The 72,089-nt window shown below is 33.5% G+C and overlaps 3 protein-coding genes and 1 pseudogene across 6 annotated transcripts; 1 reads left to right on the top strand and 3 right to left on the bottom strand.

The window, feature by feature from the left end:
- Nucleotides 1-3,127: 3,127 nt before the first annotated feature.
- LOC120168114 (transcription factor bHLH122-like) lies at nt 3,128-4,842 on the top strand. The gene is made up of 6 exons (XM_039176942.1): nt 3,128-3,691; nt 3,806-4,062; nt 4,135-4,311; nt 4,416-4,481; nt 4,554-4,622; nt 4,723-4,842. Exons 1-6 carry the CDS (start codon nt 3,163-3,165, stop codon nt 4,780-4,782), a joined length of 1,158 nt encoding a protein of 385 aa, XP_039032873.1. The 5' UTR covers nt 3,128-3,162; the 3' UTR covers nt 4,783-4,842.
- A 4,727-nt stretch (nt 4,843-9,569) lies between these two features.
- Nucleotides 9,570-23,545, bottom strand: LOC120168113 (beta-glucosidase 12-like). Of its 2 annotated transcripts, none has more exons than XM_039176940.1 (13): nt 23,400-23,545; nt 14,284-14,353; nt 14,131-14,189; nt 12,807-12,882; nt 11,655-11,732; nt 11,459-11,546; nt 11,064-11,319; nt 10,784-10,899; nt 10,489-10,706; nt 10,358-10,389; nt 10,089-10,191; nt 9,874-9,985; nt 9,570-9,781 (listed from the first exon to the last, which is right to left on the bottom strand). In XM_039176940.1, the coding sequence occupies exons 1-13, from the start codon at nt 23,508-23,510 to the stop codon at nt 9,607-9,609; spliced, it is 1,494 nt and encodes a 497-aa protein (XP_039032871.1). In that variant the 5' UTR covers nt 23,511-23,545; the 3' UTR covers nt 9,570-9,606. The 2 variants fall into 2 exon arrangements, with proteins under 2 accessions (XP_039032871.1, XP_039032872.1); XM_039176941.1 differs by lacking the exon at nt 23,400-23,545 and adding an exon at nt 14,432-14,584.
- A 10,298-nt stretch (nt 23,546-33,843) lies between these two features.
- On the bottom strand, nt 33,844-35,458 carry LOC120168095. 3 transcript variants are annotated; one of them, XM_039176923.1, is made up of 2 exons: nt 35,291-35,458; nt 33,844-34,637 (listed from the first exon to the last, which is right to left on the bottom strand). In XM_039176923.1, exon 2 carries the CDS (start codon nt 34,556-34,558, stop codon nt 34,094-34,096), a length of 465 nt encoding a protein of 154 aa, XP_039032854.1. In that variant the 5' UTR covers nt 34,559-34,637; nt 35,291-35,458; the 3' UTR covers nt 33,844-34,093. The 3 variants fall into 3 exon arrangements, 2 of the variants coding, with proteins under 2 accessions (XP_039032854.1, XP_039032853.1); XM_039176922.1 differs by having other exon boundaries at nt 33,845-34,606; XR_005520096.1 differs by having other exon boundaries at nt 34,627-34,651.
- Nucleotides 35,459-51,151: 15,693 nt separating this feature from the next.
- LOC120168079 lies at nt 51,152-54,339 on the bottom strand (annotated as a pseudogene).
- Nucleotides 54,340-72,089: the final 17,750 nt, after the last annotated feature.

A 72,089-nucleotide genomic window follows, 5' to 3' on the forward strand; every position in this document is an offset into this window, starting at 1 on the left:
TGGAGGGCCACATTAATTTTTTTGAAAAATACGAGGACCTCAAGTACCATTTTGCCTTAAATAAATTAATCCCTAGTCCTCCATATATAAATGGCCGCGTGGCTCCTGTGGTCCCCGTGGAAGATCAAAGTCAAATATTTTGATTTTATTTAATTTTAAAAAAGTTTAAAGATTGTGCAAAATATTATTTTTATTTCCTATTTTATAAATACTGCTTTTTTAAAAAAATGGTATTAAGGGGACAGCTCACCGTGAGGTTCGCTTTGAATTCCGTGTTATTTTAATTTCATTTAGTTCTTCAATATATCTCAATATCTTCCTGACATACTCAGGTATTTCGTATCTTGTCTGGATCTAATCGTTTAATTGTCTCCCAAGTAATCATCTACTGCTGAGGAATTTATTTTAATGGACAATTCTACAAATCGGTATCCGAAGTTCAAAACATTTTTCAAATAAGTATCTCCATTTCATATTTGACGTAACAACTTAGCTTAGAGAAAAACGTTAGTTCATATTCTGCATCAATTCATGAAATACTTTACAAAAATTATCAGAACTTAATTTAGAGAAAGTACTATGTTTGTAACTTATTAATTTTTTGTTTAAAGTATTATAATTAACATAATATTTTATAAATTAATAATTTGTTTCATATAAACCGTCTCACATTCCTAATTCTTCCTGATAATAAGAATTGTGGTTTTTGTTCAAATTGAATGAAATTCCAATTCCAACATATGTTATGCTCTAGTCATTATCCAAATAAATTTTATTAACCAAATTTTAATTCAATTGATATCATTATAATAATTTTTTTGAATACAAGGCTAGTTCATCAGCAGATTTTAAAAAAAAGTGAATCTATTTAAGTGTTAAATTATTTTTATTAAAAATTTGAGGGTTAAACCTAATTTAAATTTGATATAAAAATAATAATTAATAATTTTGATGCTTATGAATTGAATAAACAGGGTTAGAAGGATTGTCTCGTGTTTGGTCTCTGCAGTACACGATCTGAATTAAACGGTTAATATATTAGATATATGTGATTATACAAAATAAAATAAAAATTGAAAATGTGGTCCAACGATGACAAAAAGCCATTTTATTGGTGGGGGCATCTCATTCTAGTCACAAAATTCATGACTTCCTTCTAAAATAGTACACATATATGTTCCTCTGGACTGGGTTTATCCCCATTAAATGAGCTCGAAATAGTGAAAAAAATGGCAACCCAGCAATTCCACCGTCTTCGAATTTTGTAAATCATTTACAATAACAAAAGCTATAATGGTCAACAACACTATATTAATCAATCATACAAAATCCGAGTAAATAAAGAGAAAGTGGAGAGACATAGAGGCAGGGAGGAGATTAGTGCTAAAATTACACATTATTTTGTGATTAATTACTCTTGATTAACTATTTTAAGTTGTTAATTTAGATCTTTTCATTCATTTTTAATGCAAAGTAGTAGATTTCAGAAACGATGCTAAAACTAATAAAATTATGCAATTTTTTATTTTCTGGAATTATGATTGGATTAGTGGGCATGATTTCGTTGTTGTGGCATCCAGTCAACAGCTTCTAGAAGGTTCAACCAGTAGTTGTATGAAGACCAAAGACTCGACTGAATTTTTAAATTCAAATTAGGATTTATTTTATTTTTATTTTAGGAATTATCTTTTTAATTTTAAATGTATCTTTTAGGATTTTGGAGGATTAAAAATACCCATTGGTATTAACATTGAGATCATTTACTCTTGAATTCTCTCTTTAATTTTATAAAGTTTTACTTTTTCTTTTATTCTTCTTTAAAAGTTTTCTTTTTAAAAAATGTTAAATACGATTTCTATTATACTTAGCTAAGTTTTTCATAATCAAAGGCTAAAACGATAACTCGATTCTGAATCGTGAGAATCGAAAAACACCTCATATCCTATCGAGTTAAGTTCTCAATTTTCTAGAAACTAAATTGACAGATAGTCTTTCTTAAAATCAAAACGCTTTCACTTCAAATATAGATTTTGGCTTGGATGACGTTATGTTTTAGCGTTGAGATTATAGAATCAATTTATTCGAATTCTCTTGAACACACTTAGCGAATGGTATGCTAAGGAAAATTGGGATCGAGTTCGACTTTCATAGAGAAAGCATAATTCGAGTCGAGTTTTTCCAAACGCTTTTAAATTGTTTTGAATTTACAACGATATTCGAAGTTAATCCGAACAAGAATTGCGAAAGAGGGAAATGAGCTACAAAGATTTAGGGGATCCTAAAATAGATTTAGGAAAGTCAATTACTAAAGAGGAAAATGAGATACAAATATTGAACATTGTATCAAATCGGTATTTAATTGGAGGAAAAATCTTATTCAATGATTAATTAAAATTTGAGGCACGCGAAAGTGTGAAGCTAATTTCATCATATTGGTTTTTAATTTTATTTTCTTTAATTCTTTATCTTCCTTTGAATCATTATTTGCTTATTCAATTTCTGAACAAATTCTCTTTTTATTTGTATTTTTTTTTGCCTAAATCATAGATAAGAACAATCGTTTCATCTTCTTATTTAGTTTATGTGGATTGATCTTTACTCTTTCTATATTATTATATTTATTTTTAATAAGATTGAGGATAAATTTATTTAACGGTGGAAACACGTGGTGTTTGAAGGATTTTTTTTCCTTGTTCTCTTGAAATTTGTGTTCTTTTCATTGTGTGGCTCACTTTTATTATTATTTTTCTCTAATTAGTGTTATCTTCTTCAGCTTAGTGCTTCAGTTTTCCAGAATACAAAATTGGGTTTCTTTCTGATTTGATTGTAAGTGCTGTTTTGTGGCGAAGAACTCTGGGGAGCTCCTTTTCCAGGTTCCTCTGTTTTTGGAGATGTTTGGTTGCAGGCAGTGATTGAACTTGAGTTTCAGGCCACCTAATTATTGGGATTCTCACTTTGAAGCTCTTGAGATAGATCCACGTGAAAGCGGCTCGTGTTTTCTGGGTCATCGCTTTGTTAAATTTGATGAAGCTTTCCGAGAAAATATTGTTTTACTGAAGCTGCTTTCTTGGGAAACAAACGGAGAGTTTGGTTTCATAGTGGGTCCTCCTAGGCACTTCGATTATTCGATACTGATCTGATTTTTAGTGTTGGAGAAGGGGAATGGAGTCAGAACTTCAACCTCAACAGCATCAAAAACAGATGAACACTGGCTTGACAAGGTATCAATCTGCACCCAGTTCGTATTTTTCCAACATCTTGGACAGAGATTTCTGTCAAGAGATTCTAAACCGGCCGTCGAGTCCCGAAACAGAACGAATTATCGCCCGGTTACTATCGAACAGCGACGATGCCGGTGGCGGTGGCGGGGATAATTCGGAGAACATTTCTGACCAGAATCTGGGCTCGATAACGCCAAACTCACCCCTTAGAGGAACGACAGTAAAAATAGAGCCGCAAACGCAGATAATGACACAAATGAACTACTTTGTTCCACAGAATTTTTCTCAAAGCCAACCTCAACAGCATTTGTCAAATCAGCAACCAAATTCAACCATGGATTACCGGGTTCAGAGCTCGACGGAGATGGCGTGGCCAAAAGAGATGAAGATGGGAAATGGCAATAATTCGATTCTTATTCGACATAGCAGCTCCCCTGCAGGGTTATTATCAAATATAAACATTGAAAATAGTAAGTTTTTTTTTTCATGGCAGTTCATACGGATCTTCATTTTAGAATATAAATGATTATGATTATTAGCTTTCAGTGGTAATTTTTGGCGCTCAAAATCTTTTAAAATTGTAGTCTATGGTGTGATGAGAGGAATGGGAGATTATGGAAGTATCAATAGCGGTAACAAAGCAGCTGCATTTCACTCGGCAAGCAGGCAGCCTCCATCTAGGCTAACGAGTCCGAAACCTAGCTCCGATAACATTTATTCGTCGGGGTTTCCGGGTTCTTCTTGGGACGACTCGATGATGATTTCCGATAACATTTCCGGTGTAAAAAGACTCAACGAAGGCGATAGTTCCGGCTTAGACTTCGACGGAGCAGAAACTCAGGTAGCAAACACATTTAATACACAATGCAGCATTCATTAGTTATATGTGAGCTAACAACGTATACTCTAACAGAACACGATGGTGGCCGAAAACCATCCACCCCAACTTTTGGCTCATCATTTGAGTTTACCGAAGAGTTCGCCGGACATGTCTGCCATCGAGAAGCTATTGCAGTATCAGGATTCGGTTCCGTGCAAGATCCGGGCCAAGAGAGGGTGTGCCACTCACCCTAGAAGCATCGCTGAGAGGGTAACTTTTTCATCTTCTGTTCTCGTTATCAATGAATCGAATACCGATTATTAAAATCGAAAATAGACAATCTTTGATCAATATTTAAGCTTGTTTTCATTCAGGTAAGAAGGACCAAAATAAGCGAACGCATGAGGAAGCTTCAAGACCTTGTTCCAAACATGGATAAGGTAAAAAATCTCGATTTGGATATGAAATTATTTAGGGGGAAAAAAACTGACGTTTTCTTTCCATGCTTGAAGCAAACAAACACATCCGACATGTTAGATTTGGCTGTTGATTATATCAAAGACCTCCGAAAACAGGTGGAGGTATGCTTATAGTGGCATCTACCCAGAAATTGTACTTGTTTTATTGTTGAAAATCCTTTTTATTTTTGCCATTTCGATTCATTCATCTTGTTTTTTTCAGACACTCTCGGAGAATCGTGCAAGGTGTTCGTGTGGTTCCAGGCACCAGCAGCAACAATAGTAGGTGATGATAGGTAAAAAAAACAAGGTAAAATTATTGTAGAAACCGATTCAGCAGCGTAGTAACAAGTGATATTTATGTTGTAATGATGATCTTTTAGGTATAATTACCATTTGCTTTTTGAGCCTATTTTATTGCATGGTTTTCATTTTTCATCGGAAATAAATGAGGAACAAGTCCAATCTGTGTCATAAATGAAATTGGGTTTTTGCGTGGAAGGAATCATCAATGATGTATTGAATTTTGTACAAAGCGGGAAGCAATAATACGTGGCATTTGCTCAACCTTATTTATATTGACGTGAAAACTAATTAGAGGGTTTGCATGGCCTTGTTGTTGCATTGAATCGTTTGACCAAAAAGTTAGATATATAGTTCGAATAAAGTTTTGAGTTATTATTTAATACGATGACGTTAATTAAATTTGTTTATGAAAAAGCATAATATATTTTAAGAGTAATTAATTTTTAAAAAATAGATTATTGAATCATTCAATCAAATGATGAATTGACACGTTACGAAAAATAGAAGTGACCAAAAGGACATTTGTGCCGTTATCTTGTGATAAAAACTACCTTGTATCCCTCTTGCCCCTCTTTTCCATTTATTTTTCTATTTTTTTAATTAAATAATATTGTTATTTGATTGAATAATTTATTTATTGAATTAAATTGATATTAAGATTAAGTTAATAAAATGTAAATAATAATGATTAAATATATAATTATATAAACTTACTTAATTATAACGTTAAAGTTTTACTATTTAAATAGTTAAATGATTTGATCCATAAAACTTTTAGTTCAATGATCAAAATATAATTATCCTTATAATTTAGTGACTATACATATAATTTATCCTAATTGTTACCATTTTGCATTCACATAAAGAGTGGTGATGAAATTAGGGATTGTAATTTAATCCGATTTCGACGGGTTTTGATCTGGTTTGATTTGATGGGTTGGATTTTTTAAAAAATTTTGAGGTTCGAGTCTAATCGGGTTAGATTTTTTAAGAGGCGAGGTTAAGTCGGGCTGAGTGCGGGTGGAGGATGAAAAAAATTTGACCCAACTCGACATGGCCTGAGGATAATAATATAATTTCCTTAAAAATATTATTTTTAATTAAATATTTATTTTATATCGGGTCAAGTCGGATTTATACTTCAAAAAATCAAGTCGAATCGAAATCGAGTGAAGGATATATAATTTTTGGTCAGGTCAAGTGAAAGATATAAAATTTTCGGATCGAATCAAATTCGGGTAGAAGATATATATTTTCGAGTATAGTATGATTGACCAAAAATTCAATCTTAATCCAACCCATTGCAATCCCTATATGGAATCGAAAAAATAGTGGCTAAGATTGGCTGATATCGTAACCCTTATTTATTCCCGTTAGTTTGGTACCAACAGCATATTGTCGTCCAACCCTTTTTACCCTTTTTACATTAATGTCACAAAATGCCTTTTCTTACCCTTTAAACTTTCCTTTCACGTACTCTTTCGGCCTTTTCAGTTTCTTTTACAAGCAGTGAAGAACGGATGCTGGAAAACTAATTTTGGGTTAAATTACAATTTATAAAAACTTTGAAGATTTAATTGATTTTTTAAAACAAAAATTAAAGCATTTAATTATTTTTAAAAAAAAAATTGATGGTCAATCTTAAAAATATTATAAGGATTAATGAAAATTTTCAAAACTTTTGATATTTAATAAAAAAAAGACTTAATAAAAATTTTAAAATTTTAAAAGATTAATTAAGATCTTTTTACATTTCGAGGGATGAAAACAAATTTGCTAAAATATTGGGGCAAATGCTCGAGAAATGACTAGTACACCCAAAACAAAGCATGATAGGACAATATAAGATTTGCCTTTGTATGATGCTCGAGAAACGACTAGTACACCCGAGTCACTCTAGCATTACGACGATCGTTATTTGTTTGTGAATATTTGGATATTGTTCGTTTGGTACATATTCGATGCACATAAATTCTAGGTCATAATGGTACGAATTTTGATACACGTAAATTCTAGATTCGTACACTATGCTCGACTAGGAACGAGATGTGAGCTTTCGATGTATGTAAATTCTAGACCTCACCCTGACCTCTCGAGGATCCTAGGTAGACTAAGGGCCATAAGTTCTTATGCACGTAAATTTTGATTCTTACCTTGAAGGTATCACGTTTTAGATAGGTTAGTATGTTGTCTGAGATGCATATAAATTCCTCCAACCAAGCTACTTGGCCTATCTCATGTTTGTTATGTACTTTTGCATTTATATGACTTAGCATTTCAGCATGTTCATGTAATGAATGCATAGTATTGCATAGTTATTTTCGTGACACTGAGCTTGTGAGCTCAACGTATGGAATGCGTTTTCGTACATAGGTTAGTAGAGGATCGTTGAGGGAACCTATCGCATCTGTCCATTCTAAAATGGCCGATTATCAGAGTATGTCTCGAGTATATGTAGAGGGCATGTATTCTATATGGACCTTGTGTATTCTAGTCATAATTCTATTTTGATTTTCAAACTCGTGGATTGTATTTGTACGTATTTGTATACATTTTGTAAACTTTATTTATATTCTGCATATGGTATGATGGATGTTTTCAATGGTTATAAACTATTTTGAAAATAAATTTTCGGTTGACCAATTTGGTGGTTTTGTGTGGCATCGTAATACATGTTGAGTATGAGTCTCATTTTATTGAATATTTTGAGATTCAATTATTCTTTCATCAGGGGGAGAGAAGAATCATCTGAATGAAAATATAAATGAATTATCATTTTATTTAGATCCTCATACATAGTGATCTGAACTAGAAGTTCATAAGATAATTCATTACAAGTTAACTACAAAAAATATTTACTGACCTAATGAGAGTAATCAAGTCTCATATACAAGCTGAAAATATTTTAAATTTGAATTGAAATCCTAAAAGGATAACATGTTAGAGCAAAAGAATATAAACTATGCCCGAATCATGATAGTTGAATTAGTTCCGAAAGTTAAAAAATTCTCGTAAATAAAAAGTATCACAAGATGGCCATATAGGAGAGGAGATACTCTTAAAGAGACCCAAGACATAACTAATAATACAACTTAGAAGAGTTTCAGCTACCTGAAAAATGAAATAATAATGAGATCTCGATAAGTTATGTCATTACGAGAAATGAATAGAAGAAAAAAAAAAGTTGTCGACAATAATTTTACAAACAATATTTATATAGAAGTAAATAAATAATAGGATCTTGAATTGAAATCTATCCTGGAGTATAGATGTGGAAAATAATTGGCCAAAATGGGAATTATTCAAAGTGAAGTTAAATCAACTTCTAAAACAGGGACAAGTAGTCCAAACATCTAAAGGTGTAATACAAGTAAAGTATAAATGAATAGTTGTAACATATACAATACAACTTTAATCATGAAGATTTTTACTTCGTGGTGGATATAATTACTTTATTACTCTGACAGTTATGGTAAAACTCTATGACGCGTTTAATGATTTGTGGATACATATATAATGATATTTACCTTGAAGGATTGAAATGCCTGAAGCATTTGATTTTTATTTTTTGGAAATTTGTACAAATACATTTCCTTAAATATTTAGATAGAATGGATCATTATTAGTGTATATAATACATCTAAATCGATAAGAGCCTACTTACTCATATGTTTTATAAAGACATATCAAATTATGAAATTGTATACTTTGAATTGAAACTCCTCAAGGAATTTAAAATATAATTCCTAAAGAGTTTCAAAGTATCTTGATTGTTTAAAGAATATTTGAAATAAAAAATTCTTGAAATCAAGTTTTTCTCGACCTGTAGATCGTGTTCTTAAATTAGATCAGTTGAAAAGATGACACATCAAAGTAAACATTTTTTTTTGTTTCCTCACTCATGGTCTTCGAAAGAAGAAAAATCATGTAAATATTTGACGAATCAACATTTTAATATTGTATTCAAGATTGAGTTGTAATACTCAAAGATCTTATGTGATATTATTATGAGGGGGAGTAAATATGTGTTGTGTTCTTTTTTCCTTAACCAAGTTTTGTCCCATTGATTTTCCTGGTAAGTTTTTTAACGAGGTAACATATTATACGTATTAAAGATATGTGTACACTTTTTTCTTTCATTAAGATTTTTTTCCCATAGGGTTTTTATCTTAGTAAGGTTTTAACGAGACACATTATCTTCATAGACATCCAAGGGGGAGTGTTATGAATATTTATTTATATGGAGGGTTATCTCTATCTTTTATCTCTATCTATAGGATAAGAGTTTTATATACTTTACTATTAGGACTTTATTATCAATTAGAGTTAGAGTTATATATGATATCTACTCTTTATGCTTATAAATATGGAGTACAGAGAAAACATTGTACATAACTCGATTTTAGGAAATAATACAATTCTCCCATTTTACTCTTATATCTCTTGTTCTTCTTGTTCCTATTATTGCTTCGTTTTATTTATTTTATAACAAAAACTGATATATATCATATATATTTTTCAATATTCAAAAACAAAATTTTATTATATTTGAATTCAAATTGATTAATTAAAAGATTATATATAAGATAAAAAATTTAATCCAAATTTAAACATTACTAGTGATGGATTTATAAACACATAACACTTTATACATAACAACAACTCAGAAAATAAAGTACACCACCACTAATCAGGAAATACACAAAAAAAATAACACACAATTTATAGCAACTGTTACAGAACAATTGGCAAAGAAAAACACACCTAGTAACAAATCTAAGAACCGCAAGGGAAAACATCATCATGTTTGTTTCTTGAGAAAATTTTTGAACCAATTGGCCGAGAGTTTTGGGTATCTTTTCAACCCATCTTTGTAGTCTACAAAGTTCAAGCCGAATCTTACGGTATAACCATCTCCCCATTCAAAGTTATCCAATAGCGACCATGCAAAATACCCTTTCACATTCGCACCATCCCTAAGCATCAAGACAAAAAAAAATCATAAGAATTGATTACATTATATTTTGTACCAAAGAAACAAATTAGTAAAAAAAAAAAAAAACCTTACTTAATTGCACTTTGAAGTGACAAAAGATGTCGACGAAGGTATTCGATCCTCCCTTTATCAACAAGAGCTTCTTTTAACGGCAATGAGGTATTCTTATAGGTATCACCAACCCCTACATGTTTATTTTCATAATCAAATTAAAATTTGTAACAAAAATGTATATTTTAGCACATTTAAGAACATATATATATATATATATATGAGTATGCACATACCATTTTCAGTGATATAAATCAAGGGATTGTTGTACTTTTTCTTAGTGTAAAGTAAAATGTTTCGAATTCCTCTTGGGTACATACGGATCCAACTTGTACCTGTCTACACCATTTCAATTCAAGAAAATCGAAAAAGGTTTAGAAACATGGTATTCCTCTTTTAAGTCATTTAGCTACTATGAGGTAATACTCGATAAGTTTACGATCGAATCCCATTATGAACGTTCTAGATAAGAGATTATAAACATTCTAGATAATTGGTTGCTCACCTTAGGACCAATAGGAATGCCATTATGCTCAGCTGCAATAGTGACAAATTATGCTTTCATTAGTAAATGAGCTAATCATAGATTTGGAAGTCAATCTTAAGTTTGGTTGGCATTTTGAACCGATGACTCACATGAAATAGTAGTACGAGCATCTGTCAAGAAGCTTGGCTTCCCAACATTAAGCTTAGGAGTATCAGCTGCATAATTTGTAGTGTAGTAGTTCAATCCAAGAAAATCAAATGACCCTCTAAGGATCTCAGCTTGTGTTTTGTTGAATTTAGGCAAACGGTTTCCGACTAGAGATTGCATGGTGTGTGGATAGTTTCCGATGGTCATTGGGTCCATAAACCTGCAAAAATAGAACACCATAAAATATTGAAATGAAGATGAACTGGAATTACTATAATTAATAAGTACAAAACTAACCATCCGAATATGAAGTCCATGGCTCTTGAAGCAGCATTTTGCTGGTGTGTTGCATTTGAAACTGGAACATACCAGGCTGCATTTAATGAGACCCCAATCTTACCCTTTTGAGTTGCCTGTTAAGATTCACATTCACTTTTTTAGAAGGTTTTGAAGAATATCAAAATTCACCCTTAATGTTTTAACGTTTCATTTTTTATAAGAATGATGATTTTTATGCCTCGACTAAACTAAGGATGGAGAAACTAGCTTAGGTAATGAGGCATTTATGTTTCATCACCTGATATTTTTGGCGATAGAGTTTTACAGAAACCGCATGAGCAAGAAGTAGATGGTGAGCCACCAAGTATGGCTCGATCCCAGAATCGCCACCGGTGCAGTTTCGGTTTTGCCAATCGGAACAACGACCTGGTGGTGCGACCCCAGATGCATATCCACTAGTAGTATAGCTCCATGGCTCATTCAATGTGATCCAATACTTTACTCTGTTGCCAAATTCCTTGAAGCAAACAGCAGCATAATCTCGAAAGTCATCCCTGACATTACATAAACAGAAATTGAAATGAAAGTTTCGTTTGATAAAGTTCTTCAAATTTCACGATAAAAGTTGCTGTGTAATGTGCTACAAATATATTACAACTTATGGTTCACAAGAGTGAAGTTCTAATTACTTACACAATACGGGGACTTAAGAAACCGCCATATTCATCCTCTAAGGCTTGAGGAAGATCCCAATGGAAGAGAGTCACAAAAGGCTGTATACCTAAGTATTTTTCACAATAATTCCAATTAGCAAGAACCCTAAAAGTATTTTCAACAATAAGTTTAAAATCATGTTAATTCAAACTACAAAGTTAAGATGAATTCAAACCATTAGCTAAGAGCTCATTGATGAGATTGTTATAAAAGGCAACTCCTTCCTTGTTCACACCCCCACTTACCTTTCCATCTGCAACCACAAATACACAACAATACAACATCATATAACACTTCGAAGATTTATCAATGAGACCTTTGTCTTGGTTTAATGAAAAAGTGGAAGTTAGGTAATCTTTTTGAGATGTCGGATTTGAGTCTTATATTACATAAATCATAGACGATCTCTTTAAATTTAATTTGATTTATGTCTCAAAATGTGTAAGTCTTGTCTAAATTTATTCTAATTTTGATATAAATATATTAGAGTATAGAAAGATTAAGATTTGTTCAGAATTTATATTTAAGATTATATGTCAATTAAAGACTTGAGAATAAAACATATATTTTAGAAAGACCCAAACTTGACAATTTATCTTAAAATACTGAAGTTTAGGACGTTTTAACATCTATACTTGACAATTATTCTCATAGTGATACTTATGACTATCGTTGTTTAATTTATACTTTGGATTAAGTTGAAATTCTTTTATTTTCTCTCAATATTTTCAAATGGGATGAGTTTTACTCGGCCCTACGTGAACGCACAAACGTTGAATGTTCATAGTAATTTAAGGGGGATGAATATCCCCGCCGAAAGTAGAGTGATGGTGCAAAGGCAAACATCAAATTTATCATGATAATTGAACGTACAACTTATTTAATTTACACACTTTTCTTTTATTTTTATATAATCTATTATTAAACTAAGTTGTGAAATTATTAAAATGATATTTTTATTTAGTTATTAAATAAAGTAATTAAAAATCACTTATTTAAGGATGAATCTCACATCTAATATCATTTATATAAATATATTTTACCTCTGAACCTATTTTAAAATATTTCATTTCATCCATAATATAAATGTGATAAAATTTAATATTTATAGTTTATTCAGTTAATTTATATATATGTAAAAAATTTGAGAAAATAAAAATATTTAATAATTATCCAATTGAGTTAGAAATTTCAGCTATTAAGTATATCTAAAATTAAATATATAAAATACGATGTTTTTAAAATTCAAGGTATATAACGATTAAATTATTAAATTTGACATAAGTATTAAAGTAATTCGTTAAATAAATTAATATATATAACTTACCTGGCAAAATTCTTGACCATGAGATCGAGAATCTATATGCATCTAATCCCATTTCTCTCATAATCCCAACATCTTCCTGTAAAGCAAGTGCCATGTGAAACACGTGTGTATTATTCTTCCTAGGTTAATAAATGACAAATAGGTTAATAAAAACCCACATGTGTTAAAATAGTACTTATCTATTAATGGGTCAATAATATTCCTGTTATCTCATCTTATGTGAATTAAAATTATGATATTTGTCATAATGTAATATCTTTACTTAAGAAAAAATATTCATATTGATAATCTAATATTAGGTATTTATTAAAAATAATTTAAGAAAATTGTAAAGTAATATTTAGTTAAAATACTTTTAGTGATTGACGATACATAAACATTCAGTAGGCACAGCTATTCAACTATGAGTTTTTTTTAGGAAGAATAACATCTTTTACGAGAGACTTTACTCAAAAAATTCTTATACTAACTATGTTATTAAAGTACATAAAATATTACATTAGATATTTTAGAAGTACAAGTATCACTTAATCATTTTTAAAGTACAAGTAATATGTTAGACATTTTTAAAATATAGGTACTACGTTAATAAATTATATCAAATTACATTATCTAAATATGGTATTATCTGATAATAATAATAATATGACCGGTGATAGTTAGGGGTGAATAAAAATTACTTTTTTTGGATTAATATGGGGTAAACAAGGTAATATGTGTTTAAAGAACACTCTAAACCTTTTTAGCATTGAACGTTTATACCTTTGATATTCATGGTGTTCGAACCTGGATTCTCAAGAAATAAAAACAATTCTTTTACTGCGAAAATCTATTGGTGCGGGTGAATAAAATTAGATTTAATTAAGAAAAGATAATTTTTTTTATATTTTGAGTTGTTTAAGTCATTAGAATTATTTTAAATTTTAAATTATTTTTTAAATTTGAGACGAATTTAAATTTATAAAGTTGAATAACTAAAAAATTAAAATCTAAACTATATTGTTTAATCATTAACTAAGTAATTTGATTATTTTATATTTTGGTCTTAGTTTTCTTGCTTTTTTTAGTTTCACCTTTATTTTAAGTTTTTTTTATCAAATTAAAATTGCACACTCTTGTATTTTATATTTGAATTCTTATTTCTAAAAACAATTTTTTTTATAATTTAGTCTCCATTTTATATGATTTTCTCATTTCTTCCATTTCTCTTATATTTTAAACGTATTTTTTGATTAGGTTCCATCAAATATTCACCTCTAAGCTCTAACAGTAATGACGGCCACAGTGACAGAGTAAAGAAAGTAAAAATGAAAATAGAGAATACCTTATAGCGATGATAGGAATCAATTGCCACGTCTCCATTGCTTCCATCTGCTACCTTTTCTGCAAAATCTCCATCGTCACACAAAAATTAGTGCTTCTCTCAAATCGTTTAATCATATTTCAAAAACAAAAAAAAAGTTAAAAGACGATGGACCTGGATGCTTGTGAGTGAAAGTATCCCATACACTTGGACCTCTGCCTCCTTCTTTAGCTGCACCTTCGTACTGATTTGTTCACCATAACAGATCCCCAAAATCAAATTTAAATTCATTCAAAGATCAAATCGATCTAACTTGCCTTACCTGGTAAGCTGATGATGCTGTTCCAAAGACGAACACAGCGGGAAAGCTTTTACGATGGAGCGAAGGTGAGGAACCACTGACTCTGCTATCGACTGATAATAACCCAACCAATATCCAAACAAGAAGAAGACACCGGGTTTGAATCGCCATTTCCCTTTTTTCTTTCTCTGCTTTGGTTTTAGGGGCCTAATTAGCGGGCCTTTTTAAACAGAAAGGGACAGAAAATAATCAAGTGGGTAAACTATATTTCAGCTAACTCAATTATAAGATAGCTTATAAATAGGTTATGATTTTTATAAAACATTTAATTTAATCACTCAATTAAAATATTATTACAAATAGATCACTCCGTCCTTAAAATTGAAATGGAATAGTTAAGTGGCATGCTATAATAACAATTTCAATCCTAAAAACTTATACATTATATCATTTTGGTCCTAATTTAATAAATATAACATTTCATGTCTAAAAATTCTATAAATTTAATGTGTCCTTCTCACAAATTGTTTATTCTTAACCGTTCATCATCATCTCTACTTGGGTATCCTTGTTAACTCTAGAGTACTCCATTTGAAATCATCGATTAATAAAATACATAAATCTATAAATGTAAAGGTATTATCGTTGATTGTTTTAATATTTGATTTTGATTAGTGTCTACACTAAGATTAAATACTTATTGAAATCTATTTAAAATCTTTTATGAGAAACATCCAGGTTTTAGTTGTTACTGCCACATGATTTTCTATTAGAAAAATCAACGTTTCATATTATTACGCATTTTTTAGTAAGTTCATATTTTTTAAAGGTTTCACTTTTCCTTTTTATTTTAAAATAAACTAATAATTGAGCGACTAAAACTGTTATCATACTGACAACTTAAATATTTTGACTCAATTTTAACAATATAGTGACTTGTAACACTATTTTAATTGACTGATTAAATTATAAATTTTAAAAAAGTTATGAACTATATATAACCAAACTAATAATTGAGAGACCTGAAATGTAATTTACCTTAAATATATGACCGTTATATCTTGGACAAGTGAGTATTTATTTGTTTATTTGATGTTCAACAAGTCCAAGCTAACTAGCTAAGTGTATAGAAGAATACCTAAAGCTAACAGCCAAAAGTCATTAAAATATGTTTGAAATAAGAAAAAAGTGGGTGGTGATAGTCTGATAGAACATGTGAGCTCAATTATACGTTACATTTAATTGGGATTATCATTTAAATAAGGTAAACTATGCCAATGGTCACTAATGTTAGGGTAAATGTTTGTTTTTCCTACTGATGTTTAAAAAGTTATAAATCGGCCACTAACATTATCGTTTGTTACAAAATGGTTAATCAATTTTAACAACCGTTAATAGGCGTGAAAGAAAACATAGTTAGACAGTTATCTGCTGAGTTGGATCCTTGACAACCATTAATAAGCATTTGATTTGTTCCGATTTGTTTTATTGCCTAAAGTTTTTATTTTTTTCAGGACTCAACGTTAAATTTTGAACATGATACTAAAATGAAACAAAAAACTAAACTTTAGGTATGATTTTAAAAAAATTAAAAGTTTAAGTACTAAAATAAATAAAAATGATAGTTAGGTACTAAACACTTAATTTACCTATTTAAAACCACTTCTTATATACATGTATAATCATATGTTCCTTGACCAAGTCTAAGATAGGATAAAATATAGACATGCAATAATAAGGCCAAAAAGAAAAGAAAAAAATATATTTATATACGATAGAAGATAGTGGGCCAATTATCATTGCACTAAACAATTTTTTTTTTTTATGGGAGTTCACCTTGTGTGCTAGGATGTGCTCTATAATTCTATCAAAGGAGGGAGACAAGGCATAAAACACTTAAGGGACAAGGCTTAAAACACTTAAGGTTCCAAAATGAGGCTTTCCTCTTTAAACTAGCCTACAAACTTACTAATAGAACCGATTTCTGTGGGTGCAGGTGATGCGAAGCAAATACAAAATGAAAGAGATACTACCTGAAGAGTTGGAAAAAAGGGGAGGATCTCAATTATGGAACCACATTTGCTCTTTATGGCCCAAGTTTAAGAAGAATATATGCTGGAATATTGTCAATGGGAACCATGTGGAATTCTGGCACGACATATAGTTAGACAATACGGGAGCTCTATCCAGGCTTTGTAATCAGCCAATGGAAGTGGAAAATGACAAGTCTAAAGTCAAGGATATGGTTAATCAGAGTGTAACTTGGTATTGGAATAAGTTAACAACGTTACTCTCGGCACAGGTTATTAGCATGCTGAAGCCACACCACCTCCAGTGGAGGAGAACCTTTCGGACTCCCCGGGCTGGATCCCCTCGGAGAAAAGGGTATTCTCAGTCAAATCTGCATACAATTTGATTGTAAATAATAACAGTACAGTGGAAGAGAAGTTATGGTGCACCATTGCCAAGCACAAAAACCTTCCCAAGGTTAAATCATTTTTATGGCTTATTGGAAGAAAAATATTGACCAATTCAGAAAAAGCAAGCAGACACATGACGGTTGACGAAAGCTGTCATATGTGCGGATACGAGACTGAAGACATAAACCATGCGTTGAGATTTTGCCCTACAACCTTATTGATTTGGGCGGATCTGCTAGAATCGGGAAAAATGGAGCAATTCCTAAGCAACAATATCGATAATTGGATCCTCGAGAACCTTGAACTAACCTAGTCCCCATCTTCAAGAGTTGAAAACTGGCTTACCTTCTTCAGCCCAACAATCTGGTATATTTGGAAGAGAAGAAACCAGACTATCTTTGACCCAGAAATGGTTGAAAGAGAATCAATTATCCAACAAGCTCTTCGTATAACTCAGAAGATTCTGGACTCTGAAACAACACTCTCTGGTATCTCTCACACTAGGAATAATATCCGGACCAAATGGAAGAAACCTGGAATCAATTGTTATAAGATTAACACCGATGGAACCAAACAACATAACACAGGAAAAGCAACGTGTGGAGTGGTTGCAAGGGACCACAATGGAGTCAGGCGTTGGGGATTTGGCAAAAAAATAGGAATTTGCACTGTTCTGGAAGCAGAATTGTGGGGGTATTCATGAGGGTTTAAAAGTAGCTTGGATGATTAGGGAAAGAAATGTGACGCTGGAATCAGACAATAAGGAGGTTGTTAACCTTATCAAGAATAGATCGGTTGAACAAATAAAGTTAACGATTCTACAGCACATTGAGAAGCTATTAAGGATGAATTGGGTGGTTGATCTGAAATATATATCAAGAGATGCCAATGGCGTTGTTGATCTCGTTGCTAAATAGATGTGGAATCGACATGAGGATTTTGTATTTCTACAAAATCCCCCAAAGGAAGCAGAGGGTTATTATTAGCTAATATAACGGGCAGCTGGGCTGACCTCATTTACCTGTACTCAACGAAAAAAAACAAATTTCTTTTATGTAACTGTTAATAGATCTATTGTCTCGATTATTTATTTATTTATTATCTAAAGAGTTTAATTCAACACTGCGATATAATTGAACAAAAAAATTGATTAATTAAAAACTGAATTAAATTGTATTTTTCGAACGTTTTATTTTATTAAAATAAAATATAAAAGCTAATAAAAAAACTGACAATGACAATCAAAATTAACTAAATTAAAAATTAATAAACTATTAAAAAGCACTCAAACCGAACAAAATCATATACGCACTTGATAGCGGTCAAACCAGGAGGCCATTAATAAACAAAAGACTCGTAGTCTCGTAGACAAGTTTAAACTTTTGAAGTTGGAAGGTAGAAAAAACAATCCATCGAATTAAACAACTTCAATAATTAAAGAGATAAATATTATTCTTTAAAATTTTAGATTTGAACATATCATCAGAGATATTTGAATGTTAATTGTTTCAGACTTGAATTTTTTTAAAATAACAATTATCTCTTTAATTATTGAGATTATTTAATTTTTATACGAGTTCAGATTTTTTTAATTAAAAATATTAAGAAATAGAGTTTAGATATTCAAAATCATAAGATAGGACTTTTTAATCAACCGTGTCAAAGCCTTTTGTTGGTAGAGAAATTTAAATCTTTGCTCGTTAATTTTCACTTATATTTTTACGAGTCACTCTTAAACTGTAAACATAAAAAAAGAGTTTGGTTTCCGAGTTTTTGTGAATGAACGGAAATAAGTGTTACGAAATGTTTCTCTGGTTTGAATGCCGAGTACTTTGGGATAATTTTTTGTTGAATATAATCGGGTAAAGAAAATAGAAAGAACACTAGAATTTTAACTAGGTTTAGCAATGTGATCGGTGCCTTAAGCGGCGCTAGTTTTTCATTCAATATCTCATAGGTTTAGGTTACATCTCCTTTTATAATAAATAAACCCTGATACATGTTTACAAAAATAACCTTGTACCATATCGCGGGACCGCAACCCCCGCACCCCTAACCCACATAATCGTAACCCCCACTACGAGATTTTCTCGGTATATTTATGAGTCATACCTAACAAATCTCCACATTGGAGAATATCATGCCCCTTAGGAAATATTCAGTGTGGGTTGGATTACCTTACTTCTTTAACAACTCGAAACACTCAACAAGTCCAAACAATGCATGAACTTGTCTGTCGTAACTGGCTTGGTGAACATATCAGCGACATTCTCATCAGTATGTACCTTATGTAACAAAATCTCTCCTGATACAACCAACTCTCTGATCTTGTGAAACCTTACATCAATATGCTTAGTTCTATCACGATATACCTGATTCTTAGCCAAGTGAATAGTACTTTGATTGTCACAAAGTAACTGAACTCCACCTTGTTGAACACCCAACTCCTTCACTAAATCAGTAAGCCATAAAGCTTTTTTTGCAGCTTCAGTCGCTGCCATGTATTTAGCTTCAGTTGTAGATAATGCCACAACAGATTGAACAGTAGACTTCCAAAAAATAGGCCCTCCATCAAGAGTAAAGACATACACTGTCGTAGATCTTCTATTATCCAAGTCACTCGCATAGTCTGAATCCACATATCCTACAACCAAGGGATTATCCCGCTGACTACCAAAAACAATTCCATGTCCTACCATACCCTTTAAGTACCGAAAGATCCACTTAACTGCTTTCCAATGTTGCTTACCAGGTTTAGACATGTACTTACAAACTTGACTAACAACATGAGCTAAATCAGGACGAGTACATACCATTGCAAGAAACCAACAGTATTACAATACGGAACCTTTGACATATATTCAGCTTCCTTATCTGTCTTAGGGCACTGTTCTGATGAGAGCTTAAAGTGATTCACTAATGGAGTGTTCACTGGTTTTGCGCTGCTCATCGCAAATCTTTCTAGCATTTTCTCAACATAACCCCGTTGAGATAGCCACAGTTTCCTTGAGTCTTTGTCCCTGTAAATTTCCATTCCAAGAATTTTCTTTGCAGCACCTAAATCTTTCATATCAAATTCCTGACTCAATAAAATTTTCAAACCGATAACATCATCCATGTTCTTTGCAGCAATTAACATATCATTACCATACAGTAACAGAAAAATAAAAGAACCATCATCAAGGCTCTTAACATTGACACAACAATCATACTCACATCGCTTGTAGTCAATCTTGATCATATATGAGTCAAACCGCTTGTACCATTGTCTTGGAGATTGTTTTAACCCGTACAAAGATTTTTTCAATCTGCAAACTAAATGCTCGTTTCCAGGTTGAGTGAAACCTTCAGGTTATTGCATGTAGATATGCTCCTCTAAATCACCATGCAAAAAAGCAGTTTTAACATCCATCTGCTCTAAACGCAAATCCCAACTAGCCACCAATGCAAGTATTGCTCGGATTGAAGTGTGTCTGATCACAGGAGAAAAAATTTCATCATAATCAACTCCTTTCTGCTGTGAAAAACCCTTTGCTACCAAACGAGCCTTGAACTTTTCCCCCTCTTTTTCTGTTACTGCTGGTTTCTTCTTATACACCCATTTGCAACCAATAGTCTTCTTACCCTCGGGAAGGCGAACTAACTCTCATATATGATTGTGATTCAAAGACTCCATCTCATTAACCATGGTAGCCATCCACTTGTCGTTTTCCTGACTAGTAACAGCATCATGAAAAGTAATTGGATCATCACTGCTAACAGTAAGTGCAAAAGAGACCAAGTCTTCAAAACCTAATCTGTTTAGAGGCTTTATATTCATCCGTCTCACCCTGTCTCTGGCGATTCTATAATCATGCAAATCATCCGTAGCGGAACCACCAGAAGTCGGTTAAGAAGTTTCTATTTTCTCAACTAGAAAATGCTCGAAATCTACCACTGTCGTGTATTTCTTCTACTACAACATGGGTTATTCATAAAAAGTAACATCTCTACTGATCATAATTTTCTTCGCAACTGGATCCCAGAACTTGAATCCTTTGACACCTTTCTTGTAACCCAGAAAAATGCACTTATTTGATTTTGCATCAAGTTTGGATCTCTCATCAGCAGGTACATGCACATAAAACAGGACAACCAAAAATTCGTAAGTGATCAATAGTAACACCATGACCAGTCCATACCTCTTCTGCAACTTTCCCAGCCAATGATGCCCTTGGCGATCTATTGATAAGATAACACGCCATGTTAACAGCCTCAGCCCAGAAGTTTTTGGGAAGCCCCGCATTCAACCGCAAATATCTGGCTCTTTCATTCAATGACCTGTTCATCCGTTCCGCAACACCATTCTGTTGTGGTGTCTTGCGCACTGTAAAATGCCTCTTAATCCCATGCTCCTTACAGAAGTTTAGAAACTGTGTACTCCATACCATTGTCAGACCGCAAACACTTGATTTTTCGTCATGTTTGGTTTTCTACCTCAACTTTTCACAGCTTGAACTTCTCAAAAACGTCAGACGTCTGTTTCAAAAAATACACCCAAACTTTCCGTGAAAAATCGTCAATAAAAGTAACATAATACATTGATCCACCCAAAGACGATGTGAAAGGCCCCCATACATCAGAATGCACATAATCAAGAATCACTTCAGTTTTGTGCTTCCCAGTCTTGAAACGAACTTTAGTCTGTTTACCAAGAACACAATACTTGCAAAAATCGAGCTTACAACTTTTAACACCATGCAACATATTTTTTTATATAATTCATCCATATCACGTTCACTAAGATGAGCAAGACGCATATGCCACAGTTTGGTAGTATCATCATAGGACTCAACAGAATGAACTCCACCTACAGTGGTACTCCCTAACAATATGTAAATATTTCCTGCAGTCATTTTTCCTTTCATCACAGTCAAAGCTCCTTTAACAATCCAAATAGTTTCCCTATCCTCATCAGCCTTAGGGATAAAATCATTCTTGTGCAAAGTGCTCAAAGAAATCAAATTCTTCTTTAAATCTGGGATATACCGAACACCACACAACGTCCGAACAAAACCATCATACATCTTAATTCTGACATCACCAATACCAACAATATTGCAACATCAATCATCATCCAAATAAACAGAACCAGAATTAACCGACCTGTATGTCGAAAACTATTCCTTATTTGGCGTGATGTGATAAGAACATTCAGAATCAAGAATCCAGACATCTGTTAGTTGAGTCGTTGAAATAGAGAGCATATCACCCTCACTGCAATCAGAATTGTCATCCTCGACCACATTCACAGACTTGGATGAGTCATCATGCTTCTCATCAGTCTGCTTTTTCAACTTCGGACAGTCTCGCTTCATATGTCCCACCTCTTTGCACTTGTAACAGTGAATTGTCTTCTTATCCCTAGATTTGGATCTGAAATTTTGCTTCCCAACCTTGCCTTCTCTGGCTTCCGTCCACGGTCTCGATTACCCTTGACATATAAGCTATCAGCTTGAGAGTTGTCACATGCATTCTGCTTTCGCTGGTTGTGAGCCAACAAGGCTGCAGTGATCCCCTCAACTTTAATAGTCTCTTTCCCATATGTAAGAGTAGTTACCATGTGTTCGTAAGAGGGAGGCAACGAACACAACAGAATAATCACTTTGTCTTTATCCTAAATTTTCACATCAAGTCGAGCCAAATCAGAAACGATTTGATTGTAGACATTCACGTGTTGCGCCAAATCATGATCGTTATGCATCTTCAGCCCATACAGGCACTGCTTTAGATACAGTTTAGTCGTTAACGATTTGGACATAAACTGACTTTCCAACTTCTTCAAATTTCATCTAGAGACGATAGATGCATGACGTGATACATGACCTCGTCCGTCAAACATAATCATATGGTTTCTGTCGCTTGCTGTTGTAATTCTCCTAATCTTCCTCCTCATCGACGCCGACTTTGTAGGTCGTAAAGCCTTCAGGATCCCTTGCTGCGCTAACAGATCCTTCAACCTTGTTTGCCATAATCCGAAGTTACCCTGACCATAGAATTTCGCAACTTCGAATTTGGATCCTGATATCTGATACCAATTGTTGAATAATCGGGTAAAGAAAACAGAAATAACACAAGAATTTTAACGAGGTTCAGTAATGTGCTTACGTCATCGGTGCCTTAAGCGGCGCTAGTTTTTCATTCAATATCTCATAGGTTTAGGTTACATATCCTTTTATAATAAATAAACCCTTGAACATATTTACAAAAATAACCATATACCATACCGCAGGACCGCAGCCCCCGCACCCCCAACTCACATAATCGTAACCCCTATTACGAGACTTTCTCGGTATATTTATGAGTCATACCTAACATTTCCAAAGCAAAATTTAATGGAGAACATGAGAAATTAAAAGAGAAGTTAAAGGCGATGGACCTGAATGCTTGTGAATGAAAGTATCGCATATACTTGGACGTCTACCTCATTATTTAGCTGCACCTTCATACTGAACAAAATTTCCCAGAAAATTTTCATTAGACCTCCCAACTTAAACTTATTCGGTAGGAATCAAATCGATTTGATTTACCTGGTAAGATGACGACGCTGTTCCGAAGACGAATCCAACAGGAAAACTTCTACGACTGAGCGAAGGCGAATCATTGAATTTTCCATCAACTGATAATACGCCAACAAACATCCAAACAAAGACTAGACGTCAGCTTCGAATCGCCATTTTCTTTTCTGTGTTTTGGATTTTTTATTCAATGGGTATAATTCGCCCCCTTTTTAAGGAGAAAATGGATGGTAACCAAAATCAATGACGGTTACATTTCTTGGACAAGTGAAAGTAGTTATTTCTTTTTCTTTTTCCGGACAAAATAAAGCCTAAAGTTTTCGAGAACATTTATTTTAAAAAAAATTAATTAAATCCTTATTTTTTTTATACCCGTTTTGAATTGTAAAATTTTAAAAAGTTAAATTATTTAAGTTTTTTAATTATTTTTTTAACAATGGCAACGAAATCCTATTAATAATGGAATGAATCAAAATTACAATTCAACAGAATAAATAGATAAATTTGGAGGCAATAGTCACTAAAATAATCAAACAAAAGTAAATAATAAACCTAAGAATATCGGGGGGGAATTTAAACATTCCATTGAAAATGACGACTAATATTAAAATTCAATAATCATCGTACAAACTCCTTGTCTCTATCAAATGAGACGCTTGATGAAGTGATAAAGGAGTGGAGAGAGAACCAAATAATCTAGCAGGCTACTTTGCTACACAATTCTGATTACATCGGCAAACAACCTTTACCAAAAAGATGGGATATGACTATACGTGACCACCGACTAATCAATCAGAAAACAAATGTTTTGATGATTTTTGTGCTAGAACCAAAACGAACGCAAAGGTATGCGAAAAAACGTACAGAAAAATATGAGAATCATGCCACAAGAGTAGAGAGAAATCATGTCACAAGGTCAGAGATGCTTATTCAAAATTAAAAAGACTCAAGAAAAAATAAATATATAATATAAAAAATAAGAGAGATGATATTCTCCGACGGTCAACAACCAACATTAAGATTGATTCCCCTGCCGACTAAACAAAGACCAAAAAGAAAGAAGATTGCGACACAAAAATATTGAAAGAAAACTAGGATGAGAGAAAAGGAAGGGGGTTAAGGTTTAGAAATAGATCAATTGAATTAGTTCGTTTTAGATAAAGTTAAATAATTGAATCACACTACATAACAAAAAAATTACTTCGCTTTCTGATAACTAAAATTATTGGATCTCAAAATTTTAAATTTTAAATTTTACAAATTTAATTAGAGTTAAATAAAAATATTATTTATATAATAATTTTATGAAATAACAAATTAATAAAGTTATATTTTTTAAAAAATATTTTATAATTTTAAAAATAAATTGAGAATTTCAATATGTTTTTTAGAAATTTAGAACTATTACTTAAAATATTGAAAGTAATATCTAAAATAATTATTTTCACACCGTTGTTGACCCTATAAAAAGTCTTAATATAAAAATAAGTGCATAAACTATATTTAAGATTGACTTTTGGTGCCTAAAGAATTTTTCGTTAAAAATATGTGCTTAAAGTTTTTTCGTTACACTTTTAGATGTCTACCGTTAAAAAACATGTTAAGTGACACGTGACACGTCTAAATTTTTTAAAACAATTAAATAATATTTTTAAAAAAAATCTTAACGTGACACTTATCAACATTTTTTTAATGGAAGACACCTAAAAATATAACGGAGAAAACTTTAGGATTCTATTTTTAACAAAAAAATTATTTAGGCACTAAAACATTTTTCGCGGCATTCTTTAGGCAATTATTTTTTTATTAAGCCATTTAAAACTATATCCTATAAAATTAGTAGATTAATCATGAAGTGTTTCTTGAATTTTTTTATATTGACTTAAATAAAGACAATTTATTTAATGACATGTTTTAGTATATCATATTAGTAGTGTGTTTCAATATACGAAGATTATTGTAGACTCAACTTTATTGTAGCGAAATATAATATAATCTTTTCATATAATATTTATAAATTTAACTAAATTTATTAAATTTATACAAGACTTCACGTAAATGATGTGTCGTATGATGTTAATTGATTTAATAAAATTTCTGAATTTAACAATGAATATGAAATAGAGAAAATAGCATGATAAATTCACGTAAATGATGTCACGTATGAAGTAATATAATAATTGGTATAATCACATATTTGATCTATGTTATTTGTATATTGTCCCAATTTAGTCATATTTTAAATAAATTTTAGCATAAAATATATATTTTTAAATGAAAATAAAAATAATTTTTTTAAAATAAGTTAATAATAAAATATATTTTATAATAATATATTTAATAAGTTATTATAAAATATATTTTTAAGTTAATATATATATAATATTATGAATTTAAGTATTTATACACTAATGTATAAAATATATACATCATGTTGTCTACTTTAGACCACGTAATGGTCTTGGCCTGACACGTGGCATGCATGTGACATCATTCGATTAGAAGATTAAATCTATTTTAATTTATTAAAAGTATGACTAATTTGAGATAATATATAAATAACAAGGACCAAATGTAAGATTATATTAAAATATTTAATTGCCGTTAACGACAGTTAACTCAGGATGACCACACCTTAATTAAATAAAAATGAAAGTGATCATATCTTAATTAAATAAAATAAAAAATGACCATATCTTATGTTTTCTGAAATCATTGATAAAAAATAGATAAAACACAAACATAAATGATTATCCGTGTAATTAATTCCTTTTTTAAAAAAGCTAGAACGCTATTAGCACCCTTAAAAAAAGATATTCAACAACTTAAAAAGCTAACTGCCAAAAGTGAGGGAAAAATAAAAATATTGGGGGTTAAATTCGAAAAACTAAAAATTGTATTGCAATAAGAAAACGACAATTGATTTAATTACCAAGTCATCCTCGAAAACAAAAGTTTGAAATTTTCGTATTGCACTTGGATTTATCGAAATTCAGATATTTTGTTCACAATGAAGTTATTAAGATTCTATACTTAATTAGCATAATTTTAATTAGGGTAAACTACAACCAATGGTCACTAATGTTTGGTAAATATTTGTTTTCATCAGTGATGTTTAAAAAGTCACAAATCAGTCACTAGCATTATAGTTTGTTACAAAATGATCACTAATGTTATCATTTGTTACAAAATGGTCACTGGACATTAACAACCGCTAACAAATCATTACTACAGTAATGAAATACTGATGTGGCACTTTAAATCAGCTGACACGGTATGTTTGACCGACCGTTTGACTCCTCTTTCTTCTCCTTCTTCGGTGAAAACTATGACGGACAAAGTTGGAATGGTACTGAAATTTCAGCAAACAAATCAATATACAATTTAGTTGAATCAAGGTCCAAGGAAAGTGAAGTAGAGTTACTGCTCCCATCAAATGCGATATCCGGGGTTGAATTGGAAGGAAATGAAGTAGAAGTTTCCCCATACTCGAGCATGTCACCTGCTGAAACTAGTAACGTTGCCCAAAAAAAACTCTGGATGCTGAGCCACATGATGATTCTAAAACGCAGGTATATCAGTATCAGGATATAACGGATTGCGGTTGTGATCACGTTTTCAGTCGCATTGCATTTATTGCAGTTGCAGATATAACGGATGTTATTACGGTCATTACGGATATCGAGGTCGTGAATCTTTTCTAAATGAGTTGATTTTTTAAAAGAAAACTGATTTCCCAAAAAAATGAAATAGTGGAAAAATAACAGAATAGCGGTCCGCTATCTGCTAAATTACAGCCGCAATCTACCGTTATTGGTGTGATTCTGATTCCACACCGCTATTTTTCGCGATAGCGGTATCCAACGCCGCCACGATCTCGATATAGTGGTCGTGACACCGCTATCCAACCACTATTTGAATCTCTGATCAGTATATAAATCCCTTTTTCTTTTGAGAATTGTGGATTTGAATACTCTCTTATTTGAGTGCAAAGTGATTGCTTGCTTATTTGCTGAATTGGTTCATAGTACCTTGTTGCCTCGAATCCACCGGCGGTGCAAAGAACGTCGCTGTTTAGTTGATGTGGATTTTTTGATGTCCTTACTGGTTCAAACAGTTAATCACAGGTTCATGTTTTCCTTTGAATTAAAAGAGAAGGCTAGATTATGCTTCCTTTATAGTTTTTAGTACTGCGTATCGATATATACTCGGCAACTCATACCCTTGTGCTTGCTAAGACGAGAAACTTAGACTTGAAACCTGGAACTTATTTCTTGTCATTCGATCTGTGTTTGTCAGCTATCTGGTAGTATTATTTAACGATCTGCAATTGCCTTGATTTTAATCTCATCGTCTTTCAGTACTCTTTCTTTCCTTATGGATCCATTGCTTGAACTAATCCCGAATAGTTCTAGGTTCAATTCGATACACTTTCTTCGCAGTCGTAGGCAATCGTATAACAAGCAGCCCCCTCTGAAAAAATGTCCGGAATAGTCTTATGTGATGGTTCCATTTTATACTAACATCAATTTGTTCTTTATATACATATACACACACATGCCTCACATGTTATGTGGATTCTTCTCTTAGTGCAGAACCACCTGTTCATGGGGATCTGTTAGACAAGGCAGTTAATGTCTATTTTATTTAAAGCCTCAATGCTTTCCCCCACCCCCACCCCCCAAATAACAATGGGTAGAGGAATAAAAAAAAATACGTTTGATGGTATTAATGTTTACGGATATTATTCACAGCCATGAAGAAGCGCAGTCACGAATTTTTGCACCATTCCTCACTGTCTTATTTCACAAAGAAGAAGAAGAAGAAGAAGAGTCAAACGATTGGTCAAACATGCTAAGTCAGCTAGTTTAACGAACCACGTCAGCATCCCGTTATTGTAGCAACGATTTATTAACGGTTGTAAACGTCGAGTGACCATTTTGTAACAATCAATAACATTAGTGACCATTTTGTAATAAACGATAATATTAGTGACCATTTTGTAACAAACAATAACGTTAGTAACCATTTTGTAACAAATGATAACATTATTGATCATTGGCGTAATTTACCCTTTTAGTTAATCATGGAAGATAAGCTACATCAAACTAACTGTGTAAGATATGATAAAAATACAAGATAAAATGCACACATACATTAGAATTTAGATTTTATAATTTTGATTTAAAATAATGTAAATTAACTAATAAAATACTTAAAATTTAATATTCGTGATTAGCTTTAAAATTTATGAGGAGCTATTTGGTATTTATTTAGTAGTGAAATTTCTAATATAATTTGATATTAGGTATTTTAAACTCTTGATCAACTAATATAGTCATATATATACAATCAAAATTTTAAAAAATTGAATTAAAAGTTGACCAGTTGAATTTTGGGTTAATTACATGATTGATAATTTTTGTTTGTGTTTTGTCTACTTTTCTTCTCTGATTTTAAAAAATATAATATATTGTCACTTTTATTTTTATTTAATTAAGATGTGATCACTTATGATTAACTGTCGTTAGATCTTTAATGGATTGCTAACGTGATATAATGGATTTATAAAATTAAAAAGGTAAACTACACAAATGTTCACTAATGTTTAAATAACTTTTTAGTTTTCTTACTAAAATTTCAAAAGTAACAAATTGACCACTAAAACATCAAATAAATCCTTAAATTATAATTTTATATCTAATTTAACTAAAAAATTATATTTTTATTTATCATTTGAAATATTCAACTGCTACATGTCAGAAAATGTTATTTACATAAATTGATGAGTAAAGCCCTCGCCCGCTCTTAAATTCCCCCGTTCCTTTTATATTCCTTAAACCGCCTTTCCCACAAAAACATGTTCATTCTTTCCTACAAAATGAAAATTTCCCCTTTCAAATCCCATCCTTCAGATTTCTAGCCTTGGATTGTTGGACGATCACGATGATCGAAAAGGATTTTTTATGTTTTAGTGATAAATTTGTTACTTTTGAAACTTTAGTAGGAAAAACAAAAATTTATTTAAATATTAATGACTATTTATGTACTTTACCATTTTTAATTTTATAAATTCATTGTCCACCAACAGTCAATCAAAAGTCTAACAACACCCTATTGACAAACCATAAACAAAAGTAATTAATCATGAAGTTAACCCTTTAATTTTTTTTGGTTGCCCTATCAATTCTAGAGCTTCACCTTGATTAATCTATACCACTCGGATCGTACATATAATTTTGGTAGATAAGTTTTCTAACGAGAATTTTTTATATACATAAAAACTCAAACTTAAGACCTATTTAAACAATATTAAACTACTTATCACTTAAACCAACTCAACATAATAGCCTATTTACTTATTAAAACTTGGCTTAAAGTAAGAAATGTTTCCCTTTGGTGTCCTTAAGGCAAAGGCATACTTATAAGTTAATGAAACCTTTTGAGGCCTACATTACTCCGACTACGGGTGTTTACCGAATGAGTCGACCGCGAGTTGGGTAATGTTCGACTCGTGCTCGTTAAATAATTTTATTGCTCAATTTGACTCGTTGCTCGTTAAGTTCATTAAAATTTTGCTCGATTCGTGCTCGTTAAGAAAACTTGTTGTTCGACTCGTTACTCGTTAAGTTCAATGCTCATTGCTAGCCTCGTTGTTCGTCAAGCTCCCCGAAATTTTTACCTTATTTTCTTAACTAAAGGTAAAATCTACTAAAACTATATAGAACTTAATATAAACATAGATTAATAAATTTAACAAAAAAAAATATCAAAAGAGTGTATGGAGTAATTTTAAAGTCTAAACTCCATAATAACAATCCACAAATAAATTAAAATAATAAAAAAGATTTAATTTTTGAGTGTGTGAAATATTTTTTTAAAATGACTACTAAAAACTTAAAAAAAAAAATAACGAGTTGCTCATGAACTTATCGAGTCAAGTTGAACTTTGCTCGACTCAACTCATTAATGTATCGAGTTGAGTCAACCCGAGTAAAATTTTTACCGATTTTTGACCGAGTCAAGTTCGAGCTGCTCACGAACTACTCATCTCATTAAGCACCCCCAACTCTGAACTCTCGGTTTTTACTTAAAGTACCTATCTCCGACACTTACTCCGGCTCTCGATTTTTAGTTATCTATCTCCGGCACTTATTATTGCTCTCGATTTTTACTTAAGCACCTATCTCCGGCGCTTACTCTGATTCTCGGTTTTTACTTGAGTACCTATCTCCGACATTTACTCCGACTCTCGGTTTTTACTTAAGTATATCTATCCCCGACACTTACTCCGACTCTTGGTTTTTACTTAAGTACCCTTCTTCGACACTCGTGACTTGAACATATTAAGATAGGCGTAAGAATATGATTTTAAAAAATAAACTCCAAATTTATCATACCCGTATTGGATATTCATTCCGGTTAACATAGTAGAAAACATGGGCATATATCAGGGGGCAATGAACTCATCTTCCAACAAGCAAAGGTGCAAGAATCTAATGGGTACCTGTCCAATAATGAGCCTTTCATGTACAATTACCTGCATCTATGCCGTATGCAAAAACAAAACGTAAAATCGTATAAAAGGCGTTCGTAATCGCAGTGCAGATTACCGAATAATAATCTCCGAAGAATAGGCATAGACGAACATATATGAGTCCATTATGTTATAGTTTAACTCGAATTCAAAGTGACACAAATTAATTAATATATAAATATTGGAAAAGTATGAAACTCGGTTTGATTAAAAGTACAAAACTTTATTAAATTAGATTTCTACTTTATTTAGTTTTCCTTTGTAATCAAGTATATATTCCTATAAATAGATACTAACGGTCAGGGTTAGATATTAAGTTTTTCTTTCACCAAAATTCTCTTGTATTTTCTTCCTTCATATTAGTGAAATTCTTCTCCTCTGTCTGTGGTTTTTCTCTTTTAGGGTTTTCAAGAAAATTCTGGTGTTCTTTGTTTTTATTTTTCGACCGTGTTTATTTATTTATCGATAATTATCGTTTCAATATTATAACAAATTGGTATCAGAGCTTTGTGTTTAAGATTATGGCAACAATGAAATATGATATTCCGATGTTGGATTGAAACACTAGGTTCTCGCTATTGTAGGTGAAGATTTGAGATGCTCTTGCACAGTTAGATCTCGACGATTCAATAGAAGGATTTGATGAGAAGTCAGTTACACAATGAACGAATGAGGAAAAGTGTAAGGATCATAAAGCTCCTTCTCAAGTTAGTTTACACTTATCAAATCAAATTTTACATAATGTGTTGAAAGAAAAAAAAAACAATTGTATCTTTGTGGGCGAAATTGGAGCAATCTTGCATGCATAAATCATTGACTAACAAGTTGCAACTAAAGCAACATCTTTGTTCGTTCAAGTTGGCGGAAGGTTCGTCTCTTAAAGAGCACATGACTACATTCAAGGAAACCGTCTTTGATCTAGAGACTTTAGAAGTGAAGTATGATCAAGAAGACTTAGGACTAATCCTCCTATGTTCGTTGTCTCATTTATACTCATCTTTCAGAGACACAATATTATACAGTCGTGAAACTCTCATTCTTGAAGAAGTTTACAATGACTTGCACTTGTTTGACAAGATGAAACATCTTGTATCTGGTTTCGAGCCCCAGAAAAATTGTCTCGTGATGCATGAATAGACTAGCTCAGACAGTGGGAGAAAAGGCGAGCGCTCTTCTGATAATATTGGAAGGGGTAAATCAAAATCTTCTAACCAAGGTAAAACTTGTCATTATTGTAAGAAATAAAGGTCATGTTATAAATCGGAGTGTTACAAGTTGCAAAATAAAAACAAAAGAGAAGCTGAAGAGCAAAACTCTGGGAAATATGGTAAGGTCAATATAGTATAGGAGTACGATGACAGAGAACTCCTAATTGCGGCTGACGACAACTTTATAAGAAATGACGAGTGGATACTTGACTATGGTAATAGTTTTCATATGAGTCCTAATTGTGACTGGTTTGCGACGTATGAAGTTGTATCTACAGGTGATGCATTTTTTGGGAAATAATGTCTCTTGTAAAGTCGTAGGTATTGGCACAATCAAGATTAAGATGTTCGGTGAGATTGTTCGAACACTTGGTAATGTGAGACATGTTCTAGATTTGAGTAGAAATCTAATTTCATTAGGTACTCTAGATTCAAAAAGGTACAAATTCTCCAGTGAAAGTGGAGCTATGAAAATTTGCAAGGACTCTCTTGTTGTGTTGAAAGGGTAGAGAAAGACTACTAAGTTTTATGTTCTACAGGGGTCAACAATTTTAGATAATGCAGTTGATGTTTCATCCACTAAGTCAAATAAACAAAATAACCGTGGGCAGAACGGTTATGTGAAGCAGAAAAGAGTTTAATTTCGTGAACATAATGAATTTGAAGATAGAATTATCATTGATGATCGAGATCGTGATATGCATGATATTGCTCGTGGTGAAACATTTGCTAGCAAAGTTGACACTTATGATAATCATGTCGATGTGAAGACTAAATCCAAGCCTAGAAAAGTTTGGATTTAGTGGGTGTCTATTTCTGAAGATTACCCCTTTGAGGGGTGTTGTTGAAGAGGTGGAGAAATTGTTCGTTGAAGTGAAGAATTGTTTTTTTGTTGAGTTTGGGTGTCACATCAAATTTGGATGTTTTGTCTCGAAACCTTTACACTTTCAGAATTCGTATAAAGGTGGATATTTGTTAGAGTTTGACTTGAATACAAAATGACACAAATTAATTAATATATAAATATTGAGAAAATAGGAAACTCAGTTTGATTAAAAGTAGAAAACTTTATTAAATTAGATTTATACTTTATTTAGTTTTCCTATATAATTAAATATATATCCCTATAAATAAATACTAGGGGTCAAGGTTAGATGTCAAGTTTTTCTTTCACCAAAATCCTCTTGTATTTTCTTCCTTCATATTAGTGAAATTCTTCAAGATTTTCTCTTTTGGGTCTTTCACGTAAATCCTGGTGTTCTTTATTTTTCTTTTTCGGTCATGTTTATTTGTTTGTCGATAATCATCGTTTCAATATTACAACACATTATAGCCCAAAAAAAAAACATTGGCGGAACCTAGGTCCAAACCACTTCATATTGAAGAGAAAGTAAGCAGATGAATTGTCTCTATACGTTCTAATTAAATTATCATGCCTAAAACATTGGGTTTACAGCCAACATTCATATCGAATAAAATGTGACTTATCGAATTCTCCTTTGACCCATAAGAGGAAAAGTTACAAATCGAAAGCAGATGAATGCCATTAGAAGAGAGAGGAAGTTTAACAGAAAATGAAGCATTTAGGAGAATACAAGGATACCTAAATTGCCCTGGCACACTAGATAAGAAAAAAGTTCTACCAGAAAGCAAGGGAAGCCAAGTTGCATACAATGTAAATAGCCGGGTAACATCCATTAGTTGAACTAGATAGCATGTACATACATGGGTGTTATACGTGCCACCGAATTTACGAAAATACTGAAAGAAGAGTCGGCACTGTAAGATGATGAATCCAGTGATGATAAGGAATATAACAGCATTTCAAAAATTACAACAGCAGAATCAGTTCCAAAACCAGATAAAATAGAACTGAATTAAAGATAAGGAATCACCAAAAATGGAAGGAAACAATTACCTAGATGGAATATCAGATAGAGAGATTTACTAGGCCTCACTTCTTATTCATCATGTGTTTGGCAAAGTGAAAAAGAAAGACACCTATATAACAGCCGCAATCTCACTTGCCTCGACGACTGCTTCAGCAGCTCGACGCGGCTTACTCTTACGCCTACTCCCGATTGCCGAAAACCATTAGACTTTGAAGAGTCATCATGCTTGGTCTGCTGCCGAAGCCATTCTCTTCTTTCCCGAATCGGCCTCTCTTTCACCTGGGGGTTATGTTTTCTCTTTTTGCCGATCTCGGCAGCAGGGGGACTCTTTCTCTCATTGGTTGTGATATCAGCTTTTCCATTCTCACCATCCTCCTCTTTACTTTTCCGACTCTTCGTCGTCAATTCATCTTTCAACGGCTTTTGTGGCCTTCCCCTTCTCTTCTGCATAGGAATTTTCTCTTCTTCGCCACTTCCCGCGTCATCATGGTTGCTAACAGTCGACTTCTTTCCTTTTCCTTTACCTCTACCCATACTCTTAAACAAGCTAATGAAAAGCTACCATTAAATTCAAGTTGCAGTCTGCAAAACCATAAATCCACAGATAAAAGAGCTTGGTTAAAGAGGCTGCCAAACCATGAAATACTTAAAAAGCTAGCCAAATTACCTTATAATTGAAGTGATACCATTGTCTAGCTAGTATTTATAATAATAAGAGAGCTGATTCAATTTCCAGAATACATCAAAAACAGTTTAAAAGCTTTAAAAAGGACATCCAAAGATCATAATCTTGGTTTATAATTCTATTAGAAACGAGGAAAAGTACTTTTTTATCTTTTAAAGTTTCAAGCTTTAATAATACCCAGGACTGAAAATTGAATTAGACCCATTTTTCCAAACATTTCCACCATCAAATGGGGAATACCATGAACTTGCAAGTGCAAATTTCTATCAAAACAATTGATACTAAATACTCAAATTTACATGAACTCAAACCTTGGTAACCAAGAGAATATCAATATACCAAATGACAAACAGAAGAAACATAAAAAGGAACTAATAATAAAGCAACAAAGAATTAGAAAGTAAAAAAGATTCTTTTTTTAAAAAAATGAAGAAACTAAACTTTAAAAACATTTCACAATCTTTAATAGCTCATTCAATCAAAGATCAAACGGAAAAGCATATAAATTTCAAGAGAGATGAACATCAACAACAACAACAAAAAGGAATAAGCTTAGAAAAAGAGAGAGCAGTGAAATCAACCTGAAATGAACCAAAGTAAATATGAATCTTAAACAAGAAACCCATCACTTTGAATCTGTTCAAAACAAAGCAGTCATACCCAAAATTAAGTTGATAAAGTTAAATACTTGGAATAACAAAAAGGAAGGAAAGATTCAAACTTTAAGAAAAATATGATCTAGAGAAAGAAAGTATATGTGATTGACTTTGGCTCTTTAGTCTCGTGTTTCGATTGGTGCTGTGTGATAAAATTGAATTGCTGAGGCTATTTTGGTAACTGTTAGTATTATTACGTGAAAATAAAATGAAAAATAACTGTGAAAAAAATGGAAAATTAACTGATTTTTTTTTCTAAAAAACAAATTTTAAAACTAATATTTTATTAACAAAATACGAAAATCATCTAATCACAAAAAGCATTTTTTTTCTTTTAAAAATCATGATTGTCAACACACATTTTCGTCCTACTAAGATTCAAACTCATAAAATAAGATAGAATTTTGCTATGATTCAAACTCCTAAAAATAGTATAGAGTTCTACTATGATTTAAACTCCTAAAGATAGGATCCACAAGCACTATAAATAGCCATTGTAACTCACTATGTAACACACGATTTACAGACAGGAGTTACACAAAAGGAACACCAGAAAAATACGAGCAAAGAAAAAGTGATTTCGAGGTTATTGTAAACGATTCAAAGTAATAAAGGTGAAAGCTTTTTTATCTTTCGTTTGTTCTCTTTACTCTTCACTTGCATGCGTTGTTAATCGTGTTTTCTTTGGAGAACCCCAAAGATAAATGTTTTAGCCGATGACCTAGAGGGAGTTTTTTCGAAACTTTGATTTCAAATTTATGCTCCATAGAGGCTATTTCGCAAAAACAAATTACATTTTTAGAATGAGAGTACGAAAATCTATCAAAAAATGAAATTTTTTTTATTTTGCCGGTTTTAACTCAATGTTCTTTGACATTTACCCACTTAATTTACATTCCTTTCAGTTTTTTTATATTATACATACTTGCTAATTTTATTTTAATTTATCACTTTTTTAATTTTCTCTATTTATATACGTTATTACCATATATATATATTTATTTTCTTTACATTTTTATTATTACTATTATTATTATTACTATTATTTTCCTTTTATTCTATTATTTTATTATTTATTTTATATTTTATATTATTTTATATTTATTTTTTATTATCTTTATTTTTTATATTCTTTATTTTGTTATTATATATTATTATTTTTATATTATATATATTTGTTAATATATCATTTATTTGTTTTTTTATATATATTGTATGTCTTTATATTATTAATTATTTAATTTATTATATATATTTCTTTTTTATTTATTATATATATATATATTTCGTACTTTGTTATTATTATTTTGTTTATTTGTTTTATTTATTTTCTTTTTATTTTTCTTTTTTATATATATTTTTATTATTTGTTTTTTACTTACTATTTTATCTTTGCTTTCTTCATTTATTATTTTACTTAATTTGTTTTCTTTTCATTTTAATTAATTAATTAATTTCTTACCATTTTATCTAACATGGCTTTTTTACTTTCTTAAGGGTACATTTTCAATCAATCAATATAAGTTTTGGATCGTTATTTACCTTTCAATTTAAACTTTCAACTTTCTTAATTAAAGACAACTGAAATTACATAGTACCGAAAGAGCGGTTCAAGGGTGCTAATCCTTCCTTGACCGTAACCGACTCCCGGATCCGACATATCACTGGTAAGAAGCATATCAGGTAAGAAATAAGGTATCCGTTCAACCCACTTTTCGTAAAGTAAATGATCGGTGGTGACTCCCAATCCATTTTCAAGTCAAGCCCAATTCCGGGCACAACCGAAAGACGGTTGCGACAGCTTGGCGACTCCGCTGGGGACAGGTAAGTGAGTCAGCCTAAGGTAATTTCAGTTGTCTTTTTAACGAAAAGGGTAAGTTTAAATTTTAAGGTAACATTTCGATCCTTTTTTATTTACTTTTGATTATATTTTCGGGTAAATAGTTGTACTAATCGTTTTCTCGTGATTTCAGCCTTCAAATCTTTTTCATTTAAGGCTCTATACCTGAGCTATAAACCCTGTCTTAAGTGGGGGTGAAAGCGACGCCTTCGTGAATTTATTCACCGTGCGGGCATAGCAAGTAGCCTTCGGGATTCATATACCTTATGTCTTCGTGTGAATTTATTCACCGTGCGGGCATAAGGGAATATGTCCTCTCAAGTTTAACTTAGTCCACACAAGCCTGTGATGGGTTTAGGACTAAGGGTCTGGCAAGCCCAAGGGGGCACCAGCAAGGAGAACTCGGGTACCGTTTTTAGAACCTAAACCGGAAAACCATGGAGAATTAGAGCCTACCCCAAAACCTCATTTTAAACCCTAGGATGCTAAATTATTTTCTACTTTACTTTCTGTTCAAACATGTGAACTAGAATTTATGCGGTTAGGACTTGTTCAAATCAACTTGCGATATAGAGATCATGTCCGGGTAGGAATAATAAGCATGTGGGTAGATATCATGTGGGGTAGGACTTTTATGATTGCTTTGATTATTATCTTTATCTTACTAACTCTTTTCATTTTTTTCCTCTCTTTTATTTTATTTCCATCATCTGCATCATTCAAAAGAGGTGTTGATCCACCAAAAAACGTGTTCGTTAACCATAAATAATCTGCATTAATAGACAAAGGTGTTGTAATACATGAGATTAAAAACCCCGAGGTGCGACTATGGTCCGAGAAGACTCAGAAAGAAAAGGGAGACAGTCTTCAAGGAAGTTATGTGTCAGAGCTTGTTAGCTATGCCTCTATCAGCCTAAAATAGAACAATGTGCAAGAACTTTGAGACATCTGGGACAGTTGGAAGAATGATCGAAAGCAGAAGTTCAGTCAGCGGTATGGTGACATTGCACTTTTGCTTCATGTTAAGACCGGTGAGCCCTTAATCAGAGCCTTGGTTCAATTCTGGAACCCGGGATACAGTTGCTTCACTTTTAACCAAGAGGACATGATACCTACCATCGAGGAGTATACTACCATACTGCACTGCGAAAACATCAGACTAGAGAGGGCATATATCAAACACATCAAGAGTCAGCCTTTCAAGAACGGACTAGCTAAGATTGTAGGGGTTGATGAAAAATGGGTGACTGATCGACTTCGACACAAAGGTAACGGGGAATGAATCGAGTGGATCCATATAAAGCAGCTAATGAAGAACCACCCTGATGAATGGAAGACTATAGATCTTTTTGCACTGGGTCTGTACAGTTTGATTATCTTTCCAAAGACCTTGGGGTGCATCGACGCAGCCATAGTAGAACTATTTGAACAACTTCCAAGGCGAGTCAATCCAGCGCCGACCATCTTAGCCGAGACCTTTCAGTCTCTTAATCATTGCAGAAGAACTGGTGGAGGAAGGTTCATTGGATGTGTTCAGCTCCTTCAAGTCTGGATTCACAGCCACTTCTGGAATACTAACGGGGTTGCCTACCGCCGATTCAGCACTACCTATTCATCATTGGGAGAGTTCATCACTATGAAATGGCATGAAGGCGCTTCAAAGGAAGAATGGATGAAGGTCTTCACTCATCTTCAGGACCGGGATATTACTTGGAGAGCCTCCTGGTTGTTTCTCAGTGACGTTTTTTTCTAATTTGGGGATTCTGACACTATGACCTTACTTAGAATTTGGGGTGTAGTTGGGTATGCTCCGTTGTTGGCACTTAGACAGTATGGGGCACGTCAGTTTATCCCAGCAACATACGGATTATCTACATCAAAGTTTGTGTATCACGGTGACAGTTATAAGAAGAGGATCAAAGAGGCAGTCGAGTCATGGAAGAAAGTATCCCTGATGGATGTCGTGGCTGCCAGAGATATGCTTACTCCGGATTATATGGAGTCGCGAAGATTGAGAAAGAATGATAGCATCCCGATGCCAGACTGTGAAGACACTCGGACCATGGAGGAACATTTCAAGCCTGTCCCTTCTGAACTTGAGATAGTCAAGGCAGAGTTTGAAGCTGTGAATAATGAGCTGAAACAGAGAGTTAAGGAACTTGAAGCTGAATGTTATCAATGGAAACTAGATGCCGGTTCTCAGAAAGATAGAGCAGACAAACTGGAAAGGGAGCAGAAAAGAGTCTATTTTGAGCTTGAAGACTTGAGAAAGGGGTACCAAGATAAAGTCAAGGATAACTCTTGAGAATCCAACGCCTGAGAATCCAAATGGTTGATCTGGAGAAACAACATGAGAAAGATGGTAAAACAATAGCTTCAAAAAGCAAGTGAGTGAGCTTCAGATAGTGCCCTTCGACGGGGGTTTGCAGTGGCGTTTCCGTTGGGAGCAAGCACAACAAAGGGTGAAAGCCAGAGACGCAATCATCCGAGATTTCCTGGATCAAGTAAAGAAGGCAGCTCTCCATCTACACGGCCTGGCAAGGGAAGCTGGAGTGGTCCAACAAGGCATACAACCAGTGACAGATGAAAACAGAAGACTTGTCAACCTGTTGGAAGCTGTTCGGGGTCTAGAGGATTTAGTCCGAATGTACCTTTGATTATTTTTATGTCTATTACAAGATAAAACATTTTTGTCGAAATAAGGATTATTTATAATAATGAGCACTTTTCTGGATCAATGCCTCGAACATTTCATATAATTTTTTCATTTTACGTTGTGCATCTACATTTCATTTTTAAGCATTTTCATAAACATGAATTTCTTCATGGAGGATTCGATGAAGTGGTTTTAACCACATGACACCAAATGGAAGCAAGATTGTAACATCAAAAGAAAAAACTGAAAACAATACAGTGGGAGCCTGATCAGCTGATTGTAGGACAAAGCCTACCAGGATGATCTAAGAAAAGAATCCCCATATCCTAAGGGCTACGATGTTGAAGCTGTTAGTATTTACCACATAAGAAGCCCCAAACATTCCTCTGAAAACTATAAGGTGCTTGCCGAAGAAGGGGGCATGGCATATACCATTTGCACTTAGAGGATTGTTTTGTTTGAACACGTCTTTGATCTTTCTTGTTTGCTTAATCTTTTAAATGATTGAATTTATGCTGCTTTCTAAGGTGGAGCAATTAAACAAATTTTAATCTTTAGTTCTTCGAATATTAAATGAATTAATGATTCTTTTAATTCTTCAAGAATTATAGATTTTTGACATATGGAAATATTAGACCTTTCTTACCCTGTCTCAAACCCCAGAATAAAATACATTGATTCTTTGCCCAAAACAACTCGTGGTCATTACCAAAAGATGAAAATTTGACATTACCTCCTTTTGAAATTTTTGAACACTGCCTTTATCTTTTTGATACACTCATGCCTTTCTTTGAGTCAATAAGATCACACCACTGTCTTTTTTAGACTCAAAAATAACATTTCTTACCATTAAAACCCAAGGCATTGAGTTGTTTATTTTAACATGAGTATTCTTCTAAAGAACCAACTTGGGGCATCTCGCGGGGAGCCTGAACATTGAGACATATGGGAAAAAAGAAGAAGAATTCATTCGAAATAATTCTATCATACATTAATTACACTGTTTTCATGTGAATAGAATTAATCTTGAAAATCTATCCCCCTGGGGATACCTCTTCTGTGAATATTTACATGTATGAAATGATGAACGACTTTCTTTCTTTATCCCTTCACAACAGGAGAAAAAATATATCCCTTGTGTCCCATTTTAAGCCTGTAGTATTTTTCTTCTGATTCAACCCTAACCAAGGATCATCCTCCACACTGGGGGGCAAGGTGGGAGAAATATGCTCACATGAGCGAAGACATTGATTCAGATGAGATACCAAAAGGTGAACCAAATGCCAAGTGCAAAGATTCAATCAGAACAAAAAGGGCAAAAACCAAAAAGAAAAGAAACAAAAAGAACAAAAAAAAAGAAAGAACAAAAATCAAAAAGAAAAAGGGACAAAAAAGCACATGCAAAGATTCCCTAAAGACAAATGGTACATCAAGCTTCAAACTATGAGATTGATCAAGCACAATCATTCCCGAATCACTGAATCACTTCACTCGAAGATCATAGAGCATCAAGAGAGAGAAACATTTTGAGCAAGATTGAAGGCATCAGAATGAATTGATCCTTGGTTCAACACCCTGAAACACTTGTTTGGGCCTATTTATCCTTTTCTTTCATAACCATGAACCCTGGCCTACATTACGTGCCTTAAAAGTCCCTTCTAATCATACATGGATTTCTAAACAAAGAGAATATCTTCAGATTTCATCCCGCCCATCAGGATTAATCTTTGTTTGCAAAAAACAATGTAATTAATGCATGGTAGAGAAAAATAACAAAGGGGGTTCAAGACGTAAATCCTGAATAACGTCTTGAAATCAAAGGAGGATTCGAGTTGAAAATCTGAAAAGGTGGCTCGAATATAAAAATTGTGCAACTGAGGCGATCACACAAATTCTTTGATAAGGCATCGCACAATCCAATATGACTATGAAAGCTGAGAGTCGGAGAACACTTCCAGTAGAGGAGCATGCAAGCTATCCCATCAAACCTTTGAGCATCAAATGCCAAACCTTTGAACATCAAATGCCAAACCTTTGACAAACACAATAATCTGAGACCTTTTTATCCTTTCCTTACTTAACCATTTCCCAAAGATAGCTTTGATCTTGGCACGTGTCAAATAGCTATAATTTATTGAAGGATTAACATTGTAATTAAACATTTGATATCCAATGAACTCTAGTTTTATGATTCGTCTCAATTGTAAAACCGTGAAAGAGACAATATTTTCAAAACTTTTGATTAAACATTTTTCGAAACTCTTTATTGATATTTTCATAACTTTGAAAATAAAAGAGAAAGAAAACATTTTTTCTCAAACAATACAGTCTCTCTAGAGTGGATCTTGGTAAATGACATGTGACTCTTAGACACAAAACGCATGCTCAGAATCAATGCTGAAGCAAGAAATGAGGAATATTTGGGGCATCATTGGAGATTCAACATCAAATATTGGGTATTTTGGATATTGGGGCATCATTTGGGGATTCAACATCCTAATGCAAATTATCAGGCCTTTTTTAGGAGATAAAATATAACCAATCCATGTTACATGCATCTTATGCATACATTTTAGAGCATCATATTTATCATTTTCCACATACATAATTTTTTGCAGCTTTTAGAGTCAAGTTTCAACTTCAAGACGAAGGATACTCGATTCAAAAGCACCTTTAAATATTCATGTTGGTTGCTTAACTCAGCAGCAAGAAGCTACACTTCGACCAACTCGATAGATTGAAAGTTTCTCTCGAAACAACACATTTGCTCGAGAGTGGATTTCAACTTCACGACGAATGATATCTAGCTCGAAGCCAAACATCCACGATTTCAAATCCACGACGGAGGATATCGTGCCACTCAAGACAACACAAGTTCAACTTCACAACGAAGGGACGGCTGGTTGACAACAATAATTTTCCAATTTCGGAGCCAATTTCAACTTCACAACGAATGATATTGGACTCCAGACAACGCAAGTTCAACTTCACGACGAAGGGACCGCTGGTTGTCAATAAACAATTTCCCAATTTCAGAGCCAATTTCAACTTCACAGCGAAGGATATTGGACTTTAGATAACACAAGTTCAACTTCACGACGAAGGGACCGCTGGTTGTCAATAAACAATTTCCCAATTTCAGAGCCAATTTCAACTTCACAGCGAAGGATATGGACTTTAGATACACAAGTTCAACTTCACGACGAAGGGACCGCTGGTTGTCAATAAACAACTTTCCAATTTCAGAGCCAATTTCAACTTCACAGCGAAGGATATTCGACTCCAGACAACGCAAGTTCAACTTCACGACGAAGGAACCGCTGGTTGTCAACAAACAACTTCTCAATTTCAGAGCCAATTTCAACTTCACAACAAATGATATTGGACTCCAGACAACGCAAGTTCAACTTCACGACGAAGTGACTGCTGGTTGTCAATAAACAACTTCCCAATTTCAGAGCCAATTTCAACTTCACAGTGAAGGATATTGGACTCCAGACAACGTAAGTTCAACTTCACAACGAAGGGACCGCTGGTTGTCAACAAACAACTTCTCAATTTCAGAGCCAATTTCAACTTCACAACGAAGGATATTGGACTCCAGACAACGCAAGTTCAACTTCACGACGAAGGGACTGCTGGTTGTCAACAAACAACTTCTCAATTTCAGAGCCAATTGCAACTTCACAATGAAGGATATTGGACTCCAGACAACGCAAGTTCAACTTCACGACGAAGGGACCGCTGGTTGTCAACAAACGATTTCCCAATTTCAGAGCCAATTTCAACTTCACAGCGAAGGATATTGGACTCAAGACAACGCAAGTTGAACTTCACGACGAAGGGACCACTGGTTGTCTATAAATAACTTCCCAATTTCAGAGCCAATTTCAACTTCACAGCGAAGGATATTGGACTCCAGCCAACGCAAGTTCAACTTCACGACGAATGGACCGTTGGTTGTCAACAAATAACTTCTCAATTTTAGAGCCAATTTCAACTTCACAACGAAGGATATTGGACTCCAGACAATGCAAGTTCAACTTCATGACGAAGGGACCGCTGGTTGTCCATAAACAATTTCCCAATTTCATAGCCAATTTCAACTTCACAGCGTAGGATATTGGACTCAAGACAACGCAAGTTCAACTTCACAACGAAGGGACCGCTGGTTGTCAATAAACAACTTCCCAATTTCAGAGCCAATTTTAACTTCTCAGCGAAGGATCTTGGACCCAAGACAACACAATCTCAACTTTACGACGAAAGGGCGGCTGATTGTCAACAAAATTTCATTCAGAGTCAATTTCAACTTCACAGCGAAGGATATTGGACTCAAGACAACACAAGTTCAACTTCACAACGAAGGGATGGTTGGTTGTCAACAAACAATTTCCCGGTTCCAGAGCAAATTTCAACTTCACGACGGAGGATATTGGACTCGGAATAATGCTACTTACTTGGATTTCAACTTCACGACGAAGGATATCCAATTTCATGCTCAACTTCACGACGAAGAGGCCACCCGCGGTTTCAAATTCACGACGAAGGGAATCGTGCACACAAGTATCATCCATCTTTAGATTGGATTTCAACTTCACGACGAAGGATATCTAACTTAAAGAAGGAGTATCTGTCAACAAGACCTTCGAGTTCGACTACGCTCAGCTCCAAGGCATATCATTTACAATATAACTCAAGGCTAGAAGAGTTATCTGCCATCAAAATTGTCTAGTTCGATTCCATTCAGCTCGATGACACATCAATCACACTACTTTCCGATTGCAGTCGAGGTTTTCAAGTCGAGAAGAGGACCTGGGTTAATCGTGCTTTAGTGACAAGCAACCATTTTCAAGCAAAAGCTATTTGTCAATGAAGATTTCTGAGTTCGATTTTGATCCAAGGTCTTTAAACCGAGAAGAAGACCGAAGGGCAACGAGAAGTCACGTGCTGATTCAAATTCTGAACTACGGCTTCAATTTCATATCATTTCAAGATGAACTCGGCTTCACGACGGAGGAGTCATCCGTAACTCAATTCGACAGGGAGTTATTGAAACATCAGAGTCAATTTTCAACTCCACCGAACGAAAAGTGTGTCTTTTAATCTTTTCCCTATCCCCGTTACACGACTATGGGCAAAGAGGGGCATCTGTTAACACACCTTTCGTCCTACTAGGATTCAAACTCATAAAATAGGATAGAATTTTGCTAGGATTCAAACTCCTAAAAATAGGATAGAGTTCTACTATGATTTAAACTCCTAAAGATAGGATCCACAAGCACTATAAATAGCCATTGTAACTCATTATTGTAACACACGATTTACAGACAGGAGTTACACAAAAGGAACGCCAGAAAAATACGAGCAAAGAAAAGTGATTTCGAGGTTATTGTAAACGATTCGAAGTAATAAAGGTGAAAGCTTTTTTTATCTTTCGTTTGTTTTTCTTTACTCTTCACTTGCATGCGTTGTTAATCGTGTTTTCTTTGGAGAACCCCAAAGATAAATGTTTTAGCCGATGACCCAGAGGGAGTTTTTTCGAAACTTTGATTTCAGATCTACGCTCCATAGATGCTATTTCGCAAAAACAAATTACATTTTTAGAATGAGAGTACAAAAATCTATCAAAAATGAAAACTTTTTTATTTTTGCCGGTTTTAATCTTCAATGTTCTTTGACATTTACTCACTTAATTTACATTCGTTTCATTTTAATCCCTTAATTAGTTTTTTTATATATATACATACTTGCTAATTTTATTTTTAATTTATCACTTTTTTTTAATTTTTCTATATTTATACGTTATTACCAATGTATATATATTTATTTATTTTCTTTGCATTTTTATTATTACTATTATATTTATTATTTTTACTATTATATTTTCCTTTTATTCTACTTATTTATATTATATATGTATATTTTTATATTTTATTATTATATTTTTTACTTTCTCTTTCTTTTATTATTCTTGTATTACTTTTATATTATTATTTTGTTATATATATGCGTATGTTCTTTTTAAACTACTTATTATCATTATTAGTATTGTTACTATATATATATATATATTATAATTATCTTTATTTGGTTTTTTTACCATTATATGTGTATATGTTCTTTTCGTCATTTAATTTATTAATTTATATATATTTACTTATTTATTTATTATATATATATATATTATTCGTACTTTGTTATTATTATTTTGTTTTATTTATTTTCTTTTTCTTTTTTTTATATATATTTTATTATTTATTTTTTTACTTACTATTTTATCTTTGCTTTCTTCATTTTATCATTTTACTTAATTTGTTTTCTTTTCATTTCATTTTAATTTAATTAATTAATTTCTTACCATTTTATCTAACATGGCTTTTTTACTTTCTTAAGGGTACATTTTCAATCAATCAAATGTAAGTTTTGGATCGTTATTTTATCTTTCAATTTAAACTTTCAACTTTCTTAATTAAAGACAATTGGAAATTACATAGTACCGAAAGGGCGGTTCAAGGGTGCTAATCCTTCCTTGACCGTAACTGACTCCCGGATCTGACATATCACTGGTAAGACGCAGATCATGTAAGAAATAAGGCATCCGATCAACCCACTTTTCGTAAAGTAAATGATCGGTGGCGACTCCCAATCCATTTTTCAAGTCGAAACCCAATTCTGGGGTACAACCAAAAGACGGTTGTGACAATGACACTTCAACAAAAGTACGCTAAAAAGAAAATAAATGAGAACAAGTAATTATAGCTGTTCAAAACAGAAAAAAAATAGGTTAATGGTTAATGTTCGAGTAAAAGAACAATTATCCCTAGAAACTGCATTTTGGAAAATATTAAAATATATGGGCAGTTTTTGTAATGAATATTTTTATATTTATATTCATATTAATATTCAAGTAAAATAACAATTAATATTAATAAATTTTTGTATGAATCAAACGATTTCAATGATCGATTTGATAGTTGCCAGGATAAACTTAGACGGAGTGGGTGGAGACGGTCACCCCTACTAAATTTTAAAATTATCATATATTTTTATATTTTTTTATATGTTTTTTATTTCAAATTTGTTTTTACCCCTAAAATTTTATAAGTTTAAATTCGCCTCTTGAAATTTTATAAGTTTAAATTCGCCTCTTGAAATTTTATAAGTTCACATTCGCCCCCCTTAACATAAAATCCTGCATCCGCCCCTGGATAGTTGTTATCCTAAAGGTTTTAGGTTCAAGCATCAACAATTACAGGATATTTGAGCGTTATTGTTAAATGATTAAAAATCTTTAGAATGTATATAATGGCTTGTAATCGCCTTTTGATTAATCAAAATATCTTAATAATTCTTGGAGCGGGATGGTGATTAAAAGAATTTTATTCTCATTTGATAATTTAGATTTGAGCAGCGTAGTTTGTACATGTTTTTTTAAGTCTTTTTAAAAAAGAAATTATTTAACATATTTATGATGTATAAATGTATGAATTATCAGCGGATTAAGTAATAAAAATAGATTTATTCCTAATAATATATTATTATCTGATTAATTTTCATGCATGTAAAATTTTACGGCATTACATTAAATATTTGAGTAAACTATCTATTTAGTCACCTACTTATTCTTAAATTTTTGTTTTAATCTCATGATTATTATTATTTTTAAAATCATATTTAATGTTAAATTTTATATTTGTTTTGTTCATATGTTATTAAAAGATTAATGACGATATTGACGTGATATCTTTTATTATTTTTAATGTTAATTCAAGATTTTTTCCTTTTTATTATCTAATGACACATGTCATTATTTAATTGGTCAAATAAAATCAATTTAAAATATCACATCAATATTACCATTAAAATTTGTTTACAGGTGACTAAAACATAAAGACATAAACAAAATGTAATGTTAGATAGTTTATGAAAAAAATAATCGTCGAGTGATCAAAATAAAAATATAGAAATAAACGGGTGATTAAATAGCTAATTTTTCCAATATATATTTTTTAAAATGTCTAACATGAATACTGTTATATTATCATGGATGTAGAGATGAATAAAAGGCTTAATACTAAAATAAATGCCCAAACTATGCCCATTTTTCTAAAATAGGTGTCTAAACTAATTTTCATCTCATCCATGTGCCTAATATTACAAAAGTTACCCATTTAGGTGTCAGAGCAGGTAACGGTGTTATTTTTCCGTTAAATGACATGTGTCATAACCCGATGATTTTAAAAAATTTATTTAAAATTAAAAAATTAAAATTATATTTTTAAAAAATAGAAAACACAAATTTGAAATAAACCCAAAACTTTGAAAACATTCATTTCAACCCCTAAACCCACGTTGGTCGGCACCCTTTACCGTCGACGAAGCTCCACCCAACCTCCCTCTCCCCGGTGACCAAAACCCCATGAAATCGTACGATGAATCAAAGTTTTAAACCGTCGGAACCCTAGGATTAAAATCGTGACTCCACGTTGACGCCCAATCGACATAAAATAAGTTGGTTTATGAGTAGGAGGATGGCAGGGACTACGTCGGTGGCGGTGGTCGTGGCCGGAAAGGGCGACGACAACGGATTAAGGTTAGAATTTGGGATTTTGGGATTGTTTTATAATATAAGAAAAAGTTAGTATTTTTTTTATAAATATCATAATATTTTTAATATTTTATTTAAAAAAATAAAAATCATCAGATTGTAACACGTGTTACTTAATGGTGGATATTAACATTATTGACGGCCCGAGAACCTAAATAGATAATATTTATAACGTTAAGCACTTGGATGAGACAAAAATTAGTTTAAATACCTATTTAAGAAAATTGGTATAGTTTTAGTAGTTATTTTAGTATTAATCCTAAATAAAACCGTATACGAAGAAATGGATGGCAAAAATGGCACATTATAGTTCCTCCTTTCGGAAACCAAGTGATAGAGATATGTAGGGGACTGCTAGTAAACATTCTCTTTGAAAAACTGACACGTGCAGGCTTCTGCACCATTATATAGCTCTTTGAATCATGTAATTTTTCATACGCTTCCTGTTTTTTTTCCTTCAACTTCCATTGCTAAACCAAAAGTAGCAAGATTCCACCTTGAAAAATGCACCCTCCATCTTCAATTACTCACGCTTATTATTTACTAAATGCTCCCGAGTCTCCCATCTCCACTTCTTCCTTGCCATTCATTTTCATTATGATTTCTCGAAAAGCAACTACATATGTTCAAACGATTTTCCCTGCGTCTTTGGAACACATTCGTAAGAAAAAGAACAGAGAATTATCAATAAAAACAAGTATCTAAAATATATGAAAATTTAAAATTTTCAACGATGCTTTCATCCATCATTTCGATGTATAGGCCAATGCATACCCTGTTATCTACAACCTCAAGGGAATGACTTTTATATGTCAGAATCCAACAAACAGGACTCATTCCCACTGAAATGAAAGCTACATCACCACAAAGGCACAAGATCACCAGTGCAATTCTGAGCTCCATGTGCCCCAGTAATCCAAAGGGTTATGCTCACATAGAGCAAGGGCTTCCGACCCCATCAATAAAAAAACGTAGCAACCAATATAAAAACTGCATTTGAAAAGGTTTCATGTTGGATTTCTTTTTCCTTCTTTCAAAAATGTAAAGATTTTCTCTTCGAAGCATTTTATCAAACAACTCTAATGCTTTCCATGTTCACCTTCTTCCATTGTTTTTACTGGTTTTCTTTGGTGACTCAGATTACTATATTTGATCTCGAGTATATGGGACTCGACTCTTGTGGATTTTATTTGCATGGTGTTCTCGTTATCTAAGAGTCTTGTCTTTAGGGATAGATATAAAATTTTGTGTAAGAAATACGAACTTAGAGACTCACGTTAAAAAATTATAAGAGCTACGCCATGAAAGGAAACTTCATTTTCTTAAACACAAACGTCATGTTCTTGTCAAAACTCAAAACCACTTTCTCACAGCTTCCCATGAATCTAAATATTTTAATTTCACTAGAAGCCCAATAGCAAGTTTCTTTCTCTTCCCACTATGGTTTCAAAAAACGGTCCGCGACTGTGATTTCGGCCGTGATATAGCGGTTTTGCCACTGTCCGAGTTGTCCGCAACGACCGCAATAGCGTCCGCGACGACCGCAATAGCGCCTGCGACGGCCGCAATCACGGTAAATCCGAAATAACCGAAAACACGACCGCGACCGCGATTTAAAACCCTGCTTCCCACTCTACTACAAGTTTCCATTTAACTAATTTTAATAAGGGTTAGTTTATTTCCAAGGTAGGATTTAAGAGTAGACATAGAGTGGTTTCCATAAGAACTGACAAAGATGTTGATAAATTTAGTACCTCAACTATCAATTTGATTAATCAATTATTATTTTCTTAAGATTATGTTTAATGTTACATTTTGATTTCATTTTGGTCATATGTCGTTAAAAAATTAACATAACTACTAACATGGTATTTTCTTCAATGATAACATGGTATTATCTTATGATGATACGTCAACATCACCGTTATATTTTAACTGTGAGTGACCAAAATGAAATCAAAACATAACATTAAATTTTGAAATAAAAAATAATTGAATGATCAAAGCATAACAAAAATGATAATTAAGGTACTAAATGTATAATTTATCCTTAAATTTTATTATATCACTTTTATTAAGTGTTATAATAATTGTCGTTAAGTTTTAAATAATAATAATAAACAGACTTAAAATGATAAAAAATATATTTAATTAAAATTATTTGAAAAATAATAGGTTAATCCGAGATTAAATATCAGATTACACTGCAATATTAATTTTCTTTAAAAATTGAACCGAAATCAAATTAAATATAAAAGGTAATCTCATGATACACGTGGTGACCGGTGACAGGGAAATTCAAGAGAATACTTTTTTCGACTGAAATTATATTTTCTTGGATAGCTTATTATGGTTATTATTATTTTTTAAAATATAGTATGACAATTTTTTTGTGAAAACATTATAAATTAATTAATTTAAATGTACAAGACATAAAAAAATAATATACTAATATTATTAAAATTAAAAATTGAGCAAAAGAAATCAAAATTCACGTTGCCGGCCAAGTGTACCTTCCCCTATTTTATGGACAGCGCTCCTATCCAACAAAACATTCTCGTAAAGGATCCTATTTTTAAATCAATGGAAGGTGATATGAGAAAAGAGCCTTACTGCTTAGGTCAGGCACGGGAAACATCCACTCGAGATCTTAAAAACGAGAACAGCTCCATATAACAGATATTATTAGTAAGGAAAAACACCATTATACAGGATTCTCATTTATCATACATCACCTTCTACCTCGTTTCCTAGCCCTTCCACTACCTCCCAATCCCACCTCATTATCCACGTTTTCCCTCCCTCTCTTTCCCCTCGACTCCGCCGATGCTCTGTTCGGCGGCCTCCCCACCCCTCTCTTCGCCCTCCCCCCTCTTCCTCCCGAACTCCTCGTAACCCTCTCCACCACCCTTCCCTTCTCTTTATCATCTTTACTCTCATCGTCTGAATCATCACCATCACCATCGCCGTCAACTTCATCGTCGTTGTCATCCTCTTTCTCCAACACTTCACTCGGTGAATTCTACTTCATTCTTCTCAAAAAACTTGCCGCTCCTTGTTTCTTTCTTGCCTTGTTAGTTTCTTTCTTAGTATCCACCTTCAGCTCCACGGCGTCACGTGAGCTAAGCTCGTTATCACCATACTCGTGATTCGACTCCCCACTCTTGCTGCTTGTTCTCATGAGTTCCGACGACCCGAAACCACTCTCTCTTTACTTTTTTTCTTCCTCATGGCGATGTCGGTAAAAGAGCTAGCATCATCCTTCTTCTCATTTGCCTTTGGCTTCTCTCCAACAACTCTTTCTTTTTTATCTGCCCTCTTATTAGTAGCATTCTTGGTTACTGCCTTGGAAGAAGTGCGTTTGCCACATGCAACTATAGTAGAAGATTTGTCGGGTTTCGAGTCGGTTTCGGATTGCGGAGGTACTTATTTAAGAAGCTTATGGTTCATTTCCTTCAAGACCGGAGCTCGGAGTTGTTCAGCGGTGGTAAATTCAGGAGATGTTTTTTGGTGAAAAACGATGATGTTGTTGAATAAGAGGAGGAAATCCCTGAAGAACTTTGTGCTGCAATCAGAGTAGACACCTTTAGCCAGGCTGGATTGAATTCTTTGGAGATCCATGTGTTGCCTTATCAGGTTTTTGTATCTTCCAGACTCCTGCAAATTACAATTGTTAACTAATGAGAATACAAGAAATTCTCAAGGATGACAGGAGGTGAAATCCCGTGTCAGAATTTCTGTTTAATTATTAAAATATTATTGAAAATAATTATATTTTCAAAAGATATAATTATATCTTTCAATAATAATAAATGTCATTTTCAAATAATAATAATAATAGTAAATATATTTATTAACATAAAATTTTATATTGTTCTGTATAATTTGAGGAATAGGAAATAATCTAAACATATATTCTAAAAAACAAATTCACTAATGGAGACAATCATACTTAACAATTAATAAGTAAAGGGGTATTTTATGGAAATTATCAATACCTTCGAAATAAATCATATCCGTCCCTAAGTGGAGCCAGCCGACGCTCTTAAGCTGGCCTCCACCAAACTTGGGAATAATAGAAACAATTACTCAAAAGCCTGAGGTGAGATTGTATTAAAAATTAATTAGTTTTTAAATAAATTGTGTTTAGTTCAGTGGGTAATGTTTTGGACATATTCGTTAATAAATTTTTTTATATAAAAACTCATTATTAAAGGAGAAGAAACTAATCCTAAAAGTTCGACCCTAATATATTCCTATCTCATTTTGTATATTTACAAATGGATTTACGTTTTTAAAAGATTTAAATTTTGATTATTAATTTATAAATTCTAATTTAATTATTTATTTATGAATTTTTTCAATAAATTCATAATAAACAATTTTTTATAAAAAAGGTATTAATAATAAGGATAATATGTTTTCCAATATCTGAATATAAATTAATATTTTTACGTTCAAATGAATTTAAATTCTAAAATTGATTTCATGATACAAATAGTACATTAAGCCTAAAAGAAAATAATAGTTCAGCTTTGGGTCCATATTTAAATAAGAGAAAGGCCTCATCCAAAATGTCAGTAAACCATAATGCTGTGTTGATGGTTTATTACTGCCCACAAAGCGCCACGTCAATCTAAAGTCTGGTCTAAAATTACGGAAACCTCCAATATTTTTGTGATGAATATCATTAAGTTCAAAAATAGCTTACGTGGCAGATTAATTGGTTCTAATTGTTTCCTTTATATTTTTTGTTTTAGACTCATATGTTTTTTTAAATTTTAGGATAATAATAATAATAATAATAATCCTTATTCGTTGTTAGTAATATTAAATATTTAAAAAAAAATTACCTGGCTCCGTTGGCGGCGGTCCAAAGCCGAGCCGAGCCGATGAGAGTGGATGATCCCGAGAAGCCTAACCATGGACTCAGGCTTCACCGCCGAGGCTCGCTTCTTGGCGGGAGAAACCTCATCTCCCTCGCGTTCCTCTCGGCTGCTGCATCCACCCTTGCTACTACCACTAGCCCATTTCTTCTTCGATAAACTCGCCGAGCTTTGTACGTCACTCACCTGCTACTTATTATCGTGTTCTTCAACGTTTAATCGTTCGTCAACCGTTCCTTTCCCGGTTCGAACCGGATCGGCCTCGTTCTCACCTCTCGGTTCGACCGGCTCTGTTATAACTTGTGCTTTTCTTTCTCCTACCACTTCCCCGGCATCGTTTTGTTCGTCTTTAACAATAATAGTGGCCGACGTGGTCAACTCAGGTTTTTGACTGGTGGAGTTGGACTCGTTGAATGATCGGTCATCGAGATCGCCGGAGCCATCACCGCCGGCAGGCGTACCGGCGAATGTTTCCGGCGACAGAATATTCTGTCGGTTACCCAGATCTGTCTCCTCTTTAAAACTCCTCTTCCTTTCCTCCGCCAATCTCTTGACCTTCAATTCCAACGACATGTAAATCACCCAAAAAAAAGAAGCAACTGCTCAGATCTCACCACAAGGGCAGGTGAACTACGTAATCATTCGGAAAAGGAATCGTCATTTGGTTTCGTTTATTTACACGATCGAAACGTCACGTTGTTGAACCTTACGACGAAGCTCCTCGACGCGTATCCTTCGGAGCTGGTCAACCAAACTGGAGGAAGAATCGACACCGATTGGGGATACGAAGCGTCTTTTAAGATAAAAAAACTTGTCTCTACAGAGCTGTGGAGTGAGAGAAGACGAGGAGATTCTCCGGCTCTGGTGTTCGAGGGCTATAAAGTCCCAGCTCTTAGTGCCGTGGCGGTTGACGGCACAGACGAGGAGGAGTTCCTCTAACGTACCCCAAGGTCGCGCGGTTGGTTCGTGTTCCCTAGCCATGGTACGCTCAAGTTATCATCATCATCATCATCATCAATGTAATTTTGATTTTCGAAAAAAGAAAAAGAAAAAAAAAACCTAGGGTTCTATTTTTACTTTTTGTTTTGATTCTTCTGCTTTGCCGTTTTGATTGAGTTCCTTCTTCTCGTCCACTTGTTGTGTATTCTTTTAAGGAAGTCGCACATTTTATTTCTCTAAATATTTGTATTTTAATAAATAATTAAATAATTAGATTTACATTTCATTTTTTTTATTATCTTTCAGCGTAGTCTTGAGAGTGGGCTGTGTGTTTTTACTTTGCTCTGTATGATTTTCATTATCGAGTTTTTTTTATAAAAAAAACTAATGTTTGGGCCGTTGGATTTCCACGGAGGACTTGTTTTACTTCCATTTTCCTTGTTATTTCCCACTAGGGAAACCCAGCCTGTATTTGAAGGCAGCCGCACCATATTTTCCTTCGTTTCATCTTTCCTTCGTTTTACTTTGCGCTTTTAAATTCTTTTCATCAAAACATGCTAAGTATGATCAATCATATCTTGTTTAGCTAATTTCCTTTTAGCCGAGAGTAATAAATCAATTCGACACATGAGAATTGAATAATACTTAATTCCCTTCAGGATACATTCTCGTTTTTCTAGATAAAGAGTTTGGTAATCAACCTTACTATAATTTTTAAACGCTTTCAAATCAAAAAGTAGACTTTGGTCTGACGTTGTTTAAATATACCGTTGGGAGGAATGATCGACATGTGGTAATTCGACGAGACAACATCCGAGTCCGGCTTTTCCAGTTCTTTTAAATCTAATTATTTTAATGACAATAGTTGTAGTTAATCCACTTAAGAATCATCTTTCGAAGATAGACTTAGGAAGATCGATTACATGAGAGAAAAACAAGTTACAATGGGTTAGGCCTTGTAGACTGTAACCCATATGAATCCCGGAGCAAAAATCTATTTCAATGATTTAGTGAAATTGAGACAAGCTAGCTCGACGCGATTTTCCTTATTTGTGATCTCTAAACTTTATTTCATTTCTCTTTTGATTTACTACTTACTCAATTTTTAGATTTACTTCGCCTTAGCCTTTATCTACTTTCTTCATCTGATATAAATCAAGTCTACCCCCTCCTTATTTATTTAAATACTGCTTATGTATCTGAACTCGAAATCTATTTGCGCTGAAATTCCATATTTTCCATGGGGATCAATCTTCTTTCTATACTACAATTATTCTGTTTGAAGATGAATTATTTATTATTTTTGACAAATAAAAAGACGATCGTCAGTGATTTTGGGCAGTCATTCGATGGCAAACCCTCCACCAAAAGATCTTTATTTTTGGAAGTACGGGGAGCTTGGTAATGGTCTTTCATATTCTTTGATTATCTCTCAAGATTCTTTTCGAATAAGCAACTAGTTGTAGCCCGATTTAGCCGAGTAGCATCTTGAATATTATGACCCCAGATGAGTTTGTCAGCTCTAGAAGGGGCAATCAGTGTTCTCAGAACTTTGTTCGCACCCTCTAGTGAAAGAACTCTCCTAATTTTACTTTCATCCCATTGTGGTACTCTAGAATCATGAATTTCGAACATTTAAGGGGGTTATCAAAATTATCAAGATAGAAGACAATCTAACATACATGGGGAAAATCACCCCAAACATTCTAGCTTGCCATTCATAGTTGACTCTCCAAAAGAAACCCTATTTAATAGTTCATTCACTTTGTAGATGCTAGCCCATTCATATAAAGCTCGATCTCTAAGTCTGGCATCAAACAAATCAAGGTTAGGGAAATACTTCGCTTTTAAAACTTTCCCTACTAAAGAGTCGAGGTATTGAAGAATCTTTTAAACTTGAGTGTTAAGAAGAGAATGTTGAACAACTTGAGGTCTCTGAATCCTATCATCCTTCCCTTTTAGCTTTGCAGATATTCTCCTAAGAGACCATAGCCCAACCTCATTTATCCTATTTATCAGACCATTAGAAAGATCTCACATGTGATGTAATATCCTCAATGATCCCCTCTGGGAGCAGGTAACATGACATGGCATAAGTGGGGAGCATGATAACTCTGTAAAAAAAACTATATTTAGGTATTTTTACTTAAGTTATTGTTTGTCCAAAAGCCATTGTCATAGGATTTTAGTTGCATATAGTTTTCTTTAGGACATTTCATTGCATGTGGTGTAAAAGTTTTACCGCGACAAAGTTTTTTTTTGATAAAATTGATGATGCTAATAAGAAGGGTTATTTGCTATTTGTGATGATACAGATGAACTGAAGACAATGACCGTGAGGAATTTTTCGCCACGAAAAGTTTTATCTTGTAAGTCTGACGTAGTACGAGACAAAATTATTGACGTCGCGTGGCTAGCTGTCTATTGTACCTCACGTGAACCTCAACCCTTGCCAAGGATTTGGGACCACTGCCAGTTTCCATATTATTCACGAAATGGGCATGAATTCAAGGGTGGTTGGGGAAATTTTAAGGGCATTAAACCCTAGAAATTCCCCACTATAAATAGCACATTGTGCCCACCATTCTAGAAATCTCACTCTCACCTACCCTAAAAACTTTGAAAAAGGCGGCTGCAATACTTTCTTCTCCAACGTTCCCCTCTCTTCCTTCTTTGGTGTCCTCCATAGAAGGGCTTTGTTGGAGTAACGGCTAGGCCCTCGAGAGAGGCTAGTGCGATAGAGCAATCTTGGTGGTGGTCTGATGTCACAACAACATCTCTGTTTTTGGGAGTTTCCTTCTCCTTGTTCTTCATTTCTTATATTTTAAGGGCTTGTATTTAATGAATATTTGGGGATGATTTTATCCACACCATGAACTATTTTGTTTGGTGTTGGAGATGTTTGAATGATATATTATTTTATGTTTAATGGATGATTAAATATATTTAAGTTTATTGTTGTTTTGTTCACTGTTTTAATCTTATGCCTTAGCACTGTAAGAGCTTTTGAGAGATTTTCTGGGGCATTGGAATAATATTCCTAGTCTTTGTAAGAGTTGTTGAGAGATAATCATTTTTCTAAGAGTTGATACCTAATATCGAGAGAGTTAGGTTAGATCTACGTGAACAAGGGAACTAATCTGGGATGGTAAGGTTCTAATTTGCTTTAGAGATAAGGAGGGGATTTTAAGTGACTAAAAGGGATAGTCAATCGATAAACTAAAGTCACTATTTACACTGAGAGGTATTGACGTGACAGTAGTTGTATCAGGTTCCTTACTAGAGATAGTTTAGGAACACTTTAGTAAATCATGTCGAACAACATAGGCATAGCATACTTAGTTCATCCTATGCATATAATAATTTCTTGCCATAGCAAATCCAATCCAAGTGCTCCATTAGAAGTCTAATTATGTGAGGATGTTAGTATATATTAAGAACTCGAACAATTTTCTCCTTAGAAACTTTTATTTACTTACTCTTACAATTAATTTTTTCCTTAGCAATTTTTATTTGTTTACTCTTGCATATTTTTCTTGCCATGAAAAAAATTATATGCTCACTTCACTTTACACAACTCTTACCTTAGCAAACTTATTCTATCAGTTCATACCATCTGCCATAGCTCTTTCCTCATTTGTTTATATCATTATATTTAGGCGTTTAAGATTAGTTAGTGGCATCTATTCCTAGTTGTAGAAATCTTTAAAGAATTCCCCCAATCCATGTGGAGACGATACTCACTCACTAATGTATTACTTGCATCGATTATGTATACTTGCACAGATTTGTGTGCCATATCACACACATTTACATGAGATCATGTTTTTGTCGTCGTTGCCGGGGATTATCATATGTAAGATTTTTTTTAGTTTTTCCATAGTAAGTTTTTCTCGTCAGTTTCTCATTTTTTGTTTTACTTGTTTGTTTTCTTTGTTTTTTTTATAGGTTTTTGTCGTTGCATGACTAGAAGAACAACTGGAGAACCACTATTACCCGTTGAACATGAAATGAGCAATTTTTTTAAACAAAGACGACATGTTCATCGTGCCCGACGAAACATGCATCGATTACCATATCAAGCTGGTGACCCTGTGGATGACCAGGTAGATCCAAATATAGCGGCAAATAATCTTCCTAGAAATGTTGCAATACCACGAGCTATACAATATCACTTAACCCCTATCTTTGATGATCTCAACCCTGGAATTATGGTACCAGAAATTTAGGCAACCCATTTTGAGCTCAAATTGGTAATGCTCAACATACTAAATTCCATCAGTCAATTTGGTGGCTCGTCTAATAAAGATGCTAGGCAACATGTCTGTGCTTTCCTCGAAGTGTGCGACTCGTTTAGACATCAAGTAGTGCACGAAGATGTGTTGAAGGTAAATTCATTCCCTTACTCTTTGCGTGACCAATCAAGAGCTTGGCTTAGTGGAGTCCCATCTGGCTCGATAGAGTCTTGGGCTGACTTGTGCAAAACTTTTTAACTAAGGTATAATCCACCCAACATGCACACGCAACTTCGCAATGACATCGTAAGTTTTCGCCAGGGCAAAAAAGAATCTATATGTAAGTACTAGGACAGATATGTTCTATAATGAAATTAGTGCACCAACCACGGATTCCATGACTAGACTCAGGTTGTGATGTTCTATAATGGAAACTATGCACCCACTCATATGATGTTGGATGCCTCGGCAAATGGTACTTTGCTTGATAAGTCACTCGAGGAAGCCTTTGATATCCTTAATGGGATAGCCAACAATGATTATCAATTCCCATCTACAAGGCTTGGAACTAGAAGTAATGTATTTGGGGCATTTGAACTTTACACCAAGGATTTTGTATCTGCCCAACTTTTTGCCATAACAAATATGTTGAAAAATCTACAATGTTCCAATGAGGTAAAGGAAGTCAAAGCAACCAACTTGACATGCATTTTTTACTGTGGTAACCACCATGAGAGTAAATTTCCAGAAAATTAGGAGTCTATCAATTTTATGGGCAATTTCAATAGAAGCAACAATAACCCCTACTCTAACACCTACAATCCAGGATGGTGTCAGCATCCTAACTTTCTTGGCTAATCAAGCGACTGACAACAACCATGCATGCAACTTAAATAGGCAACAACAAAATATTTCTGAACCTTAAAATTTTCAGCATCAACAGATGCCATGACAAAATATTAACAAAGGTTCAATATCTTCCTCAAATGCTAACTCCCTAGAAGCTTCTCTGCAAGAATTTATGACTTCGATAAAAGATTTCATAGCTCATCTTTGAGAGCATTGGAGAAACAAGTGGGCCAAATTGCCACAACATTACATGGTGCCCACAAAGAAGTCTACCTAGTGATACTAAGGTCACTAAGCCTCACGGAAAGGAGCAATGCAATGCTCTTACATTGAGAAGTGGTACCCAAATTAATCAAGAAGACAAATTTAGGGCGAAAAAGTAAGAAATTTTCGCCATGGCGCTGTACAAAAAGAATCTGAAGGTCAAGCTGAACTTGTTGAATAAGAAGAATTGCCTATGGAGAAGGAGAATGACAAGGACAAGGGTTCCACCAATCATCCTATTGATGGGGGGAAATTTAATGCCACGGTAAAAGTTTCACCTCCACCTGTAGCAGTTGAAGTCAGACCCTCTCCACCCTTCCCTTAACGGTTGAAAAAAATACAAAGATGAGATACAATTTAAAAAATTTGTTGATGTCCTTGATAAGTTGTATATCAATGTCCCACTGCTTGAGGCCATTGATCAGATGCCTTCATATGCCAAATTTTTTAAGGACATAGCACGATAAAGAGAAATATGGAAAAAATATTGGTATGCACTGAGTAAACTTTCACCGAAGTAAAAAGATCCTGGCAGTTTTTTTATACCTAGTTCCATCGGTGAAAACTATGTTGGAAGAGCTCTATGTGAATTGAGATCAAGTGTGATTATGATACCTAAGTCCATATTTTTAAAGCTTGGAATGGGTAATGCTTGACCAACCACCGTGATCTTGCAACTAGCTGACCGATCACACGTTCGTCCCAAGGGCATGATTGAGGATGTCATCGTGAAAGTGGACAAGTTTGTATTTTCAGTAGACTTCCTCATTCTAGACTGTGAGGATGATGATCCCTTTTTAGCCACAAGGCACATCCTAATAGATGGCGAGAAGGGATAGTTCATTATGAGGGTGCCCGATCAGAGTATCACAATCAATGTCTTCAACACTCTAAAATATATTGATGATTCTGAAGAATGCCAATATATTGAAGACATGGATTCAATAGAGGAAGCCGAAGTAGACATTTTTGGCCATGGCATATTTTTACATCTGGAAGAGCATGACAATTTTTGCCAAGACAAAATTTTACAAAAAGAAGCGAACAACAAAATTTTCAAAGAATTTTTTTGATTGACACAAATGAAAGACTTATTGAAGATGAAACAAATGCAGAGTTAAAGAAATATTCATCAAAGGTGGAACATTCTAGCTTGTTTCAAGCTAGACCAAGTATGAGATTCGAACCCATTGAATTTGATGAATTTATTCCTCCAAAACCTTGGCTGCAGCATGCACCTACTTAGAACTTAAACCCTTGCCATCACATTTAAAATATGCTTATCTAGGCAGTGATAATACTTTTTCAGTTGTTATATCTGCTAGTCTAACCCTTGACCAAGAGTGTAGTTTGTTGAGTGTATTGTTGTAGTTTAAAAAAGCTCTCAGGTGAACTATGATATACCTGGAGGGAATCAGTCCTACCATATGCATGCACAAGATCTAGTTAGATGATTGCCATGTCAATTCTGTGGAATCCCAATGGAGACTTAACCAAAAAAATGAAGAAAGTAGTGATGAAGGAAATCAACAATTGGCTAGATGTTGGGGTGATTTATCCCATATCTGATAACTCTTGGGTTAGCCTGTTTTAATGCGTGCCGAAGAAAGGTGGCGTGATCGTGGTGAAAAATAAGGAAAATGAGCTCTTGTCAACGATGACCGTCACAGGTTGGAGGATTTGTATGGACTATCAAAAATTGAACAAGGCAAGGAAGAATGGCCATTTCCCCTCCCATTCATCGATCAAATGCTTGATCATTTTACGGGAAAGGCATTTTATTGCTTTATTAACAAATATTCTAGGTATAATCAGATTGCCATAACACCAAAAGATCAGGAAAAGACCACCTTCATTTGCCCATATGATATCCATGCCTTTAGGAGGATGTCATTCGAATTATATAATGCCCCAACAACTTTTCAAAGGTATATGAAAGCCATTTTTCAGACATGGTAAAGGACTTCTTGGAAATTTTTATGGATGATTTTTCTTTATCGGGCGATGACTTTGATAAATGCCTCAGTAATTTATCTAAAGTGTTGAAGCGACGCGAGGAGGCTAACCTTGTGTTTAACTGGGAGAAGTGTCACTTCATGGTGACAGAAAGAATTGTGTTAGGCCACAAAATTCCTCACCGTGACATAGTGATTGACAAGGCCAAGATGGAAGTGATTAAGAAGTTACCTCCACCCACTACCGTGAAAGGCATAAGGAGTTTCCTGGGACATGCGGGGTTCTATAGGCGTTTCATACAAGATTTTTCAAGGATTTCTAAGCCATATTTGTAACATCCTCAATACCGAGTTAATGACTAAATTGTAAGGTTTGGGAATTTGGTGACTAAAGTATAATAATTGAATAGAGTAAGGACTTATATTATAAATTTTTGTATAGGAGTTAATTACAAGAAATATGGAATTGAAGGACAAGATGGTAATTAGCCAGTAAATAATTTAATTGGGTTATGGTTATATATTAACCACATGGAAGTGAAGGAAAAAAACAAGCTTCCAGAGTTCTCTTATTCTCTTATTTTCTCCACAGTGAAGGCTCAAAGCAAAGGTGAAATTTCTCATGAGCTGATTATTAGATGAAATTTAAGTTTAGTTTTTATCATTAGATGGAAATTAAACATAAGGAAAGCTTAATTTGTTTTAAAACAACAAGATGAAGGGTGTAGGAAGGATTAAAGATTAGGAGTTCTTGAATGTAATTTTGGAATAGAGTTTGTAATTTGAATTGGAAGTTAAATTTGACTTGTCATCAACCGAATTAAGACATATAAAGTGTTAGAATTAGATTTAGAACATGTTGCAAAGTGGGTGTAATTTTTTAATTACATATAAAGGATAAGATTTTGAGGTTAAAGAGGTTATTATTTAGTAGAAATGAGTTTAAACATGAGTAGATGAACTAAGAATATGTGAAGGATTGAAATATGAAGTGTTGAGCTGAAAATGGAGTGCTTTTCGTGCTCAAAATATGATTTCTGAGCAGAGTGTATCGATGCACCTTCAACATGTATCGATACACTCTTGAATAAATAAAACATCGATTGTAATAAGTGTATTGATACACAATTAGTGTATCGATACCCCCTTAAAATGAAAACATCGAATGTAATTTGGGTACCGATACACTCTTGAGTGTACCGATACCTACCTTATATAAGATATGAAAGTAGTCTTTCTTTTAGCTTAGGAGATGGAAGATTAGAATGTACCAAATTAGAATACTGATATGTATCAATGTATTATTATGTAGATATAGAACATAATCATGTTCCTGAAAAATCAAAGAATTAGGATCAAGTCAAATCAAGCAAGGCAAAGGTGAGTACATATCCTATATAGAATTGTATCGAGATAAGACTTGCGATGAGTCTATCTCTTATAGTTGAATTTATGATTTCATGTTCATACACATGCATACATATATATGTATTAATGTTATAGTGATTTCATGCATAATTCATTCAAGCTTTAACATGATATTATATGAATAAATGTCATTATAAGAGAATCAATCCAAGTATGTGAAATAATGGTAGTGATCATATGTGTGCATATAAAGTGACTTATGTGTTTATATGAATAGTGATAAAAGAGATATAAAAATGAGAAATGTATTTATATTTAGGCCCATGTTATTTAATATGAGAGTTGTATGTATAATTGACATTCTAAGAGTCGAGGGATTATCAGTGGTCCTTCGGGACATATTCAGTGCCCCTAGTGGGAATTTATTCGAGCTGTAGTGACAACATTCGTGTACAACCTCAGTGTACTCACGTACCTCCTGTTCTCAATAATGTACATGGGCCTCCAAAGATTAATTGAATGGAAATTGTTACACAAAGTTAAAGTTCATATGTGCTATCATACTCATATATGTTATATGCTATAGTTAGTAGATACATGTAAATTGAAATGTCAGGATTAATTGATGTTAGTGCATATTCATGAATTTATTGTTATATGTTTATTTATGCCTCACTAAGTCTGTGACTTAGCATGTAAGCGATTTACACGTAGGTATCAACAAACAGATCAAAACTAGGAGTGGAAAGGACAACATCATTACTAGAAGATCAGATCAGAAGTAATTGGCAAATTATGTGTTTTGTTGTATTTAGTGTGTTGGCATATAAACAGTTTGTTAATTAAGAATGCTCTGATCAATTTTTTATTGTCTTGGTCAAAATTTTGTAAGTCAATAATTTTTATTGTAATGAAAGTTTAAATTTTCCTTGATTTTCTTTAATAGTCAAAGTTTGAAAAGTCAATGGGACACATCGGACTCGTATTTGGGTCGGGTACGGGTAGGGGGTGTTACAATTTTGTCTTTTAATGTAGCAAAATCAGCTGTTCGTGTTCAATGAAGACTACTTCAGTACATTCAAGGAATTGAAAGAAAAACTTGTCATGACACCAATTGTTATTCCACCTAACTGGGATGCCCCATTCGAGCTGATGTGCGATGCGAGTGACTACGCAGTAGGGGCAGTGCTAGGGCAAATAAAAGGTAAAATCTTTCATGTCATTTATTATGTTAGTCATACCCTAGATAATACACAACTTAACTATACCACCACCGAAAAAGAATTAGTTGTCGTGGTATTCATTATTGATAAGTTTAGGGCATACCTTATAGGCAATAAGGTCATTGTGCACACCGACCACTCATCCATTAAATACTTAGTGAATAAAAATGATGCTAAGCCTAGGCTTATTAGATGGATACTCTTGTTGCAAGAATTTGATTTAGAAGTAAAGGATATGAGGGTACCAAGAACCAAATAGCATATCACTTATCTAGGCTAGAGAATAAAAAAAGTTTCCATGACATGAAATAAATTTAGGAGGAATTCCAAAACGAGAAAAATATTATTTTCCATGATAGCGTCGTGGTATGCTGACATAGTTAATTTTCTTGTTAGTGGTATTATACCACCAGATTTATCTTGTCAAGGTAGAAAAAAGTTAAGACATGATGTGCACCATTACTACCGGGACAAATTGTTCTTATTCAGGCAATGTGCTGATCAAATAATCCAGAGGTGTGTCCCTGAAGAAGAACACAAAGAGATCCTATTTCATCGCAATACATCCCCGTGTAGAGGGCACTTTACTGGGGTGAGGACTGCTGCAAAAGTAATATAATCAAGCTTTTATTAGCCATCATTGTTCAAATATGGGCATGACTTCTATAAGTCATATGATCGTTGCCAATGCACTGGGAATATATCGAAGAGAAATGGGATGCCGTGGTAAAATATTTTGAAAGTTGAACTCTTTGATGTATGGGAGATTGATTTTATGAGACAATTTACATCATCCTTTGGTGATATGTACATACTTTAGGCTATGGACTATGTGTTCAAATGGGTCGAGGCCGTGGAAACACCTAGAAATGACTCCAAGACCATACTAAAATTCTTACACAAAAATATTTTCATGCGTTTTGGAGCACCAAGAATAATTATTAGTGATGAGGGCACCCACTTTGACAACAAATTAATTATTAAGGTGTTGCAAAGATATATGATATGCCATAAAATTGCCACATCATACCACCCTCAGACTAATGGGCAGGTTGAAGTCTCCAATCGCGAGATCAAGCAAACATTCAAGAATGTGGTCAACCCAAGAAGAAAAGATTAGTCGTCGAAGCTAGATGAGGCACTGTGGGCTTACCGCACAACTTTCAAAACACAACTAGGGATGTCTCCATTCAAGTTGGTTTATAGTAAGGCATGTTACTTGCCCATGGAACTAGAACACAAGGCATTTTGGTCCATCAAGAAACTTAACATGGATTTACAACTTGCTAGGGAAAAGAGGTTGTTGGAACCTAACGAGATGGAGAAGTTTAGAGCTCGGGCTTATGAGGATGTCCATTTTTACAAAGAAAAACAAAGAAGTGGCATGGCAAAAACTTGGATAGAGTTGTTTCCAGGAAAGCTGAAGTCAAGATAGTTAGGGTATTTCCTAGTGCATCAAGTGCATAGCCACGGTGCAATAGAAATCAAGAACTTGGATGATGTGACAACATTTAAAGTGAATGAACAAAGGTTGAAGGCCTAATACGGAACACCAATCATACGCGACAAATCGACGCTGCTGCTCCATGATGCCTGAGAGTTTGCCCCTATGCCTTAAAAAGTTTTGCCACGACAAAATTATTTTTGCATTTTATTCATAAATAATTTAATTTCTTTTAACTTACATGAGTTTGATTTGCATATATAAGCCTTATTTTATTCTGAAGAGCATGCTGAGAATCCACCAACAGAGGAATTGCCATGGCAACTTAGCCTCCCAGGACTAGGAAGTGCCTCAAGCATTCAGTTGGTTATGCACCTGTTGAGATTTCATAACCGCACTCATGCTCGATGATATAAACTTTGATATCCCATCCCTACTCAAGATACGCAACACCCAAGCGTTCAACAAAGCTACCCTACCACAATGAGGTATCTCACCACTTTTACATTTGTATTGCATTTAGATTAGTTTAATTTATTTAGTTTTCATACATTGAGGACAATGTATCCTTCAAGCTTGAGGAGGTATTGTGCTAGTACTTAGTTATTTGCATTGATAATGTTAGCAGAAATATTTTGTTATGGCATTAGTTAGGATTAGGTTAATTACTTGGAATAAGTTGATGATGCCCGATGATGATAAAATATTTTTCCCATGGCTAAAACTTAATGTACACGACTATTTAAGATGATAGAATCGACCCTAAGATTTGATTCTTTGTGACTCTTTGAACAAGATTATATGTTTTCTATGCTTTAAGAACTTATAAAATTTTTATAAAAGAACTTTTACACGTCGTGGCATGAAATTATAATAATGAACTAAACTGCTAAGTTAAACTCCTCAATATTTTGAATTGTGTTGAATTGTAAATAAATGCCTCATCATAACTGTAGAGGGACACTCCTTTGTGTGATGACATTACCTGAAAACCCCCTTGAATAAATGGCAGCCTTAGCACATGAGTGAATGAAAGTAGTCACGAGATGACTCTGCGTATTTGCTTTGTTGAGGTATTGACTAGATACTGCATTTCAATAAATGATAGCCACGTCAAGGGTAAATTGTAGTTGTGATAGGCTGACTCCTCTTGTGCAGTGTTAAAAAATTGAAAAATTAAAAAGTTTAAGTGTTGAAACAATAAGAGTAATTATGTGCTTAATGAATAATTTTATGCCTTGGCAAAACAAAAAAAACTTACTTAGGGAATTTCTAATTTCGTTAAGTGTAGAATAGGTACAATCACGCACATACGCTTGCAAAGGATCTTGGCCAACGGAAAGGTACTTGACTTCTCAATTAGTTTAGCATGTTGAAGCCACACTTTTGCTGAAGGCTGAAATTTTAGACCACTTGACTATCCTAATTAAAATTTTTCCATAGTATTTTATTTTCTATTGTTCATCATTAATTGCTTGAGGAAAAACAATAACTTAAGTGTGGTGGAAACGTATTGTTGTGGCAAAGTTTGTTTGATAAAACTCATATTGCTGATGAGAAGGGTTATGAGTTGTCTGTGATAATGCAGGTGATAGAAAATGATCGAGAAGGAAATTGTTTACCGAGACAAATTTTTATGCGAGGGCCAAAGGAACTAAAGATGATGACCGTGAGGAATTTTTCTCCACGAAATTTTTTATCTTACAAGTCTAACACAATATTAGACAAAATTACTAACATCGTGTGAACCAACTGTCCATTACACCTCACGTGAATCTCTGCCCCTGCCAACTACCATATTATTCACGAAATGGGCATGAATTCAAGGGTAGTTGGGGAAATTTCAAGGGCACTAAACCCTAGAAATTCTCCACTATAAATGGCACATTATGCCCACCATTTTAGAAATCCCACTCTCACATACCCTAAGGGGGTGTTTGGTTCAAGTATTGTGGGATTCCCATTGGATGGGAATCATACATTCCCATGTTTGGTTGGTCGGGAATCTCATTCCGGTAATGTTTTATTACCAATAGTAGATTTTTTTGGGTATATTACCGGGAATGTCATTACCTCCATTCCCTTAGGTATTGTAACATTACCGGCGTTTTGGACTAAAATGCCCTTAAATTTTTATTTTTTTTCCAAAAATATTATTCTTCTGTCATTGAATAATAAAAATTCTACGAAGGTTAAATTACAAATTTATCCTTAAATTATTTTAAATTTACAAAAAAAATCTATAATTAAAATTTTATTTGAAGTTCAGGGGTTAAATTTTTTTTTACCCTTTCATTAAACTTTTTTTATATTTTTAATTTTGTAAAACAATTATATAAATATTATGAATTTATTTTTTTAAAGAAAATATATAAATATTTTACAATTTGTAATATTATACAAATATATAATAAGGACAAATTGGTCAAATATACATTCCAACAATCTTTTATTCCTTTAACCAAACACGGTAATCTTACATTCCTGCTAAACCAACCAAACACAAAATACAACATTCCCAGTAATCCTATTCCCTGGTAATCTTTTATTCCCACTGGTAATCTTACATTCCGTGAACCAAACGCACCCTAAAAGCTTTGGAAAAGGCAGTTGCAACACCTTCTTCTCTATCGTTACCCTCTCATAATTCCTTGGTGTCCTCCATAGTTGGGCTTCGGTGGAGCAGCGGTTAGGCCTTCGAGAGAGGCTAGTGCGCTGGATCAGTCCTCGTGGTGGTCTGATGTCACGACAACAACTTTATTTTTGGGAGTTTCATTCTTTGTGTTCTTCATTTCTTATCTTTAAAGGGATTGCAATTAATGAATACTTTGTGATGATTTTAGCATACCATGAATTGTTTTATTTGGTGTTGGAGATGTTTAGATTATACTTTATTTTATGTTTAATGGATGGTTAAGTATATTTATGTTTATTGTTATTTTGTTCATTGTTTTAATCTTATTACTTAGAACTGTAAGAGCTTTTGAGAGATTGTCTGGTGCATTGGAATAATATTCTTAGTCTTTGTAAGAACTGTTTGAGAGATAGTCATTTTTCTAGGAGTTGATACCTAATATTAAGATAGTTAGGTTAGATCTACGTGAACAAGAGAACTAATCCTGGATGGTGAGGTTCTAATCTTCCTTAGAGATAATGTGAGGGTTTCAAGCGACTAAAAGGGATAGTACTCAATCGATAAGCTAGGGTCACTATTTATACTAAGAGGTATTGCCATGACAATAGTTGTATCAGGTTCCTTACTAAAGAGAGCTTAGGAACACTTTAGTAAATCCTGTCGGGAAATATAGGCATAACATACTTAGTTCATCCTAGGTATAGAATAATTTATCGCCAAAAATTCAACTCAAGTGCTCCATTAGAAGTATGATTGCGTGAGGTTGTTAGTCTATATTCAGAACTTGAATATTTTTCTCCTTATCATCTTTTATTTATTTACTCTTGCAATTTTTTTTTGCCTTAGCAATTTTTATTTGTTTATTCTTGCATATTTTTCTTGCCATTACAAAAATTATCTGCTCACATTACTTCACACAATTCTTGCCTTAGCAAACTTATTTCATCTGTTCTTGCCATCTTCCATAGCTTTTTCCTTATTTTTTATATCATTAGATTTATGCGTTTAGGATTAGTTAGTGACACATATTCCTAGTTGTAGCAATCTTTAAAGAATTCCCCCAATCACTGTGGAGACGATACTCACTCACTACTGTATTACTTGCATCGATTGTGTATACTTGCATAAATTTGTGTGCCATCGAACACATTTACACGCGATCAGAGTGCTTGCTCTACAAATTTGAGAAAAATCTCGCGGCCCCCAAAAGAGTGAAGATTCTTAGTCCACCCCTGAATTCTCTTAACGATATTATTTCAAAAAAGTTGAAGGTACTAATATTCCCTTTTCCAACTGATAGAGGAAGCCCAAGGTATAATCCTGGTTCATCTCTCTCAACCACCTCAAATATTCTGAGGATATTGTCTCGATGCTCCCTTATCGTGTTAGTATAGAAGTAGATACTGGATTTGTCTTAATTGATTTTTGTCATGAAGCTTCCTCATAACTACTAATAATATTCTTAATCATTTGGGTTTCTTCAATCGAATTCTTGAAGAAGAGGATGATATCGTCAACGTAGAGAATGTGAGTGATCCTAGGTCCTCTGATGTTTCTTCATAACCATTCTGGTGCATATCAGTAAATAATGCTGACAAGCCCTGAGCACAAAAAAGAAACAGATATGGGGAGAGGGGGTCACCTTGTTGAAGTCCCCTCCCCGGGATGAAGGAGTTTGAGAGTTGTCCGTTAATTCTGATTTGGAATGACACCATACATATGCAATTCTTAACAAACATAATAAAAAACTCATTAAATCCCATTCGTTCCATTATAGCAATCACAAAATTCACTCAACCCTATCATACCCTTTTTCCATATCTAGTTTGAGAGCAACCCCTTTATTAGGCCCATTTTAGAGCCTTTGAGGTAATGAATAAGTTTATGCAGAATCATGAAGTTGTCAGAGATTCTTCTTCTGAGAGCAAACACACATTGATTAATTTCTATACACTTGGGCATTATGGGTTTAAGAAGGTTAAGAATTACTTTTGACACAATTTTGTAGATAACTGTACATAAACTTATAGGTCTAAAGTTTTTCATAGTTCTAGGGTTTTCTGACTTTGGAATGAGGACAATGACAATTTTATTGACATTTTAAAAATCAATCAATCCATTCAGTAGAATAAGACAATATGTAACTAGATCAGATCCAATAGTATTCCAAAAGAAGCGATAAAAGGAATCGAAAAGACCATCAATACCTGGAGCTTTATTTAAATTCACTTGGGAGAAGGCTAAAAGAAGTTCCTCTGTAGTGAATTCTCGGTTGGTGTTGTCTTCCGTTGTAACACATCTCTCCACTGTATTCAATGCTCATACTTAAGCACATGCCAATGTGCATGATTAAAAATCTTGGGCATTTAGAACAAAAAAAAGGTCCAATTATTAAAATCTTGGGCAAAGTATGACAACAAAGGTCTAATTATTAATATCTTTCTCCTACAAATGTGCATGATCAAAACAAGCACACACCATAAATATGAGAGAGACGGAGAGATTTCCTTGGAGATGCAGAGAAGGATAAAAGAAGAAAAATGTATTTCTATGTAGGTAAGCTGAGTTAGATGTCGGTTAAACAATAACCAAGACTTCATGCAGTGACATTAAATAACTGTAACAAATAAGAGTTCCTGAGGTATTCATTTGGTGTTAGCTCTTCATTGCCAACCTGCCTTTTACCTTTCGTACTGTACTAGGTTTGTAAATGAGATGAAACAGATCGCGAGTTACTTGAGATCAATTCGGTCAAAGCTCGGTCAATAATTGAATCAAATAGACTTGACTCGAGCTCAATCTTGACTTGAATTCTTAACGAGCCGAAGGGAGCTACATGATACTCGAATTGAAAGCTCACGAACTACTTGAAAAAATAATATATTAATTTTTTTAAATTAAATTAATAATATATATATATATATATATATGCACACACTTAAGGTTCAAGTTCGACTACGAGATGAGCTTCAATTTTTTATTTCAAGTGGAGCTTGAGCTTGAAAATTTTAAGCATGCGAGTTTTCGAGTCGAGTCGAGCTTGACAATTTAAGTTCGCGAGTTTTCGATTTGAAACGAGCTTAGTTTTAAAATTTTCGAGTCGAGACGAACTCAACAATACTCGAGCTCGACTTGACTCGTTTACATCCCTATACCGGACAGTGCTATGTTTCGGAGGAGAAAAAAGTTTGCATATGTATATGAATTAAATTAGGATAAATTATACCTATGATCACTTATTTATTGTTTTTTTTCATTTTTACCATTGATTTTTTAACTATCAATCAGATCACTTAATCATTTAAATATTTAACCAAGGAACCGATTTGGTTGTTAAAAAATTGATATAATTAAATATTTAGTCTTTAATGTTTACACATTTAATCAATTTAGTCATATTTTTAATTTATATTATTAAATTTAATATTCTAATCAAATATATGTTTCACCAACTTTTTAATTATTTTTATGATGGGTTACCTTAATTTGACGTTGTTCCACATCATTTTTAGTCATTTAATGAAGGGATTGATGCGATACTTTGATAATGTTCCACATCATAAAAATGGCTAGAAATTTCAATTATAGACTAAAAATGGTTTATCCCTTTGATTTATATATACATCCATTGATTAAAAGGACCCCAGTACTGATAAGTAGTAGTCATGAATTTGGGCTGGCTATAAAAATTTGAAACATCAATACTTATATTTGTTTGTTGGGCCTTTGTGTGGGATGATGGGCTTGTTATGTGGCTGAATTGCTTTGGATGTGTAACATCTTATTTCTATTTTTTTTTATTTTGGTTCGTGGTTTTTA

The sequence above is a fragment of the Hibiscus syriacus genome, unplaced genomic scaffold, assembly GCF_006381635.1.
Source record: "Hibiscus syriacus cultivar Baekdansim isolate YM2019G1 unplaced genomic scaffold, ASM638163v2 tig00111708_pilon, whole genome shotgun sequence".
Lineage (NCBI taxonomy): Eukaryota > Viridiplantae > Streptophyta > Magnoliopsida > Malvales > Malvaceae > Hibiscus > Hibiscus syriacus.

Coding starts and splice junctions, on each gene's coding strand:
- LOC120168114 (XM_039176942.1), top strand. CDS start 3,163: ATGGAGTCAGAACTTCAACCTCAACAGCATCAAAAACAGATGAACACT. Junction 4,312..4,415: donor CTAGAAGCATCGCTGAGAGG/GTAACTTTTTCA, acceptor GTTTTCATTCAG/GTAAGAAGGACCAAAATAAG. Junction 4,482..4,553: donor TTGTTCCAAACATGGATAAG/GTAAAAAATCTC, acceptor CCATGCTTGAAG/CAAACAAACACATCCGACAT.
- LOC120168095 (XM_039176923.1), bottom strand. CDS start 34,558: ATGGGTAGAGGTAAAGGAAAAGGAAAGAAGTCGACTGTTAGCAACCAT.
- LOC120168113 (XM_039176941.1), bottom strand. CDS start 14,581: ATGGCGATTCAAACCCGGTGTCTTCTTCTTGTTTGGATATTGGTTGGG. Junction 9,986..10,088: donor GATTTATATCACTGAAAATG/GTATGTGCATAC, acceptor ATAAACATGTAG/GGGTTGGTGATACCTATAAG. Junction 9,782..9,873: donor TCACTTCAAAGTGCAATTAA/GTAAGGTTTTTT, acceptor CTTGATGCTTAG/GGATGGTGCGAATGTGAAAG.